The following is a 56,306-nucleotide window of genomic DNA, read 5'->3' as shown; positions in this document are numbered from 1 at the left end:
CACACACACACACACACACACACACACATTTTAACTATGACGTATATTATGAGTATGTATTGGACAACACTGAGCACAGATCTAGTTTACTGAACAGAGATTAGACAGTATTAACTTTAATAACCTGACAAAATATCAGCTCTAACCACTTTCCAATATTTTTATGCCAGATCGGTTAATTTTCTTTATTATTTTTGACACTTTGCTGTTAGAATTAAGGGGTGGGGCTGGACCTAACTAGAACCGAATGGAAAATTGGCCAGGCTGATTTAGACGATTTGATTTTACAGCAGCTATTTCGGAGCTGGCAAATATGGTGGCTGATAAGTAGCAAGAAATTGAAGAAAAGATTACCATAACATGATCGGTCTCCCAGAGAGCACTGACAAGCTTATTTTTCATTTGTATAACGTCCTGCTCAGTATCTTGCTCACATTTTTTAAATTATCAAATTTAAGGGACCCATATCAAAAATACTTGTCACCTAAGCAAAGGATGAAATGTTTCGGCTCAGGGATGGCCTTGGGTTTGCTATGTCTAAGATTAGTACGCTTGCCATTAGAACATCAAAAATCATAACCACATTCATTTTGAAACATTAACATAATATTAGCATAAATACAGTGACAACTGTGTAGAAAACACCATGAATTACTTGCTAATATCGAATAATATGATGTTGATTTTTAAGCACTACGCAATGCAATGATGCACTTTTCTGTGTGCAGCATTTTAAGTAGCACTGTTGACACAGCTTGTGTAAGTGTTGGTGTTTTTTTAAACAATGCTTATCTAGGGAAAGTAAAACAATCACATGTCTTTTGTCAAATAAAGTACTGCCTGACATTTGTTGAGATATGTCATGTGCGGTCTTCCATTGATGCTCTGAACAGGATTTAGTTCCTGAAACTCTCACACAGCCAAAACAATGATATCATCATCATCGTTGTATCAGAGATAGATAGCAGTAGCTATCACTTCAGTGAGCAACCTTGGCTCTAGCTCATTTATTGAAGTGTTTACCGTGATTTTATAGATAGTTATTTATTTTTTCTCATTTGTAATCATCAAACTAAAGGTATTTCATTTTTGCTGACAAACTTGGATTTTTGTTAAAATGACCTCAATAGCAGATTAAGCAGCAGCTGAATGTAACAAGCTAGCTTAGACTCTAGAATTCTGTGAGTTGAGAGGTCTGTACTGTAAAAGTGTCTTAAATACACACAAATATGTATATTGTAAAAAAAGATATTTTGGACTTGGTCAGAGCAATGCTATTTTCAAGATGATTGTGTCAGGACAGATGACTGTCCTCCGTGAAGCTGAGTCTGTCCAACGTTCCTGCCTGTTGTGGGGAGGGTTTTCGTTGCCACCGTACTCTGTGAGGGAATTGTTGGGTCTGTGTGGATCATGGATGGGTCATGGAGTGTGGTCTATACCTACTCTGTAAAGTGTCCTGAGATGACTTTTTGTTATGATTTAGCACTATAAATAAAATTGAATTGAATTGAATGCTCATAAATAATTATAAGCATTAATGCAAGTGCGGCACAGGGTCATTCTAGTGTTACTGTCACTTTTCCAATTGTCTGACCTGGGGTTAAAGTTAGTAGTTAAACTGAGAGTCTGTCTCTGCTCATTAGCACAGCGAATTATTGTCTTCTCATAACATTGCTTCAAAATCTAGCTCATGGTCCAAATATAAAAACAATGTCAGAGACGGTATTGTTAAAATGGCGCAGCTGTCATTTTGGTCCTGGCCTGCACTCATTTCAGGTCCTTACTCATAGTAATAAAACATTGCCACGTGTGTCTGATTTCATAGCAGATGACCTCACTGACATAGACAGGGATTCATGACAAAGAGTTGCCCATTGTGCTATAGATACATCTAGTGTACGAGACATTTCGCAGGAAGACAAGGGAACACTGGCTTAATTTAGCTCCAGATTATCCTGGTGTGTTTGTGTTGGAATATAAACAACGTATAGAGTGCAGGCTCTTCAAACAGTTGTCCTCGAGTCAGCTCACAAGGAAAAGGAAAACTTGACCTGGCTTTCTACAGCTCAGTCAGTAGCGAGGCAGATACTCATAAACCAGAACCAGGAACCATCTGTTGCATCTGTAAAGCACTCAAGTGGAGTAGTGGAAATTAATTAATTAGTATTTAGGCCAGTTAAAATTCATAATTACTATTGAAATAGCCACTTTTGCTTGATGAATAAATGAGGGGTTCCCATCTCACAGGACCCTCTCACACTAAAAATAAAGTGAGAGGAAACAAATGGGATGGTTATATCGCGCCTTTCTAGTCTTCCGACTACTCAAGGTGCTTTTCACACTACTTGTCACATTCACCCATTCACACAGACATTCACACTGATGGCAGAGGCTACCTGCCCATCGTCTAATCTAATCTAATCATTCAACTCACATTCACACACCCATGCGCAACACAGGGGGAAAAAAGGACACTTCGACATGCGGACCGGAGGAGCCAGGGATCGAACAGCTCTACCTCTGAGCCACAGCCGCCGCAGGTGTGTGTACAATGTAGGTACATAACATCTAGTGTCAGTCAACAATGCTGATCATGAATCTGCTAGAACTGTTTGCTCAAAGGTTTAACGCAATAAACAGCTACCATGACATCAAGGAAAAATCCATCAGCCCAGGACCCCGACAAGTGAGCAAGGAAAGTCTCTAGTACCCAGGTAGAGGTGCTGAAAGCTAACCTCCAGGGCAGAGCAGCAGTGTGGTTAAGGAAAAGGTTGAGGATCTCTTCCCCAGGCTGGAGACTGATTATAACAAGTCTCTGTGGACAGGGAGACGCCCATCAACTACTGGAGATGGAGACAAAGCCTGAGGCTGAAAGGGTGAGTGAGGAACTGATCATTAAGCTGGGGGCCGAACAGGAGACCCTCCGTCAGACGCTGGAGCATTAGAGGACCTGAAGGTAAGACTTCAGCGCAACCTTGAGCTTGCCTTCAAGCTCCAGGCAGAGAAAGAGGAGAGTCAGTCCCTCCAGGCAGAAACTGCCAAGCTGAAGGGAGAGCTGAAAAAAAAACAGGAGAAGACCCTTATTGCTTCACAGGCCCTCCGACTCCTGCTAGAGGAGGAAGTCTCTGAGAGGAAGGGCGCATAGGAAAAGAAGAGGAGCTCAGAATCTACCACTTCCTCACAAACAGTCTGAATGGGTTTCCTCCCACACAGCAAAAACAGGAAGCTCATGTGAGTTGGACACTCTAAAATGCCACATTAAATAACGAGGGATTAAAAACGTTTCAAAATATAATATAATATACATTTGTATTTTGTAGAAGTTGAGGCCTATAATCCAGTTGTTACAGCCAACACTGTATACCATATGTAAAAAGTAGGTGGGCAGGCAAAGCAAGGTAGACAGTGAAGGGTTATTTTAACTCAAAACTGCAGCCAGAGTATGGAATTAACATCCTTATAGAATAATGAGCGCGTTTTTGTTGCGTAAAACTATCGATGATAGCCTAATAAGTTCTTTGAGACCAAAATTGCCTTTTTTTTCAAATGTATTTTTATACCTAAGAGTAATTTAAAGAAGTCCTGCAGCAGCTGTCCATGTGGGCTTCACAGTCTGCTTGAAAGCAGTGTGGTCCGCATGAAGAGTAGAACACATTGCTTTGGCATTACGCAGCATGCAGTGCAGTCAGCTGTGTAGGAAACGCTTACCTCGGTACTATCTTTGTTCCTCTGTGTTGCGCATTTTATCTCGAATACGACCAAAAGATTCAGAGTTGCTGGCTGTTCCGGGGAGGCTGACAAGTTTGTGCGACACGCACTGAAGTCAGCCAGGATGAGAAAAATAGAATATGACTGTTGTTCTTTACCATAGCCTGATATCAGGAGAGGAAGTTTTCAGAAGCATGCATACAGTTGGAAGTAACACCACTTAACCTCCGGTGTTATTGTGTACGCTGTGCACGCAGCATCATGAAAAACCTCCTCCGGGAGGCAGGCCCTCGCGCCGCGTCAAAGTCCCGTTCGCGTGTGACCGACCAGACTCTGTATCAGTTCAGTATTCACTTTCAGTAGCCTGTCTGTAAAAACTATATACGAGAGGTTAAGTAGGCCCATACAAAGAAGACTTATACTTCTGTGGGAGTGGCACGGCTCTGCTGCAGCGCGCGCTTCTTGGCTCGACTGTGAAAAGTTGTCGCTCAAACACGCACCTTCCCCCGTGATAGGGATGCACGTTCCCAACATTGCGCTTGTTGTTTTTGTAAAAAAAAAAAAAAAGTATTTAGCCTACCATTGTGTGCTTGCTCACATATTTGCATAAAGTTGGCCCGGGGCACCTGCGTTTCATCGGAATGCCTGGTTGGTTATTCAGCCTTGCAAATACGGACCAATACAAATGTAATGGCAGATCAAAAACCAAACAATGTGCAACATAAAGTGCTTTATAGCCTATGGGCTACAAATAAATAAAATAAAAAATAAAGCTGCCTCCTTATGCTGTGTCACAATTTGGAGGATGCAATCACTAACGTTATAATGACGACCACAAAACAACAACATAGCCTAATTTAAGTAGTTGATGCTATAGTTATTGTTATAGTTATTGTCTTCAGTCATCAATGTCATATGGTGACGTTATGTTTCCATGTGTAATATATTGAACCCTATTAGCCTACCTTTACTATAGACTATAATGTGACGCCATTTTTATTTGTTGCTGCATATAAACGTAACATTTTTATAACTCTCTCACCTCTGCCTGACAGAGAACTCTGCTCTCTCTACTGTTTTGTTTTGTTTTGTTTTGTATATATTATTATTGTTAAAGTATATTTTGCATATTTTGTTGTATATATTATTATCGTTTTTTGTTTAAAGCACACTGTGCACTGTATATATACACTATGTATATATTTGATTCTATTTATGTTATGTACAAAGTTTTTATTTGCTGACCCACTACTGCTGTTACAAAATAATGTCCCAGTCTGGGATCATTAAAGTAAGTCTATTCTATTCTAAACAACACTTTTTTTTACATTGCCACTGAGAAATCAGATGTGATATTAAGTCTTCACATATGAGCCATGACCAATGTGTTTGCTCTCATTCTAATTACTTCAGTAATGGCAGTGAAAATGGGCTTATGTAGATATAAGGCAAGTCAAATATATTTGGAAAACCTAGGCCATGACATCTTGCATATTTGGAATGAAAAAATATTTTTTTATTACAAGTAATTTGAATAATATTCCCAATAGTATCCAGCTGCAGACCCGGAGCACAAGCCCCTCACTTGACAAAGCCCCTTGCTTGACGGAAGTGACGCAAATGTAGTTTTTTTTTTACTTTATTGAAAGCCACGCAATAGTTTTTTTTAATAGGTTATTTAAACTTTTTTGAAAAAGCACAAAACATTGCAAGTTAAAGGAAATATTCCACTTCTTTGCTATGGTCACAAAGCCCAACCACCAGAGAGCGACAAAATCAACACCACTGGCTCCTTGGCTACTGGGGGGAACCTTTCTTCCGGTCGCAGAAAAGGAGGGCCAACAATTATGACGGACCAACATGGCGCCGAAATTTTGCTCATGCTAAACAAACAGGAGAAACGAATGTATGTAATTAACCTGTAATAAATTAATTTTGTCACGTGGGAATGGTCCCCCTAATAGCTAATATTTACCAGCTCTTTTCGGTGTCCATGACAACATATTCTTTACGCTAACGCAAAGCTAAAGCTACCCATAGTTAACCGTAGCTTTTTTTACCAAGAGCTTCTGGAAACACGCTGGTTAAGAGTTAATTATGTGGGGTGAAATCGATCCTCCAGTTAAGACACAACCGAGTTTGTGTGAGAGTGAAGACAAGAGTGTATTACTACCCGAGGAACCGGTGTTACGGTCCGAGAGACTCGACTTTTACCGCCCTACAGCAGCCACTCAGCATCCACAACAAGAGACCCAGGTGAGATCAGCAGCTCTGCTTTGTATACGTGTAACGCAAGTATCTGCACACTCGATCATCTTTCTACTTTACAGAATGTGCGTCTGCTTTATCATACAGTGCGTGAGCCAGGCAGAGGCCACATGTGTAAAAGACATGATAGAGTCCATAGCCATGAGTGGCAGCCTGGTGAAGAGCCAGCAGAAAGGGGAGGCTGAGCTGACCCTGCAGGAGCGCAGAGAGGAGCTACTGCATCAGTACAGGAGCAGACCACTGGTGTTCCTGGAGAGGTACCATGTACGTGTCCACAGCCCAGTGTGCATCAAAACATACAAGAGTTCAGAAAGAGATACAAGAACATGATTCTCACAGGGTACAGGAATGAAGAGGTTTGATTATCACTGTTTATTGTTTATTTATTCATTTAGATACATTATCCTTTCTTAATTTCTCAATTTAATTATATTTTATGAGCTCATTTTTTTGTTTCTTTCTTTCTCTCTCTAATATGTGTGTGTGTGTGTGTGTGTGTGTGTGTGTGTGTGTGTGTGTGTGTGTGTGTGTGTGTGTGTGTGTGTGTGTGTGTGTGTGTGTGTGTGTGTGTGTGTGTGTGTGTGTGTGTGTGTGTGTGTGTGTGTGTACAGATATGAATGTATGAGAAATACACTGTATTTTGTACGATTCTAAAAAAAAAATCAAGAAATAAAAAGAAATATTATAATAAATGTTTGACAGACGAAGATGTTAACTAACAATGAACTATGGAGAAAGGGTGGGATTAAATAAGTGTCTACGTCCCACTACTTTTCAGGCAAAGGAAGGGGAAAAAAGTCGTGTAATATTAGGTTTTTCTGTATGATCTTTTCTGTTTTCTTTTTTACATGTTTGAAATAAATTAAAACCAAACAATTAAAAAACAATGATTCAATGAAAAGTCTGAGAAAAATCCACCTTTGGATACTGGTGTACCATTTACCATTTACAGTCACTAAAGTACAATGTATCAACAGTGTTACACAGTATGTACTAGTGGTTGTTTCTTATCCATAAGCTTCCTACCAGCTTCTACACCAGACAAAGGCAGTTCTCAGGCTAAGAGTAGTTGTGGAAGAAAGAGAAATATAGTTCAAAAGCAACGTTAGATTTAGCATGCTGACAACATATTTTTGTTCTAACCTATTTTTGTTGTGTTATCTACTCTTGCCCATTTCTAGACCTACCTTAAGCCTGAGAACCTGTCAACGTTTGCCCACGTCATCTCAGATCCACGGGCTCTTCACTACAGCAATGTGATACAGAGACGAGCTGCAGCATGCCACAACAGGACGAGGGTTCGAAACCAGCGCTACGCTGCCCTCAGGGCCCTGCAGAGGGGTACAGGCTTTTTTTTTTCATGTCATCTGAAAAAAGAATATATTAATCAGGTCAGTTAGGCCTTCTTTAGTACAATAATTGCCCAGACACTCTCAGTAAGACAGGCTTTGTAAAGTAATTTTACTGTATTAAACTGTATTATAACAAAATGCATTTCCACTTGTCATTAGTGGTGTCATGCATGCAGTTTTGGTTTTACTTGGTAAGGTTTTAAGAAATCAACTGCTTAGATATATACTACCCCATAACGGTCTCTACACTAGTCACTTGTATTCTTGTATGTACTGTTTTAAATAAAGTATACTAGGTAATACTGTAAAAAGTACCACAAGATCTTGTGTAAAAAAAAATCCTGTGCTTAATGACAATAAAGCACGAAAAAAGCATAAAAAATGACTGATCCACTAAAGCCCTACTGTATTCCAGATTATGAAGTATATCAACTGTATGTTAAATAAAAATGCTCTGCTCTTCTTTCTTTCCCACCCTGTCACCCCTCTGTTCCTCTGCCCTACCTCCTCTTCTAGAGGGTGAGTATTTCAATGATGAACAGATGCGGATGAGGGAGCCACTGCTGTATGAACAATATATTGGCCAGTACCTGACTGATGAGGAGGTGAGAGCATGATGCAGTGCCAGTGCCGTCATAGTTAACAGCTCAGTTTAGGCAGTATTTTTGTCGTAAACTCTTGATGACTATTGTTTAAGGTGCTGGAGCGCTCCCAGGAGGCCATGCTGGTGCCCCTGGTCCCCCCTGATGCACAGGGCGGACCAGGGGCACCAGCGGGCGGCACAGGAGGGCTGGCCCACCTCCTCCTCAACTCCTACCAGGAGCGTCTCATCCAGAATCGCCTGCAAGAGGAGCAGGAGAGAGAAGAGGGAGCACAGGAGGAGGAAGAGGATGAAGACGAAGGTTAGAGAAGCTGAAGTTATAAACCGAATGTAGTCTCTGTTCTCTTGCAGATTGAAGTGAAGAGACAAAGTTCTCCTTATCGTACTCTTGACTGCTTCCCTCTCTGTTCTGTCAGTGATCACGTGTCTTTCTCTTTGTTCCTACCGTAGATAATACTGTCCAGCAGAAGGATTGGGAGCCCACCCCAGAGGAGAAGGCTCTCCTGAGGGAGGAGTTCATCAGTCAGATGCATCAGCGCTTCCTAGATGGCAAAGACAAGGATTTCAATTACAGGTCAGCAACGGCAGCTTTTAATTGGCATATATACAATGTAAAGGCTGCATTTGTGATGCACAGTCATTGAACAGTGTATCACTGCAAATATAAATATCTACTGTGTTCTGATCAGGATATTTGGGACTTTCTTTCTTTCTATTTTGGGAAAATCTAAAAAAAACAAGCCTCATTACATATTTTATGGGAAAAAAAATATGGAATGAATAATTTGAATTTGATAACATCAGAAACTAACTTGAAGTATTGCTGTGACAATAAACATGGTTTGGGTGTTCAATTCAAATGTTTCAAATACAACTATGTAGTCTCAAGTGGCGGACTCGCTTGTAGTGCGTTGTGGCTTTATACGGTGGCACGGCGAAAGTTGAAATCCGTAGCTTTTATGGTGCTGATAATATTGAGATCCTATTTTTGAACCTGAAACCCTGAAACCCAAATCTCATATGTAAACACATTGCAGGTGCCAAACCACAAAAGCCTGCAATATTTCATAAATATTCTGAAGTCAAGTGTGAAGTCCATCCTAAAATACAAAGCAATACAGGGACAACATAGCTAGATTCATGATAATGATCAATTCAAACACACTGCACCAAACTCTTTGTGTTGCGTTGAAAGTGTGTATTGTATGTGTAAAAAGGACAAGAAGACCGTTTGCTCTGTTCTTAAACAAATAAAGCAAGTGTCAGGTACTCTTGGAAAACAGGGTAAAAAGTCAGAAAAACAGGAAGGCACTCCAGGAAGTAATTAATCCTTTATTATAGTGGCCTAATCATCAAAACAGCCAACATGTTCTGAACGCTGTAGGACTTTGTCAGGGCTTTAAACCAAAAATAGAACATGGGTGTGTCCTCAAGTAATATCATGATAGGTGAGGTTTGTAGGAAAGAATGAGATACAAGTAAGATATGAAAAGAAAAGCACAAAATCAAAATGCACAAGCAGGATTCATATTAGGCATCGTACACATCGTACATTTAAAAAAAAAAAAAATTCAAGTTTTATGAACTGCGAGGAAAGAGGAATGCTGTTCAAAAAAAGCATGTAAAGTAAGTGTCCTACTTCAATTTGGGAAGCTTTAATGCATCCAGACGATGGATCCAGACAGCTTCCCTTTGGTTCAGCTTCTGCATTCTGTCTCCACCGCTCACCAAAGGTCTAACGTGCTCAATGCCCTGTGTTTACATGTGTCCGTGACAGTGAGGTGGATGAGAATCCTGACTACGACAACTTGGATATAGTCAGCAGAGATGAGGAGGAAAAGTACTTTGATGACGATGACGAAGAAGAGATAGATGAGACCGAAAACGATGAAGAAAATATGACAGAATAATGGTTGTGATAGTAACACTTGTGATCTGTAAATACAAATGTACAAAATAATGACATGTATTCTATTTTTGAATGTTACACGTGAATTGAAACATAGTCTGTAATAAATATTCTTTTTGAATCTTTCGCAAGTATAAATATAGTTCCCTTCTGCTGAAGGGCTCCATGTTTTTGATAGCCCAGCTACACTGCTTATCATTTCTGGGGTAGGGGAAAAATGCTTGTTTGTATTTCTTAAAACCAATCAGAAATCATGTCAGTAGGGCACTGTGCATCCTGTGAGCCAGAGTAGTATTTAGTGGCTATCACCAATCAACATAAGCAAAGAGATAGGATATCCTTTTACAAGAGGAAATATTTTGGGCTGACCTACACATATGTCAACTTTAGTTTTTAGGTTAATGTGTGAGATAAGTTACCTCTCCAAAATCTGAAAACATTTGTACTAAGTCTTGTTTATATTAAAGATATGAAAAATCAGTACAACAACCAGCGAATCACAAAAATATCCCAAAAGATTTCAATATTGCTACATTTCTTTACATCAATGTGTGCAGAAGAAAGAAGAAATGGAACAGATAAACCATCTAAGCTAAGGCCTCTGGTTGATTGTTGTTACAAGTACTTGTGTGTTGTACATTGTACCTCTTATTACTGTAACCACAGGATGAGCCAGGTCCTCATAAATACATGCAAACACATGCTTGCAAATTTCAGAGAAGGATGTGTTGGGATTGGGCAACCTCAACAACGCGCAAGTGTTTTTGTTTGTTTCAAGTTTATAGTAAGGAAGGGATGCCATTTTAGTTATACCAGTAAACACTCAGAACACTCCCTAAGTAATTTCATTATCCTCTTTTCCAACTCACTCTCATATAATGTACGTCATTGATAACTCAATGAATCTAAAGTTAGCTCCATACAGTTAGGCTCTGATGAAACAATCTCATTTTTAAGTTTCTTTATCCCCAGAGTGTAGTATTCATGTTGCAACTTCAGGACTTTCAGTTGCATTTTTATTTTCTCTCTCTTCAGCTGGTCAGGGTTCATTGTGTCCAGATTAGAGAAAGTGGAGATTGGACCCTCTGTCATGTCCGAGGGCCGAGTGCTGTCTGAGGTTTGGGGAAACCTGTGGTAGGAAAAAAAATGTATGTCCTTGCATTTAAACAAAGTGTCTCTCTTTATCCAAATAGTGTGCTAGACCTTACCTTGTCTCTGGCTCCATCACTTGTAATTGTGTTGCATCATAATCAGAGGTGGTGACATCTCTGAAATGCCCAGTGCCCTGTGCGGCTAACGGCACAGCGGAGGGCCTGAGGTTGGCAGTGTGATTGCTGGTTAACCCAGTGTCTTTCGTCTCATTCAGGACTTCAGGTGTGAGGTCTGGGGTCAAGGTAGCCGGTGCAGGTTCAGTTTTGTTTTTTTGCTCTGTCCAAGACTCTTTCAATCTTATATGTCATGCATTTTTAATAAATTCTTACTTCCACATCTACAACTGTAATCATTAAGTCTTCCTGATTGAAATAATACTGTGGAATTAGTTTGACCGTCTTTGTGCTGTCGACATAATAAAAGAGAGTAGTAATGACACACTAGATTAAAATGGGATCAGCAAGCAGTGCATAAGGGACGTAAATAGGTGGTATGAGAATCACCCCACAAATTGATTCACCTGAAAGGACATTAGAATTATTGAATTCATATTCACCAACCTTCTAGTGGATGCTCTATGTCATTGGACTGACAATCTCTTGTGGCCTGTAACTAGAGCACATACTGTACACAATCATCAGAGCTCTATTCAATGGTGCAAAGTCATATCAACAACAGAGCTCGGCATTAAGTGTAAAACGGTTCCTCAATGTTGCTGACTTTCCTATGGAATTGTGTTAAAAAAAGAATTAGTATGAGAATGACAAAGGAAAGCATATTAGTGCAAACAGCCAAATGAAAGACAGCAAAAAGGGTTAATAAACATTCAAAAACACCCCTCCTGAAAATGTCTGCATTGTCCAAGTGTCTTTATCCATTTGTGGGCTCATGGAAACTATTTTCGGTAAACAAAATGAATTTGCTAAAATACTATTTGCTAAACAAAGCATTCTTGGATTACCCTCCTGAGACGTGTGTGCTTACTCACTCATGCTTTGAATTGATGACTCGTCTACAATATGATCAAAGACCACACTTTGATAACGGATCATTTTGGGAAAGCTTTTTGTAGTTTTTATAACCTTTGCCGTTTTTAATTTGGCTTCAAAGTCTCTTATTCCACATTTTTAATGCCATTTTATATAAAACATTTTCTACATTCTACAGAGAGCCTAAGCAGGTGAGTACTATACAATATAAATTATTTTTGGGTAACCTATTCCCTTAATAAAAAACCCTCATTAGTAAATGACAGTAGACTTTGTGCGACATTATTCGTAGGTGTTACCAGCTGCAACAGCACACTGGTGTTGTTTTCACCTTGTGTGTGTGCGTCATGGCAAAATGTGGTCCAAGTTTATTACTGAACGCACTGGAGTTCAATTCAATACTTTCCTCCTTGAACTGAACTCCAGTGCATTCGGTAATCGACTTGTATGGACTGCCTACCAATATACGTAGACATAGCCGACTACGAAGGCTTGTAGCTGACTTTTTTTTAATAAACTCTGGGTTCTCTAACTGCATTGTTGGTGCTTCGATTTATGTTTAGGGACTCTTATCATGCTACTGCAGAGGTTTGGATGCACCCATAGCACCACCCCGAGCTAATGTGTTAGCCATGTCTTGCTGTTAGCATTTCTGCAGGATATCTCTGTTAATAGTTGATCAACAGAAAAAATGGTCTCAATGGCTTATTTTATGTATAATCATGCCGAAAAGGAGCACGGGGTCCGTTTACGCTGGACTTACACTTTAATCTCATGTTGAACATACAAGTTGTTGCTGTGCATATCTGGGTTTCTACCCCCCCGACCCCAGAGCAGATGGCCATCCACCATAGAGCTTTGTCCAACATGAAGCTCTTTGTCGCCACTGTTTCTCATGTTGCCAGTACGACTTGGGGAAATGTTGGGTGTCTGTAAATCAAACAATGTGGTCTAGACCTACTCTTTATCGAAAGTGTCCTGAGATAACTTTTGTGATGATTGGACACTACAAATAAAATTGAATTGAAAAATATGATTCATCCACTGGATGAACATGTGAACAACAAACCAACAACAGACTAACCTCGCTATTCCTAGAGCCACAGCTTCTTCACAAAGCATTTTGACACATACAGTCCTACAGAGAATGATGTGCACACAGAAAAAGGACACTACTCCACAGTTTCTCTCCATCTCACCTCTGGAACCCTTTCGAGGATAATTATGACTTCCTTCTGCAAAGCAATTTTCTCGGGCGCTGAAACGATCAATTCTGTCACCCTTTCTGAAAAAAAGAATAGTGATATTCACGCATCCACAGGTCAACAGTTAGTTGCCTAACATGCTAACGTTATTTTCAAAAATAGTTTCTCTATAGATAATGATTTCTGTAGGGAAAGGTCACCTTCAAAAACACTGTTGCCTTTGTTGTTGTCAACAACAGCAGCTTCCTTTTCCTGTTCTCGCTTTTCAATTTTATCTTCCTCCTCTAAACCTTCATTAACTGCTGAGTCCTCTCCATTGTCAGTCCCAACCCTTTCTTCCATTTCTTCTTCGGTCTCCTGTGCCAGTTCTATATTGCCTGGTAACCAGTCTTCGTCTTCCACATCATCGTCCTCAGTTTCTTCTGCAGACTGTATTTCTGCCGGTTTGGGATATAATAATGTAATATATATATATATATATATATATATTATAAACTTAAATGCACACTGCTTAATCTAAATTCTGGTTTAAGTTACACTATTACAAAGTGCAGACAAACCTTCCAACGGCGTCTCACTGTCCGATGTGTGATCCTGTGGCAGGATTTTCTTTTGCTGGGAGAATAAAAAATGTAAGACTCATCATCACTGTCAAAGCTGTTCTAATTTGTATCCCGTTGTATTCTGAAGTTCAGTTACCTTTTGACTCTTAGTTCCTCTCCTTTTTAATCCATTGGTGGTTAAAAAACCGTTCTGTGATAGTAGTAAGAAGTTAGTGAAGCAGTTTATGTGGTACTGTTTGTAGATTTTCTTGGACAATGAAAAATACACTCTGCGTTAAGAAAACACATTTTTTTCAAATCTTACCTTAAACCAAAACGTCAGAGGCTTATTTTGATAGGAAATACTATGTTTCCACTTTTTATTTGCAGCTTTTCCACCAAAGACCTCGAAAGCGCGTGGAGTAAACCAGCGGCCCTCACAATCTATACACTCCTCAGCTAAACATAGCGCCCCAGCAACACAAGATAAAAACAAAAAGGGAAAAGGACAAAAGAAACAGGAAATAACAAGGTGTTTACGTCTTTATGAGTTGTGAAGTAAACTGAGCCTCCAAATATGTTAATGCTTACCCCCGTCCAGCTTTTCTACATGAAGGATGCCCTTTTTGTTTCCACAGGTTACGGGCAAGAGTCCTAGATTTAGCATAAATTCACATAATCACCGTACAAGAGTTGCACTCCAACCGTAATTCCAATAAAGCTGGGACGTTGTGTAAAATGTAAATAAAAACAGAATATAGTTATTTGCAAATCATTTTCAACAAAACTATATCCAATATGGCAAAAATATCATATCACGATATTTTACGATAAAATCACAATCACAATTTTATCATGTTTTTTTACATTGATTTTTAACTCTTTTTTCGAGTTAATGAAGTTAATGAACGGTGCAACCAACCCTCCATCCCTATGTCAGAATATAGCCCTAAAAAAACCCAGAACATTTAGCCCAAAGAACCTTTCTGAACAGATTTGATTTTGCCAACTTGTGCAAAGTACAGTGGACACTTAACAACAAGCTACCTAAAGCTACCTGTTACCGTTTCACTCTCAAAATACCCGGTTTCCATTTTACTCCTGACGCGTGCGTTGAAAGTGCCGGTAAGGGCAGAGAACAATTTGAAATAATGAATTAACTAAATGAGACCTCCTTATTTCACTACAAAACCTAAATAAATGTGTTGTTGGAGCTGAACAGGCCAGATAAGGTACATTCAGAAGTAGCTCAAAGGAATTGACACTCACTGCAGTGTGAGTGACTGTGTGTGGCAGGTTTGGGCAGGAGGCGGCCTCTGTGAAGTGGCGGCGCTTGCTCCTTGTTAAACACATTAGTAGTCCGCTGGTGCATGGGACATTTAACAGTATTTTTTTACAGCTTGTTTCACACATTCTATGAATAAAGTGTGGACAGATGAGATAGTCTGAAGTTTGCGTGCTGTTCGGACAGGATGGGGGATGCAAAGCGAAAAGCCATATATCAACAGTACCCAGAAACACCGCCGGCCACTCTGGACCCGAGCTCAGCTGAGATGGACTGACGCAAAGTGGGAAAGTGTGCTGTTGTACGACGAGTCCACATTTCAAATGGAAATCATGGACGTCGTGTCCTCTGGGCCAAAGAGGAAAAGGACCATCCGGATCATTATCAGCGCTAAGTTCAAAAGCAAGCATCTATGATGGTATGGTATACGTGTTGCGGGCATCATATTCAAAATGAGAATATTTGCAAAAAAAACAATCAAGTTCATCTGTTTGAACATTTAATATCTTGTCTTTGTGGTGAATTCAATTGAATATAGGTTGAAAATTATTTGCAAATCGTTGTATGCGTTTTTTATTTACGTTGTACCCAACATCATTGGAATTAGGGTTTGTAAAAAACGATAAATGGATACTCAATGTATCGCATGGCTCTAAAGACTCACTATTTTCTTGTGCTCCCTGGTTGTTAATGTTCTGTGTGGATGTGCCTGGCTGCTCGTTGTCTTCCTGATCTTCCATACCCTCCTGATCTTCCTCGCCGTCCTGCTCCTCATCATCTTCAATAGACCTGTAATTGACTTTTTTTTTAGACCTTGGGCTCGTTCTCCTGTCCAAATCTTCGTCTTCTTCACAAGTGTTTTCTAACCGGATTCTTTTCCGCTCCATCTAGACTTCTTGTAAAATAAGAAACAAACACAAACAGTTGAATTCTAGACCACAGTCACATTTTTAGTTGTTTCTTTGATCATTTTATTGGAATGCCTTTATCCCTGGACAAACTTTCATTAACTTTAACTTTCTTTCCACCAGAGTAGTAGAAAACGTTTTGTGCTGAAAAGTGTACTTTTGTCTGCCTGGGTGGTACAGGGGCAAATTATACATGCTTTTTGCTCAAAACAGAAATGCCTGCATATCTTAGTAGGCTAATGTGTTATGCATAGTTTCTAGTTTAACCCTTTTCCCTTTGCAAAACATTGATTCCTTCACACAAAAAATTCATTTCAGAGCGGCTTCTTCTGTTTCTTTTTCCTCCTCATCTCTGATTTATGGTGGATCACAAACCGACGTGTTAAGGCGCCTCTAAAGGAACAGGCTCGCCTGCAATTACATCTTACCACCAAATAGGCCGCTAGAAACAAGTGATCTCAAATCTTATGGATTATGGTTTTAATTAACAAATTCAGACTAGGTAAAAAAACACAATTCTCACGAGTGCATTTGAGTTTCTAATGTGACATGCCTTACTTGGATATCTAGAGTCCACTTAATTCCACATTTTTTTCCACTCCACAGTTATGGCCACCACTGTAATAATCACATTTCCATTGATATTCATATTAAATTCAATTAAATATTTAATTCACATTGTTAGCAGATAAATTGACTTAATTCCCTGGAATACAACTGCGATTAACGCCCTGGTTCACATTCAGGTAAATTCTAAATTGGATGCAGTAAATCTTTAAATACGTCAAACCTGACATAAGCTGCACATTAACAGATCTTTTAAATGTACTGTTTGAAGATGTATTTCATGTAGCAAAGTGCGTAGGAGCATGTAGGAGCTTTCAACATAGAACAACTGTAACCTGGGGAATTGTGAGCGACATGTGACGTCACTGTCGGAAAAGTTAAGACTTTCACTCAGACTTTTCACACATTAAAAAGGTGATACACACTCTCTTAACTCTCAATAACACCTAGCTACACGTGCGTTCTGCCTCCTTTTCTAATAGTCTCTGAGGAACCATGTGAGGAACCATGTGAGGATGGGGTGATTCCCAAGAGTGAACACAAATGTTCCTCCTCACTGCATGCCCACCACACATGAGAAAATACACTTAAAGCTTCTGCATCACTGCTGGATATGTGGGTGTTGTTTAGCATTTTTTTGGGGTTTTAAATGCAAACATATATATGTGCAAAAAACCCAAATCACTGTTATAATAATTTAACTCAAATTTCCCCAAATGCATGTGGTCACATAGGCCTTATAGGTGCGACACACTATGGCTCCTACCTTTTCAAAGATGTCAACATAAACATTTTAAAATTTGTCCTAGTTTATTTCCTGTTGCACTGTATGTGAATGACATCAGCTGACAGGGAGTTACCAAGGACCAAGGCTTGCTAGGCAGCAGGAACGGAAAGGACGGTCCTTGGTTATTTCCTGTCAGCTGATGTCATTCACATACACTGCAACAGAAAATAAACTATTTTGGAATGTTTATGTTTACATCTTTGAGCTCCATAGGCAACATATGACCTCTTGAGTGCTTTTATTTTGAAGGGGTAGAACAGAAGTGGTAAAGGTGTGAATATTCCTGACTTGAGTTCAATGTTGTGAGCGCTGAAATAAAGTTCAGTCAACGTATTTTTACGTATTTTTATTTCCTTCTACACCAAAGTATAGGCGACGATCACCCTCGGTTACACAGTTTAAATACAGATTAGAACAAACTAAATAGAGATTGTGCGGAAAACTTTGTCATAACATCCAGCAGAGACCGCAGGTCAGTTCTATTGAATTATTTTGGCTTCTATTTCCGCTTTGCTGGAGCAACCACGGGTACCATGGGCTTTTTGGACGAAACCCGACACAACCACATACTATGGATGGTTTCCTAATAAATGTAGTATAAATCATGGAAGAAACGGTTTCCTGCACACACCATAACCCGCGAGAAGAGGTGGAAATGATTCCACCTTTTGCACTGCGAGGGAATTGATCCCTCGCAGTGCAAAAGGTGAGCTGAAGTGTCCCAGGGATGAAGTGGAAGTTCATCTTATAAAATGGACAAATTCATGCCAAGCGGCCTACGTGACGATCCTGGGTTTTTGAAAAGGAATAGGCCTACTGATCAAAGCTGTAGTGTCTATATTAAATCTATTAACTATTTATCCACACAAGTGTTAAGATGGAGAGACAGGCTAAAAAACTTTAGATAGGCGACTTAAGGAAGACGTCATTCTAAATATGCTCACACAAGATGTGCATAGTTTTAGATTAAATAGGGTCATTTCATAGCCTTAGCCCGATATGGGAAAATATAATATAAGAACATGTTTTATTAGGCCCTCCACGTCTGCACCAAGGCACTGTTTTAACATTGAATGTATGCAATAACACATTCATTAGAAATGTCTGGCTGTCACGGCTCCTATTCAAATAAACTGGTTCTGCCTGCAGCAAACATAGTTAAGCAAACACACCCTACATGATGCAATTATGTGTTTATTTTGTACATCATATATTACTATTTCTAAAAACTGAAGTTCCAGAAATACAACTTTACATTTGTTCAGAAAACAACACAATAACCACTGATCAAATCACAAAACAGCGTCTTACCTCTGCTGAGCCTCAAAATAGGAAATGAAACTTAAACGACACAAACAGTACTCCCGCAATAATAATGAATCATCACATTGAGCTTCAGCTGACTTTGAAGGCCCACCCAACAGTGGTGTTATTCTGTTAAAGCTACCACCAGAGGGCATCACATCACATTTACAGTCACATTGCACACAAACAAATTATTTAATACACAGAACAATTGCTCGAGGGAATCATTTAAGCTCTAGATTTATGATACTGATGTTAAAAACACTAAATACTACTTCAAATATATCTTTATAGCATGTTTTACAGTGTGTTTGTCAAGATAGAGAAAAAGCTGTGCAATCTAAAACATGTCTTTTCTTTTTTATCTAATTATAAACTGTTACATTTCTCAAACATAGGGTTTCTAAGCAATTTCTTCAGAATGCATTACATGACATTCACCGAACATCGTTATAGACTCCGGTAAGTATGACTAATTACTAGTGACACTTCCCTATCTCAAAACGCACCTACTGAGTTTTCTTAGAAAGCCATGGTATTTTTTCTGAAACAGATGACTCCTTGAAGAAAACCAAAATCAAAATGAGAATACCTGCTGGAATCCACACACTTGGTACATTGGTACACAGACCTACCAATCCTACCGCTCCCAGGAGGACGATGAATATCAAAATGCAGTAGGTCGTGCTGAGGTACTTCTCTGCAGCCTCTCTTGCTTTGTCCTCCTCTTTCCTCCACAGCTGCTTCTTCTTCTTCTCCAGCTCTTCTCCCTGGAAAAGCTCCTGCAGCTGCCTCTCCCTGCGGTTGATCTCAACATCTCTCTCCACCAGGATATCCTCCTGTTTTTTCCTAATCTTCCTCTCGTTTTTGGGATACAGGTCCGTGTGGTAATAATGCCCTCCATTCAGGGCCACCAGGGTCTGGATCTTTGCCACGAAGCTCGTCACCTGGTGCTGGTCCTGCGGGCTCTTGTTGTCAAATACATGGAAGCCACCGCTGCACTTGCGTATGAAGTTGCGGAGGTTGTCCTCACTCTCTGTGATCACATCGTTTATCGTTTTTCCAGCCAAACGATCCCCATGGGTGAACAGCACGATGGTGTAGTCCCACACTTTTGGACCAAAAATGACTTCGATGAGTGTGTTGGTATCTTGATCTTCCCGAGTCATCCTTCCCACAGGGACTACTAACACAAAGACGTGAGGTCCTGGTTCCTGGAGTTTGACACACTTCAGAATATCTCGCACAATTACCTCCTTGTTGCGGATTGTCTCAAAAAGGCCGGGTGTGTCAATCACAGCGACAGGCACATCTTTAGCTTTACCGGTCACAGGGATAGGCACATCCTTGACTGTCCCAGTCTCCTTTTCACAGTATTTAGTGACTCTCTTCAGCTTCATTTCTGATAAAAACACTTCTCGCCCGAGGATGGTGTTTCCACTTGAGCTTTTGCCTACCCCACACTTCCCAATAAGCATGATCCTCAAGGGTTCTGTGAACACAACAGATAGGAAACATTTCACTACACAATACATACTAAAATGCTGTTCTTACCTTTTTTTGTTTGGTGGATTATGCTGACATTGATTCTGTCAAATAAAATTCTGATAATGGTAAATCAGCCGTAGTAATATTTTCAAACATAAGCATTGCAAGCAATATTTTTGTGAATTCCTTAATTAAGTTATTTTTTCTTATGATTTTGACTAAGATAAATACTATGTTATAAAATACTATAGTATATGTAATGGTGACAGTGGTTTCTTAATGACCTCAAAGCTAGTTTGCATGTCTGTACTGCAGTTTCTTGTTACTTATCGCTCAACATATACACAGACTGGTCAATATTGACATGTCAATCACTGCTGGACTTCACAGCTCACTGCATACTAGAGCCCTGTGTGGGCCTGTTTTCTTCTTTACTGACCGTCATGTGTGTGTGTTCTATTCCTGTCCACTCCTACAATGTGTGTGTATTGGGTCCCGCCCGCACTGCAAACATGTCTTTAGATTGTCCATTAGTTTTATAAATTCTCCAACAGACGAAAACACACAATTTGACTGTGTAGTGTATACACTCACCGGCCACTTTATTAGGCATACCTGGTGCTTAATAAAGTGCCATAAACATGCAGGAACCTGGAAGCTGAAAACTGCGTCATGTGACTAAAAAGTCCAGCGGGGATGATGCCAATCCCCCGGGTCGTCCCTCACAACAATAGTCAAATACTACTAATACGAATAAAGTTGACTTTACTTTAAATCACTTGGTATGTGTCTGTCGTTATAGGCAGCTGAACACAGAGAGGCTAACTCAAAGATTTCAGAAGTAGCCGAGCAAAGACTTACGTTCCTCCTGGTCCTCACCACACATGGTGTCAGGACTGTGCCCGTCCATGCTGACAGCTTCCATGTCGGTATAATGTCGGTGTTTACAGCCCCTTTCTCGTAACGACGCCGTTTCGGAGAAGTGTGTCCTTACTTAGTAAAGTTTCTTCCTTCAGATCGGTCCACCCTCAAGCCTCCGGCAGTTGTAAGGCGAGTGAAAGCGAAACTGAAAGTATGCCCACAGCAAACGAACTGAGGGAAAGTCCACCTTCTCAGAGGTTTACCCTATTACAGGTTTTACAGATTCAAGGGTTTGCATGTCATTTGTTTGTGTTGATTTCTGATGGAAACCAAATGAAAGTCACAAGCTGTAATGTTACTCATGTTGGCCCATATATAGAGGGCCTTTTTGACTCTGGAGCTGTGGAGGGTTTTAAGGGACAAAACTATAAATACATTTAATTATGTCATTAAATAAACAAATACATATATCATTTTGTGATTTAAAATAAATAAATCGTAGATATGTATACATTAATCACAAATTAATATACATTATACATTAAACACACAAAAATGTATGTAGTGAAATATTTGTTTATGTATTTATTTATTCACAGTTATTTATTTATTTACTTGTATCATTCCATTTATTTAGATACGCCAATTTCTCTGAAGTGTAACTTGCTGCAGCGAAATAAGTAAATCAGTCGACTTCACTGGGTTTATAGGTGCTTTTCCGTGAGCGTTAAATACCTGGAACGCCCCTAATTTGCATGTGAGTCACTGGAGCGGCCGTTTGTTGGCCCTGTGGGGGAGCACGGCAGTTTTTCTCCCCTGAGAAAAGCCCGGTTGCTGTTTGGATGTAACTCTCAGCGGGATGTGACGTGTGGTAGTACAGACGCCACAACAACACGGCGAAGTAAAGTAGACACTTTTATCCAGTGGTGTAGAAGAACGCAGCGCAGAAAATGATCTGTGCACGAGCATCTTTGCACGGGCTTGTTAAAATGAGTGCTGCAGTGGCCGGGTTGGATTTTGACCTGCATGCACGTGCTCTGACTTTTGCTGCACGTCCCCTCTCTCCCAACACACACCCACACACCTTATTGCAAGCAGGGTGCAGGCCTGTCTGTCAACAAACACTTTTACAGCGCGCTTTTTAAGGTGGAGTTACTTCATGGATCCTGCAGGCCACCTTAAATCAAACTGCAACCAGCACCTCTGTATCACTGATCAGTTGATCAGCGGTGATCTGAACCCATTCAGAGTCATACGTCACCTCCGGAGTCTCGTAAATCCCTCTCGGGCGTGCCCTGCAACTTTCCGAGCGGCCACATTTTACCCTACTGGAAATGCGCCTTATAATACTGTTCATTTACTAATCAGAGACTTTCACCCGCCCTCTGACTTTTGATGGATGAAGTTGACAGATGTATTTATTTTGCAGCAGGAAGTTACATATATAATGGATAAATGAAATTCTGTATAAATGCATACAACTATGTTAATTAATTCACAAGTAAATGCATATATTGATATACATATGAATAAATAAAAGAAATCAATAAATAAATGCACAAATACATTTGACGGTTATATATTTAGTGTCTCATTTGATTTTTGTTTTATTGATGGTGACAATTACGCATTCAATTCCCTATTTTTTTAATTAATTCATTGAAGTATTTAATTATAGAATTAGTTATGTATTCATATACTTAGTTTAAGCCCTAAAAACCATCCATATAGAACAGAGTTTGACTTTAGTTTCAGGGGATTGTACATCTTTGTGGGAAAACTTGTCAACTGACCATTAAAGTAGTAGATGAGAAGAGCCATCTAGTGGGCAAACCATTTTATTGATAGAGGTACGAGGTACCCATGAAAAGTCTCTGGGAGATCCACAATGGGTTCAGTATCTACAGTAGACAGGACCACAGCTATTTTCCTACATTTTGGTCTTTTTAGCTAGTTGTTTAGTTTGCTGACCTGCATTGGATAAAAACAGCACAACAAAGAGGGAATATTGCCTTAAAATGACTTATATCCACATGATTTTTCAAAAATTGATAGCTAAATTCTCTTACTAGCTTCTGGTCAACTTAAGAAAGCATTTTTTGTTCAGAACATGGACTCTTGATTTTGTCCCACACCACTACACTATATTATTAATATTACATTGATGTTCCAATGTCCATAAGGGCCTGTCAGTATTGACATAAAAGTAAAATAAGACTTGAAAAAATATGAACCTCACCTTCACAAAACATTGCCAATCTTTAATACAATCATTGTTTGCCTCAAGCAAATAGCATAACTTTATAATCTTACACAAGGTTCTCACATTTTATTCCAAACCAATCAGACAAAATCTTATCAACTTGCATGTAACAATAGCACCTCATTCCACCTATGCTTAATGTAGAAAAGTGAGCAGCTCATTTGATTTTATAAAATGTTATCGACATTAAGTTCAGCAGAGTGAAACCCTTTTCAGTAGCATTATGAAACTTGTGCTGGGTCACTACATGGCAGAAGTATTAAGACGTTTTCACAAGATCTAAGTCGTCCAGAGCCCCGGCTTTCCAGCTTTTCACAATCGATCACTTCCGATCAGCCAGTCTCTGCAGGAGGGCAATGACCGTGTCCTGTTTGGAGGAGAGCAGCTCCAGCGCTGTGGCTATCCTGCCGAGGGACTCTGCCATCCGTACCTCCCTCCTCTCACGTCTCTTCTCTCTGGCTTCCACTCTGCGGCGAGCCACTCGGTCCAGGTAGGCCTGCTCCTCCTGTCGCTTCAGAATCTCCTGAAACGAAGCGGTGCTGGTTTGCTCCTCATTTCCTTTCTGGTTCTGCCCTTCCGTCCTGGACACGGTTGTTGCAGATAATGAAGTGGAAATAGCAGAAGTGAGACAGGAAGAAGTAGAAGGGAAAGAGGAGCTGAGGCCGAGGAGATTCTGATTGTTGCTAAGTGGTGCATTGCTAAGGCGAAAGGGTATGACGGCTGATGAGAATGATTGAGCTTTACGGCCCATGTTGCTTGATGGGTTGAGGTCTGGGTTGCTACTTGAGCCAAGGGAAGGGGAAGTAGAAGCCGTCTCTGTAAAACAAGGGGAAGAGATAAAAGAAGGAGGTGGCACAGTGGTGGCTGGATGAATACTGGTTGTAACAATGTCACTGTTGAGGACGATTAGGGGCTTAAGCTCTGGAGCATTTGTCGGGCTAATGGTGGCTGTAGTCATCGAGGTAACGGCAGCAGCGCTACTGAGGATTTGACCGCCGATGGCTCCCTGACCCCCTGAGTCCACACCACCAGTCAAGGCAAAGTCCCCATTAGAGCGGACAGTGGTGGTGGCGGTGGGCTGTGGAACCTGTGGTTTTGCAGCGATCTTTGCCAAAGGACCAGGCAGCATGGGAACAGTGTTGCCGCCTTTGTTTCTTTTGTTGTTGACGATCTGAGTGCCAACAGTGTCACAGAGTGTGGCGTCCATCAACTAGAGTGAGGAGGAAGACACAAAGAGATAGGGGGAAATAAAACAAACACCAGCCGACACTAGGATTCATACTGTTAGCAAGTTTTTTGTGCCACCCTCCAATCTCCTCCTGTGCAGAATACTGCTCTTACCACAGCACTAAGTGAGCTGCGTCAACGTGTGGAAAAATCCAAAGCCCTGCACGCCTGCTGAGCTTGATATTGGTTGCTAAGCACAATTAATTGAACTAATTTATTGCACAATTGCCGTTGTTGAAAAGTGGGGTTTAGCAAAAGGTCAATTAAGTTTGTATTTCAGGGGAAATATGCCTGACAAAGGTCAGAGACTCGTTCACATGTTTCTAGAGCTGTAAACACAGTCTGCATGTATCAGCTTTACAGGCAGACCATACAGAAACATCCATGGGACTTTGACGAAGAAAATGGAGACTCGAAGGAATAAGAAAGTAATAGTCTGCCAGTGGGGTGTTTATTCTGATTATTTATAACTTTCTTTATAAAAGTCATAAAAAACAGCTTGCACAGCGATCAGTATGCATCACATTGTTTGGTGTTAATTATCCAGTTCCATTGCCCAAGCAGCAATCAAAATTATTTCGAATTTATAAGAAATATCCGGTGTTTTTTTGTTTTTTGTAAAAGACATATTTATATGTGATCCCTTGAAGGAAATACCACTACAGTGGTTACTTACATCGAAGAACTCCCAGGACGTTTTAGCGTGTCCCGTCTCCCGGCTGCGGTCTTTAACCCTCTTGTATGTGACAATGAGGTTGTTCCACTTGCGGCGGATCTTTTCGACGGGAAGCACGTGCCCCTTGGAGGCCATCTCCTCCTGGACACTTTGGAAGAGCTGTGAGCGTTCCCGAGTCTCATACAGGCCCCAGCGGCGCCCGACAGCCTCTATCAGACACAAAACGGCTTTGGAGGAGAAATCGGAGCCGGAGGGAAGCATCTTCTCTGAGGGAGCAGCTGGCATGGCTGACGCTGGGGGAGAGGACAGGAAACAAGTGACTTTATTTCTTTTTTTAATCTGTGGGTTGCTTCGAATGTAAATGGATATGGAGAAAATAAGAGCTGGAAAGATTAGTCGCTTCGTTGTCAACTATTAAATTAACCGCCAACTATTTTGATAATCGATTCATCGGTTTGTGTCAATTCTTAAGAGCAAAACTCAAAATTCTCTGATTGCAGCTTCTTAAATGTGAATATTTTCTGGTTTCTTTTCTTTTTTATGACAGTAAACTGAATATATTTGAGCTGTGGACAAAACAAGACTTCTGAGGGCATCATCTTGTCAGTTTTGGGAGATATTGATCCACATTTTTCACCATTTTCTGACATTTTATCGACCAAACAACTAAGCAAGAAAAGAATCAGCAGATTAATGAAGAATGAAAACAATAGTTAGTCGCAGCCCTATATTGAAATAAATGTTCAGGCCTTAAAACGTTTTTTTTCAACCAGCTTCTTACTATCAGATAAATTAAAAGAAAATTTTCTGCCATATTTAGGAGAGATTTGATTGTTTCACATTAGCGATTTTTTCATTTTTCTCTGTTCCATTCTAAGCATTAAATATGGATAAATATGGTGCAACTTTTAATAAAATAAAAATAATAACTTTGAAGTTACTTATTAAGTCATGAATATTAAATGTTTTAGAGAAATACACAAATGTATTATATACAAAAATAGATTTAAACGCCTGTTTTAAGGAGCCTTAAAATGAAATACACCTGAAATATATCATTGCTATATAAATTCTCTTCGGTGCTCGGATACAAAACATTTCTGGGATGTGAAAACAGACTCATACGCCAGAAAAAGCTTTAGAAGCCGTCGTTTTTAAGAGTTTGAGAACTAAATAAGTTTTCACATAATTCCGACATCATTTTATTTGCACTAGTTTTAGCCAAGGGTAATATTGTTTAGGCCTATTTACTGAAAATGTTTTAGAAAAACCTGTCAGCACTAACATGTTAGTTAACACAACAAAGTAAGTGTGAGAGTGGATCATTTCTTACACAGAAGCCGGGTTTGCAGGTGTGTGTGTGTGTGTGTGTATGTTTGTGTATGTGTGTGTGCATGCTGTAGCCTGTACGGTGTGTGTTTTATTACATCCCGATGCCAAAGTTGTTGCAAGAGCTCACAGTAACAACAACCACAATAGCAAAAGCACGATCCCCACACACTGACGCACTCACCTGGAGCTATCTTCAGGTAAGTTTTTCCATCCACTGATGTGGTGAAGAAGCGGTCCGTACTCACAGGATCTAATGGTGGAACAGATACAAAAAACAAAACATTTACGTCTATTTCTTAAAAGATGCAACAGGCTAATTTGAATTTTAAATGTGAGTGAAAAAGTATTGATTTTGCATTAGAAAGATAAAGAAGGTCGCCCAAAGGCCAAGTGAAACATTAGAAATCAGCTGATGTCTGCACTCACACAGCAGTACGGGAGTAGTTGTCGTGTCAGCCAGCTCCTCTGCAGTCTGATCCACTCCTCCTCCTCCTCTGCATGCGGTACCTCCGCAGGGCGCAGGCGACTCTCGGCTGCCCAAAACCAGCGCAGATGTGTTCTCATCGACCGCTTCAGTTTTCACATGCATTGTCGCGACCTCGCTGCAGCCTCCTCGCAGATTCACCTCCATGGCTGACCCAGAGACACACGCATGAGCCTAATGGAGGAGAGACTGTTTCTGCCGTCTGCGCAGGCGTTGGATTGGGGAGAAAGTTTGGAGCTCGCGGATCTTAATCGGTGATGAGTTCAGCCTCGATATGTAGCTGCAAAAGTCACGACTCCCGCACATCGGGTTCGTTCTGTGCGTGATGGACAAACGGCCCCCCCATGTATGTTTTTCATGAGGGGCAGAGAAATGGCTGCGCCGTCCACCTCAGCTGACGGATGCGCAGGGCGGCTGCGCAGCTCTCAGAACAGATTTGCCGCTGGCAACTGTGACAGTGACGTCAGCTGACCGCAAACACAGCCCATGTAAACAATCGGAAATACTATATATTACTATTTATTCCCAGGGGGGAAATATTTTTGTTACAAAACTCCGGATATACAAGCAACAAATATTATACAGACTAAATATATATTAGAAAAATCACAAATTTAAATTTACAGAAAGTAATAACAGACAATGAAGCTTAGAACATTTTTTTAATTCATCTGATTTTAATTCGTTTTACATGCACAAGTGTAAATTTGCCAAAGTAAAACCCATTTTTGTGTTCTCATGAAATAACTGGAGGTGTATTTCAAGTCTGTATCCTATGCTAATAACAAGAAAGCTATCAAAACTATACATTGATGCTCCCACTTTAATATCTTTAATCCAATGTAATGTTCATTGTTCATGTCCCCTGGCGTATTTTACTTTTCATTCATTCTTATCATTATTTTTTCTCTATTTTTGTATGTATTTATTTTGTTGTTACGTCTATTTGTCATCCAATTGTTGTTAATGTGATACTCATATGGTTTGATGCACTTAGTGTATTTTGTAAATCAATAATAAAGTTGATGAAAAAAAGAGTAAACAATAAAGCTTCAAAATGAGAATTATCATGATTTTACCTCCATGCGACCCACTCTGTACATTTAGTATAAATATATATTCCCATCATTTTGACTGTTTGTAACCATAACAAAACGTATAGGTTTCATTGCATGCCGTGTAAAAGACCCACCAGTCACAGTGGAGGTGGTATAGCAAGTGTCAGTATTTTCGTTTACATTTCGGATTATAGATCTAACCTTAAAGATGGGCGATATCATTAAAGATGCACAAACGAACATTTTATTTTAAAAAACATCCACTATCAACAGATCATAGAGATGGAGACAGAAAGAGAGTGCAAATGAATCAGACTTTAAATATTGCAAATTGACATGGCAATCCAGATGTCTTGCATGATGCAAACGTTTTAAAGTCAAATACTTACTTTTTCAATACTATTACATTCATAATACATTTAAACCCCTTCTCATGTGGTGTGACAAAAATAATGTTAGGAGCAACATACAGGAAATTAATTTCCTTAATTTTTAGATATTAATACTCATCTAAAGTATCACACTACTCAGCCTCCCTGGTGAAGTTGACTCCAAGGTGCTGGAAAGGAGGGTTCGTCCTATAGTCGAAGCTCAGATTGAAGAGGAACAATGCGGATTCCGTCCTGGATGTGGAACAACGGACCAGCTCTTCACTCTTGCAAAGATCCTGGAGGGGGCCTGGGAGTGTGCCCATCCAGTCTACAAGTGCTTTGTGGATCTGGAGAAGGCATATGACCGGGTCCCTCGGGAGATACTGTGGGAGGTGCTACGGGAGTATGGGGTGAGGGGGACACTTCTGTGGGCCATCCAATCTCCGTACACCTAAAGCGAGAGCTGTGTCCGGATCCTCGGCAGTAAGTCGGATTCGTTCCCAGTGGGGGTTGGCCTTCGCCAGGGACGGCTTTGTCACCAATCCTGTTCCTGATTTTCATGGAGTCTCCCTTAGAGATAGGGTGAGAAGTTCAGCAATCCGTGTGGAACTCAGAGTAGAGCCGCTGCTCCTTTGCGTTGAAAGGAGCCAGTTGAGGTGGTTTGGGCATCTGGTAAGGATGCCCCCATGGTGCCTCCCTAGGGAGGTGTTCCAGGCACGTCCAGCTGGGAGGAGGCCTCGGGGAAGACCCAGGACTAGGTGGAGAGATTATATCTCCACACTGGTCTGGGAACGCCTCGGGATCCCCCAGTTAGAGCAGGTTAATGTGGCCCGGGAAAGGGAAGTTTGGGGTCCCCTGCTAGAGCTGCTGCCCCCGCGACCCGACCCCGGATAAGCGGATGAAGATGAGTGATGAGTGATCTAAAATGCTTTGCCTCCGTTGTACAAAATCTTGTATTAAAGGAAATCAAGCTTAATTAAAAAAGATCATGACTTTAAGCTATTCTTACCGCTCTGGCACTTTCACACTTTTCCTTTGTAATCTTAAAATGATCTTAATACACGTATTGCACACTAAAATGTAAAAGAAATCCACCAGGTGTTACAACGCATCAATATTCAATCCTCATATATTTCTGATAAAAGTCTGACTAATCGTTTTATTTGGTCCGAATAAAAATTATTTGAGCTTCCTGCCTGTCAAAAAGATATATACAACAGGTCTATTTACACATTATTAACATGTTCCTTGTAGGTACTGATTTTGAAAACTGAGGACCGTTTATGCGTCTACAGCCTGTTCACTGATGTTGAACACATTCCTAAATTCTTCGTCAAATAAGTCCTTCAGCCTGTTGCCCTTGGCGAGGAATTCAGGATTTTTCTGCAAAAGAGCACAACAATATTTGTCACTGTAATACGTCTAAAAAAGTAATAATGCGAACTGATGAGGAAAACCTCTTAGCATCACATGTGTTGATGATGAAAAGTCATAACCATCAAAGTCATCTAGAGGTTTTAAGTGACACTGTTTCTTACTCGGTTGTATGAAGCACAGTTGGTGAAAATGAGCTGGACGTCGGACACAAACTCTCCGACAGTCTGGCAGACATTCTTCTGTAGTTTGTCCCCAATATTACCCAGCCACATGGGAGTCTTGATCACAGTGGAGTAGTCATTCAACTGCGGGTGCCACACAGAAATGATTGAAACACTCGACTCTCTGCGACACCTTTGTGTTTTGTTTACATCGATTTCAGACTACCATAAGCAAAGACCTGAAAGTGGTGTGACTCCTTCAGTAGCAAGATTATATTAAGTGTACTTTATATGTGCTATCTTTCGTGAATAAAAATACTCACATAGAGGCATGGGTTTGTAGCAAACAGTTGTTCCTCATCAGCACTACACAGATACAGAAGGAGATACTGGCATTGCTGTGAAAGTAAGACAAGAGCGATAAGAGACAGTGGTGTGGCAGAGAGACAGGTATTACAATGCAAAGGAAGAGTATCAGACAGTGTACTCACCAGCGTGCCTTTGGATATTTGGCGAGACACTGCTGCTTCTCTTTCCATCTTATCCAAGTAAAGCCACTCTCTATTGGTTCTGAATACACAGAATGTGCACATCCATCGTCTCTCATCCCTGCACACAACAAACACAAACAAAATATATATGAATATATGAGGTGTGACCATTATTAATCTTGAAAAGAACACAGCCCCTCTATTTGATTTCAATGTAACCAAGTTAATCACATTGACACAAGACTAATGTAACACAGTATTATATTTAGGTAGTATATGAATGTATTAACTTGGTTTGTATAGTTTGTCATTTAAAGGAGCTGTACCTAACATTCAGGGCATTAAAGTGTAGTTAAGGCGTATTTGCATCCCAAGGTCTTTTTCGGCATGAATATACATCAAATAAGCCATTGAGACAGTTTTTTTCATTGATCACCTATTAACAGAGAAATCCCGGAGTCGCTAACAGCCAGACATGGCTAACACTGATTAGCTCGAGTCCAGTTCAATACTTTCCTCCTTGAACTGAACTCCAGTGCATTTGGTAATCGATTTGTATGGACTGCCTCTCAATATGGATGTAGCCGGCTGCTAAAGCTTGTAGCATTGTAAAACCGACTTTTTAAAAAAAACTCTGGGTTCGCTAACTACATTGTTGGTGCTTTGTTTTATGTGTAGAGACTCTTATCATGCTACTGCAAAGGTTTGTTGCTAGTTTGAGTAAAATTAGTGGTTAAAAAGAGCCGTTTTGGATGGTTCAGTACTCTGCCCCGAGCTCAGTGTTAGCTATGTCTGGCTGCTAGCGACTCGGTGATCAAAGAAAAAAAACTCTCTCAATGGCTTATTTATGTAGATGTACATATATTCATGCAGAAAAGACCATGGGATGCAAATACGCCGAAATTACACTTTAATAATGCAGCAAACAGCTATTTTCTCCTGATTCCACTGATGCTGATGCTCTGCCTACCTCCACTGTTAATGAGTGAAACAAGATTCATGCAGCTGGAATAAATTAAAACTTGAACATCGATAAACTGGTTTTGCCCATTTGGGAGCAGCATTACAAGCTCTAAACACATGATATATTATAACATTTATATATTATCACCATACAAAGTTGATGGCTAATTTTGATCTTTTGCCAGATGATGGATGTGAGTCCAATATTTGCTCCCTTTTAACTCTGTTTTGGTCTCCACCAACTCCTGAGAGCCATATCTGGCTCTTTAGCTGCTAAGCGTTCCACTACATTCACCAGCTAGTTGCTGATTGAGTCGGTCTGTTGTTTGATGCTGAGCAGGTTTATTCAGTGAACAGTCAGTTTATCAGAATATTTCCACTAAAAAAGATTGGCAATGATACTGATGACACTGAACTAAAATAGAAAAGTGATACAAAAATGAGCTAAAAGAAGCTAAATTGATCATATACAGCTCAAGAGAACTGTAGTCAGGTGATCATTTTCAATACCAATAATTAAACAATACCTCTCACGTGTTAATTCCACCAAAATAAAGTAGATTAAGTGAACAGCATTACAATGTCATTACAAAAGTAAATATTGATAGATATCACTTTTAGTTTAGCTCAAAACACATGACTCACAGACAACTGATATCACATAAAAGAAAAAACAGCAACATTTTGTTTGACACATGTCTCAGTTGTCTCCTAATTGGATCCAAGCTCACCCTAACATGGCGTCTTCTACATGAGGCAGGTGACATTTCTGGTGGAAGGAGCGAGGGCAGTGATCGCACACCACCAACTCTTCTTCTTCTCCACTCTTACAGATGGAACACTCATCATCGTTTTTCTGATTCTCCTGCGCCAAGACAGACACAACGGCAAATGATCACTCACAGTACAATTACATGTTGCAACTGAGAGACTTGTACTGAAGCTGTAACTGTAACTGCATTGTGAGAGACACTGGTTTTGTATTAACATCACTGTAACATCAGCATGCTGCTGGAACAAACTTACCCTGTCAATACTATCTGGCTTGCACAGTCTGCATTTACACAGCAGTGAGTGGATCCTCAAGATGTTTGCCTGAAATAGACAAATCAACAGTGTCTTCCTCTTTGTTTCATAGTTAAGGTAATGTAGGCTTGATCGTGTGGCTTTCTCATTACCTTCCCTATCATTTTTAGAGCTGACACTCGTTTCATTTTATGAAATACATCATGTCAGGCAGACGTGCACCTCGTACAACCAATTCTGGGCATCTATACAACATCCAAACTAGGTCCACCATTTGGACGTCCAACTCTGACCCAACTTGGACGTCATATTGACGTTCATCATTTGCCACAGTTGACTAAACCTGTGTAAACATACTCTATATATGATTATTAATCAGATGACAGTATTTATTTATTTATTTTAAATGAATTATCCCCATATTTTTGTTCTATTTTCTTAGTTTTTATACTGTGTCTCAGGGGGTAGAGAGGGTGTTCCCCTATACTTAAGATCAGTAGTTCGATTCCCGGCTCCCCCGGCTCCTCTGGTCCACATGTCGAAGTGTCCGTGGGCAAGACACTGAACCCCCAAATTGCTCCCTGTGCTTAAAAGCCTCAGCTAAATGTAATGTAATGTAATTATCTATCTATACAGTATTGATGTTTGATAGTGGCGGAGTCTGCCATTTCTACACTGGATTCAATATAGATGTAATCTAGTGCCAAAGAATACATAAATACAGTATAATATTAATGTTTGTTGTTGTTTCTGTTACTGTTCTTTAGAGCACAGTAAATATAATTTGTTCTTTCAACATCGGGTTGTCTTGTCAATGTGCTAACTAGCTAACTAGCGTCTTTTCCCGTTTATTGGCAGTTTAAGCAAATTAGTGCACAAGAAGAGAAACACAAGCAAGGAAGGTAAACAAACAACTAAAAGCAAGAGGGCAGGAGATTGAAAACTAACTTGCTATATTAGGTAAGATTATTTTTTTCGGCCATTGTGCTCTTCTCTTATTATTTGCTAGCTCATGGTAAATGTAATTGTTCTCTCGACATGGGTTTAATCCATCCTGTTGATCTTCCAGTTTCCCTTTTTTAATGACGAATACAGACTAGCGCAGCTAGCTGGTAAGGAGAGTTATTACCTCTAACATAAGTTAGTGCTAGTTGGCTGTAGTTTAAGTGTCTCAAACTGATCCAGTAAAGGGCCGCAAGAACACACCTGATCCAACAAATCCAACTGTGTGAAGGCGATTCAGTTGGTTGAATAAGTCTAGTCAGGCGTTTTCTTGCTTGGTTGGAATGAAAACCTGCAGCCACAGCGGCCCTTTACTGGATCAGTTTGAGACACCTGGAACTGCCCCAAGAAAAAGGCGACATGAGGCGATGAAGCAGTCAGCCTTTGTCGTCGCTAGTTATTTTATGTTGGGTTGGACGTGTCTCGGAACTTAAGGAGTAATACTTTCTTTCCTACAGATTGCATCACACAATACACAAAGATGCACAGATGCACACACCACCCTGACCCCGGTTACCTCTATGAGGACACTGAGTGGCTCCCCTTCATACTCGATGTCTTTCCTCCAGGAGGCATCTGCCTGAAGTGATGCCTCACCTACGAACTCCACTGGGCTCATCCAGCTCCTCTCAGTACGAATACTCTTCCCCAGAGTCCCTGGTGGTGAAAGTTTAGAGGAGACACATTTTAATAGGTTCAGCTGGTTAGTATTAATTTTATCACACTGTTCATTACACATACTTAGCTTGTATAGTAAGATATACTGTAGTTACCTGATGCAAATCGTTTTTTGTATAAGATCCCAGCCACAGCCCCGCATGTGACTTTGAACACCTCCTTGCCACTGTCATGAATTGCTTCTGGCTCCTGCTCATTCTGTTCCTCAGCCTCTCCTTCTTCATCTGTAATGGACACATGTGGAAAGCATGAAAGCTATTGAACCCATAATACTGGGGTAGGACATGCAGCTAAGGGCGCACTCACACTGTCCATCCGTACCGTGCCCCGTGCTTTAGGGTACTTGTCCCCCCCTCCCTCTCCCCCCGCGGGCCAGTCCCGTTTGTACTCACACTGCCTGGGCCTCGCGCGAATGCTTCTTGCCTGCCCATACGTCATCACGCAGTAACACGTCACACCCATTGATGATGTCATCGCGATGCGTCGCTTTGTTTACAAATCTTTCCATAGACCTCGGCGTTTTTGTGCGTCTTGTCCGACTATTTTTGAATATTTTCATCCGACCAAATCTGCAGTAAACACTCCACCTTCGCATCACACCAACGTGAAACCATTGTTTTAAATGTTGCACTCACACTGGTCAAACGAACTAGACTTTACCCGTGGAACCTGTTTGGGAACGGTACGGATGGACAGTGTGAGTGCGCCATAAGATCATTTCTATTATTGCCATAACGTGTTTCAACCCTGAATATCACTTTGTAGAAACCGGCACCTGTGTCATCTGTGGAACTTTCTGTGCGGTCCTGTTCACAGTCCTCATCTTCATCATCTTCTCCTTCAGACACTAAAAAAGTGAGAAGGGAGAAATATGTAATTTTGAAACTGTCAATTTCATAGATGTGGAAATAGATTAAAAAAAACTGGATTAGATCTTGAAATCGCCTACTGGTATGCAGTGCTCTCTCATAATCAATCAAAAGTACTCGATGTACACTCCTGTAGTTTTCTATATACAGTTTTTTGCACCGAGACAACAAACCTGTGGTCAAATGATCAGAGGGGGACAGTGACTTCTTGGTCTAGTAGGAAGAAAAAAAAAGGATATTGCTCAGATAATGATCGCTTACAAAACGATACATCAGATAATTTATTGATTCATGTTCTTTCACCAGTTTCTCTTCTTACCTTTTTACACCCTCTAAAGTACTTTGCTGCTTTCAGGTGACCTTCCTGCAGTTAAAATAAAGATAATAACATGATTTCCACAACACACTGTGTGAAATTATCTAATGACACTAGCATGTCAAAAAAAAGAAAGAAGAGAAAGCATTGTCACAGTGTTGTTCCGTGTGTAGTCTAAAATACAAAAATGACAAACCTCTATAAGTTTTGCCAGGGGGATGCCCTTACATCGAATGCTCAACTTCCAGTTCTTGCTTTTCGTCTTCCCTGCAAACCTCTCAAATCCACTGGGAGTAAACCACTGTTTCTGAACCACAATGCACTTCTCTCCTGTAACATTCAGAGGATTGGGGTTGTGTCAATCATTATCCATCTGCTGCGATGACCAACATATGTCACTATCTCTCTCCTGTCAGACTCAGATGTCAGAAGTTGAATTTTGGAATGCTTTCATATTAAACCTGATCCCACATCACCCTTTTCAGTATTTACCTTTACTTTTTGGAAAGAAGAATGACAAAAGTCTTTCTTTTCATAATCAGATACTTCAGTCATCGTAACAGTTTTACTTACCTTTAGCCAGTCCGTGTCTGTTCAGTGTTCCCTCCTTGTCTCCACAGGTCACAGGCAGCTGGTGCTTATAGATGGGCCAGGTCCAAATGTCGTTCTTCTGTCCTTTCTTCACCGGAAAGTCTGGAAAGCGGAAGGAAATATTTTGACTTCTTTGTTCCAAATGAAAAACTTTCTTAAGAGAAGCATAACTTACGGAGTTGTCGTGCACTTTCCAGCAAACCTTCACTTCAAGTAATATGGGAGGACAAATATGTCCCTACCGATACTTAAGTGAACATTATCTAAGAGCGTACTCACACTGTCCTTCTGGCCGGGGCCAAAACCGTTTTTTCAGCTAAAGCCTAGTACCTTTAAGCAGTGTGAGTGCACCCGCTCCGCGCATAACTGCGGCCAGCGGACCGTCCACGGCCCGCTTGAAAGAGGTGTGCTTTAGCGGAGCCGTTTGCACATGTACGAGCCCGAGCGTGCGCACGTGCGCGAGCACGAGCACGAGCCCTACGGCAATAGTGTTATGTCCGCCTGTTCGGACATGTAAATAGAAGGACGGACCATGCGCGGACATTTAACAACAACAACAATGGCGGTGAAAGGTTCACGTTGTGTTTACTGCAGATTTGGTCGGATGAAAATTTTCAAAAACAGTCGACAAGACTAGTTGACAAGTTGAGAGGGATACTCACACTGTCCTTCCGTACCGCGACCCGGACTTTAGGGTACTTGTCCCCCCTCCCTCTCCCCCCCGCGCCCCAGCCCCGTTTGTACTCACACTGCCAGGGCCGGCCAATGCTTCTTGCTGTCCATACGCCATCACGCCGTAACACGTCACACGCATTGATCGCGTGTGTGTGGCTTTGTTTACAAATCTTTCCACAGACCTCTGAGTTTTTGTGCGTCTTGTCGACTGTTTTTGAATATTTTTATCCGACCAAATCTGCAGTAAACACTCCACCTCCGCATCACACCAACATAAACCTTTCACCGCCATTGTTGTTGTTGTTGTTAAATGTCCGCGCATGGTCCCTCCTTCTATTTACATGTCCGAACAGGCGGACATAACGCTAGTGCCGTAAGGCTCGTGCTCGTGCTCGCACACGTGCGCACGCTCGTGCTCGTACATGTGCAAACGGCTCCGCTAAAGCACACCTCTTTCAAGCGGGCCGTGGACGGCCCGCTGGCCGCAGTTGTGCGTGGAGCGGGTGCACTCACACTGCTTAAAGGTACTAGGCTTTAGCTGAAAAAACGGTTTTGGCCCCGGCCAGAAGGACAGTGTGAGTACGCTGTTATATGACTTTATTCTGATTAAATCACAAATTTATTCTGGTAATATTATTATTTTTTCCTCAAAATGTTATGACTATTTGTTCTCCAAACCTCAGAGAACACAGATGGGATATGTTATAGTGTACTCTGAATAATGCAGAAAGTTTTGAAAACTAAGAGAAATCTCGCTGTAACACGTGAGCCATTCAAGGGGTTTATAAGCAAATGAATGTATCAACGACGTGCAATGGTGCCACATGCACATTTAAAGAGCTCTGCTTAAATAGTTGCCCTCACTGTGATTTTGGCCCTTTGTCTTTGACCAACTGGCCTGGTGTGTGTTTGTGTGTGTGTAGTGCTCTTTGAGTTTCTTTGTTATCTCTAAAAGTGCGGTAAGGAAATTGGCCAACATGACACCTGTAGCACTTTGAAGTTAGAGACACTAGGTTTGAGAGGGTGCTGCTTATTTTGTATTTTCTATTCGTATTGTTGAATTGGGTAATTCTTTTAGGAAGTGGCTAATAGTTATCTCTCAGTTTGGAGAGACCTCTTTAAGCTATATTTATTTCTTTGATTTGAGCAGCATCCAACATGCCTTTTTCCCTGTTCTTTTTTTATTCTGCAAATAAAGAAGTTGCTATTTTACCAAAAAACATTCTGGTTTATGTTGCTTTACTTTCCCCATGAGCCGGGTCGTAACAGTTAGGTCATGCCTTCGATCAACAGGACAATAAAGAGCCTTCCTGCATTAAACTTCATTATATTCCAAACTGTCACATTTGTTTACCTTTACATTTACATACAGAAAGACATCTCCACCATAAATCCATGCCAAAAAGGGAGCCATTGGTGCGTAGAAATACATATTGGTGCCACAAGGAATATTGAAACAAAACCTACCACACCCTTGGTGGGAGGTGACTTACAGTAGCATGGTTTCTTCAGCTTTTTCCTCGGAGTCAATTGAGATGATGAACCGGCCTGCTCGTCCTCCTCCTCGTTGCACGTATTCACACTTTTCTGTTTTCTCTTTCTTTTCACTGAGTTCGCTTGCTTCTTCTCTCCCACCTCATCTTCTGAATGTTCCTCACTTTGCCCCTTGTCTGTGTCTTCCATTTCCACGCTTTTGGGAATTTGGTCAAACTGGAAAGACCCTGCAGATTAAATGAATGCCAACAGGTATGGATAATATTGAGTTTACATCATGGACAAGTAACAGTCAAAGACTCCTATTTTCTAACCCAGTGCCCTCTCATCCCATGTTGTCAATGTCACTGTTTTGGTGACATTTGGTCATGTTGCCTTTATGTAACTTCCAGTGCGGCGGAGCTAGGTATTTCATCCTTAAATTTTTGAAAAAGAAAAAGAATCATACCGTCCATGAGGCTGTTCCGCAGCAGCCGCAGGGTGGGGTACTGGTTCATGATGGTCTCCTTGAAAACGCACCTCCAGAACTCTTTCATGTACTGTGGTCGCTTTCCCTCCAGCCAGTCCAGAATGTCATAAAGACCTTTCTTCATGTTGTCTTTACTCTTCATGCGACTTACTTTCTACGGACACGAAAGTATCAAGATAATTAAGAGTTCTAAATTTCTCCTGTTAACTTGGCAGACAGTTCACATAAGATGAAGGCCGGGGGTGGTTGTAACAAGTCTTTGGATGTTCCTAACTAAATCCTAGTGACATGCAAAATGAACAAATACATCTTTTTAGTGTCCGGTATGTATCAGGTCAGTCAGTGCTCAAGGATCCCCGACTTTTAACACTCATACTGCCCACATACTCGCTGTTATCAGAGGCCACTGCTTACGCTGCCTCCTATAGTGGTGCATCTCTCAAACCATAGGAAGCAGGACCAACAATGAATGAGTTGGAATCATTGTCTCAAATGATAACGTCAATGAGTGACTTGAAACGAGACAGCTTGGCAGCTACTTTCATTTACTGAGCCAACAGTCTGGAGCCCAACTGGGGAGGCCCATTCCCCACTTTGCACACCTCTGATATGCTAATTTTAATTTCAAACACTATGCCGCTAACTAACAAAGGCCTCTTCACACTGAAGCCTCTCCAGACTGATTGACAGGTTTTCAGTTCCCCCCCACCCTACAACAAAAGTGTGGCATGGGTTCCCAGGAGCAGTGGAGGGAGAAGTATTCAAATCTCTTACTTAAATAATAGTTACTACATGGGCTGGATGATATGGCCATAAATCATCTATAACAATATATGTATGTATATATATATATATATATATACACATTACACATCAGATTATCTGTAAATGTTGTGTCAGTATGTGCTTATTATTATCAGTTTTGATAACATAACCGTGCATCATAATATCTTGATATATGATTTCAATACGATAGGATTCCATTGAAAGTCGATAAACTATCATATCAGCTTTTAAATTGTAGAAATCAAATACTCTTGGTAAAAGTTAACGTCACACATCCAAAGCCATACTCAAGCAAAAGTGCAAAAGTATCAGCATCAAAATTAAAATAAAATTACTTCAAAGTCATATGTATTGAATCACTGGATTATAGTTACAGATGCATTAAAGTGAATTAAAGTGTTGCTGGTTATGGTTTTTTTAAAATTAATTTTGCAATAAAATCTTAGATTGAGCCTAATTTTGAAAAAGAAAAATCTTAGAAATATGGTAAATTAGGCACCATAAGTACTATAGTTCCCTCTGAAATGTAGTAAAGTAGAAAGTATGAAACAGAAATACTCAAGTTAAGTAAATGTACCTCAAATTGAATTTTTAAAGAAAAAGTACTCAATACTTGAGTAAATGTACTTAGGACCGTGTGTGTTGTGTTGGTGCACAGCAGCCTATGGGTGCGCAGTCAGGGACTTCCCGCTCTCGCAGCGCCCCGGCGCGCATACACACAGGAACAGTGAGGAGGTGAAGGGGGTAGTAATAATAATAATAATATTACTACTAACAACAACAACAACAACAACAACAATAATAGCAGTATAATAATAATATAATAATGATGATGATGATAAATCATGCATAGTGTTCCAACTTCAGTAGCTCACCTTGTATCTGTCCTCCGGGACCAGGTCGTGATCCCTGAGCTGGCTGAGAAAGGTGTGGGGCTTCTCCATGCAGGACATTTCGGTTTTATGACGGCGGAAAAACCGCAGCAGTTCCTCATTCTCCAGCCAGTCCATCGGGTCCATGCGAAACCATTTACCTCCTATGCAAAAAGAGGAAACACCAGGCCGGAGAGACCACGACCGGAGCACTGCACTTCTTTAGAGAGGCTCCCTCCGCTGTTTTACTATGCAAACAACAGGATATGGACACAGTGAAATGAAAAATGAGTTCCTACAAGTTCACTGTCAGAAAAATCAAATATGTAGCAGATTTTCAAAAGTGGGCGGAAGTCCGATCAGAGATCAGATATATCCACAAGTGTGTTCTCAGTTCCTCCTCTTAGGAAAGTGTCGCATGAGCTTTGCTTCCTAGGACTTCTCTCATATTTCGGTGACGTTTGGAAAGTGAAAGTATTTCTTTTCTGTTGGCAAGTCGCAGTTCTGTTCACAGGCTGCAGGGGGCATCAACGATTGGCTGACTCCTTCCATTTCCCTGCTGGTGGGAGCCCGCTTTAAATGCATTACCGCCCCCTGCTATGTTGGAGTGACAACCAAAGTACCACTTGTTAACGCCCCCAAAAGCAACATAATACCTTCTGAATTATTATTTTTTTTCAAATAATTGAATAGTTTCCCTGATCCTTTGTCAATAAATATTTGTATGAGCCAATTTGTTCCACTCCCAACATCCTCATTTCCCTCTTTTAATGTCTCTCATTCTTGAGAGTAGGCCTGAACACTTACACGCTCCTTGACAGTGCTCACAGGGTTGTTTTGACTGTTTGAATCCTGTCTGAATCCTGTTTTTTTAAAGTATGGTTCAGTAATATTATTGACATATAGAAATTGACACAGCTGAATTGATTGCAAGACCACATTGCGCTCTAGGGGTCAAAAGACTATGCGGGTGCCATCCTGTTTTTATACATTCTCTACTCACTGTCGTCCTGTGTGTCTGGTCCCCTACCTGGGGTCTGGCCCCTGATACTACATATCAGATGATCAAAGGAGAACAGAAAGAAAAGTATGTAGCAATTTTGACGTCAAAAGTTTTTTGTTTACGTGTGAACTAATGCACGCTCTATTTGAAACCAATGGTGAATATTGCAGGTACACGTGCCGTCGATCATGCATTCATATGCAGACTGTTACAAAATGATTCCCACACAGATATATGCAGAATATATCATTTATTGTTTTTGTCTCCTCAGCCAGGCTGATCGTAGTCTTGATCGTATCCTTTCAAGTCGTCGTAAATAACGTCTTTGTGGTGATCCTGACAGGTCTGCACCACCTGTAGGACTGTTGCGAGGCGTCGGTCCAAAGCGGAGAGGTGTGGTTCAGAGAGGAGGGGCGCAACGCCCGCCAGAGGGTCCTGGGCGAGTGACTCCCGCATGGCATCGCTCAGACGGAAGCCAGGGAGGGACAAGAGACGCAAGCGGAAGAGGGTAGAGCGACGGATTCTACAAACATGAATGAAGTGCAACATCAGAAGGGATATTGTCACCCAAATAAGCCATCATTTTGCAAGAGCATTTAGATTGTATTTGTTTATTTCCTCACCATGTCTGGTCCTTTAGTGTCAATATTTATGGAATGAAAGGATTTCTGTACTACACCTCGCAAATGACTACTTTCTTACAAAGTATTTCACCCATTTCTCATCTTTGAACAGACTTTATTTTGTTTTGTTTTACCTGCAACACTGTTCCAACGGAACTAGAATAGACAGCTCATCCCGAGAGTGACGCCCAAACCTGGAAAACATCATCAACAACATCTCAGTCAATCCAAACCGTCTTCAACCGCTGTCCCTATCAGGGTCACGGGGGGAGGGGTGGCTGGAGCCGATCCCAGCTGACAAACAAGGTTCATTCACACTCCCATTCACACCTACGGGCAATTTAGATTCTCAATTAACCTAACACCTGCACGTCTTTGGACTGTGGGAGGAAGCCGGAGAACCCGGAGAAAACCCACACAGACAACATGCAAACCCCACACAGAAGGGCCCCAGCCGGGATTCAAACCAGGAACCCTCTTGGCGACAGGTGACAGTGCTAACCACCACACCACCCACATTTAAGTTAGAAGACAATATATATAAAATCTTACTTTAGTCACTTTGGCTGTTAGTTATGAGTTATACTATATAATTTTTTTATTGTTTTTAACATTTTTAACTGCCTGAACTGACGAGTCAGCGGCAGATGTTCATGGTACTCACGCCCGTCCATTATCAAGATGCAGCAGAAAAGTCTCATTGCCGAACTTCTCAAACGTCTCATAGTGATGCCTGTCCATGTTGCCTTTGAATAGAAAACACATTCATTTAGCATATACTGATGATTCATAACACCCTGAACACGGGAGATAATCCCATGATACTTTTGTAGTTTGCTAAAATTGTGCTATCAGAATGTTTTCCCTCCGGTTTCAAAGGGGGACAAATATGTCAGTAAGCCCCATTAATTACACTGCCTGCACGACCCATTACGGTGCATAGTGACTGACTTCCGGGTCAATTTGAAATGTAGACTGACTCATGAGGAAGTCCAGTACAGCCATGTCTATGAGGTCCACCAGCCTGGTTCCGTGGTTGTAAGGAGACGTCTGTTTCACTGTGTCACAGTAGGCCGGGTCCTTCTCCCACCTGGGAACAGCAGTGCAGAAGAAGAAGCCATGGTGATTGCATTCATTTATAAGAACTATTCTTAGTTTGAATGTAAGGATGTTTTCTTCAAAAAAATCTATTCAGCCATGGTGACTAATGCTGCCCATACATGCTCACTATCCAAACTTCTTCTGTCACTTTGTAGTTTAGATTACAGTTTACAGTTTATTAGGGTGAAGGTACTTAGTATATATTGGGTCAATATATCCGTCCGTATCTTTTGTCCAACCGACGGCCAATTCTGAAGGTGCAACTTAAAATGAGCTCAGGTTTGGATACACAGCCTGATATATGCAAATAGATGATCAAATTAAGATAAAATGCCAGAACGGTTACAAGTAATGACGCAATATCTGTATCATTTGTTTCCAAATCAATCAGATTGAATTCTGCATGTCAGTGTGAGCATCTTGGACAGCTCCTGCAACCCTGCCTGGGGGTCCCAGGACCAGAACCTCGGACAGAGATTGACACAATTTGTGTATCATTTTGTTTGTTTGTTTGTTTGTTTGCTTGTTTTTAAAGCAGGATGAAACTACAGACTGTGAGCTGAACTATTGGTGAGCCATGTTACCTTAGCGCACTAAAAGGTATTGATATTACCCTTTATTTTTGTAATAATTACACTAATAATGAGTAATAGTGTTGACATCTACAGTATATTCTTTACACTAACAATGTGTTAACCACATATTTAATGTTGTGTTGCATTTCTTCATTTTGACCACCAGAGGGCAGTGAAGACTCATGAGTCTACATACACCCATCTCAACTGGAACAACTCCAACAGCAACAAGGTAGAAAACTTTACAATTTGAAACAGACAGAGTTGTTTCAAATATTTAGCCTGCCAGTGGATCAAATAAAGATAGTGATTATCACAGGGCTGTGTTTTGTTCAAATTGATCATTTGTAATAATTAATATATAAATATTAGTGATGGCGTGACTTTTAATGCCAACATTGATACCTTTAAACAAAAAATATCAGACAGTGCACCTACTGCGCAAGTCTGGTTCGACTGTAGGAGCGTCTCCATGGTGACCTCCAGGATCTGCGGGGAGCTAGGGTGAGGTCAGGCAGCATGGCGGCCAGGGAAACCTCCAGCACATGTGGCTGACCGCACACTGGGTTCTCTGTCGAACAGTAGTATTCACACTGGCCGTAAAAACACACGTTCCCCACTAGAGTCAGAGAGATGACAGCTTGAGTTTAGTTGTCGGGCGGTTTGTATAGACAGTGTGTGATCATGTTTGGTGTTACCAAGTAGTGCAGGTGGATGTAGGCATGGACCGTAATGCATTCACACACATACCAGGGGAAATGAAGAAGGTCCTAGACAGCCTGTGGTCAGTGGTAATCTCTCTGATCTCTGAGGTGACATTGATGAGTCGACCGACCACCGGAGGGATCCTGTTGAAGCCCAACAATCTGAAAAAGCAAAAGAGAGCATCAACAAAAATAAAGGAATAAGTTCATGGAAGGAATGATATAGAAATAGAAGAGTGAAACACTATTATTCTTTTCCATTCATACTTTACTCTTATCTTTATGCTACGAGCTGTGCAGTAGCTTCATGAATGAGTAAATCCGGTGTTGGACCAGTGCCGTGGTGGTTACAGAACACTCTGCGCACCCAGCAGGACAACTGCTGCCTGCTGAGAGTATAAGGCTCTGTACCTGTCAAGGTGAAAGGCAGCAATCTCTGCATTGTGTCTTTCAAAGTCTGAGAAGTAGAAGAGGTTTACATCCGTCTCTGCATCTCTGGGTTGTCTGTGTTACAAAAACACACATAAATAGGAATGCATGAGGCAAGATGCTGTATTTCCTGTTTGTTATGATGTTCACTTGAAAAATGTGACCCCTAGTAAATAACTGAAGAGTCATATTGTGTGTAGTCGGTTGTTTATTTATTGAAGCGACGCCTTACTTCATGGGTTTCAGCAGAGCTTGTCCGTAGTTTGGGAACGACATGAGCAGCTTGAGCTGGGTACCTCCTGTCTTCTGAACTGAATGATGCATGGAGAGAAGATGGAGTGCATATTAATACTGAAATCATCACATACTTGCATATTGGATTTTTTTTCTTTTTTTAAAGACACGTGTAAGGGTTATATATGAGTACTGCATTGGGCATGTTTAATGCAGTGTACACCTGTTTCACAACATGGCGGCTTATTACATAGTTAAACAACTAACTGCCACTAGACCCTCCATTTGGTACATTACTGCAATAAGACCTGGATAAAGTACTTCCGTTTTCTGGCAGTATTTCATTCAGCGGTTTAATGCCTCCATACTTCATTATTCATGTAGAAACATAAAAATTGACATCTTGAAGGTCTTTTTGATGACTGTTTGGTAGCAGTTTCCCCCCTGGCAACACATGAACAAGGAACTCAGACTACCATTGGCTAGTTTTCCAATAATTTCAACTCATTTTTATCAACACTGAGATATGTAAATGAAACACTGAAGCTCCCTCGCCCTCACTTCACACAACCAGGCGGTGTGAATGAGCCCAATCAAAGCATGTGTTCTTTGAAGTGAACGTGTTCAACACTAAGGTCCCAGACGGAGAGACTGCGTTGGTTGTTGCATGCCATGTTTGAAGTAGCAAGTCCAGTAAATAATTCAAAAGAGATAAATCCTGAAATACAAACTAAATCCTCTCATATGTATTTATAATACGGGTTTATAACTTTGATTAAAGGAAAAGGAATCTGAACTCAAATGCTAAAATATATATATAATGTGAAAGAAAAGGGATGACACAGTCACAAAGAATCAGCCGGTAGCTGAGATTAGTGTTTAATCTTCACTGTATAACACAAATCTCAATGAATTATTCATTGTGCAGCGTGCTGGAGAAGGGGACACGTGCTAAAGATGGGGACGGGGTGTCTGACATGAGTAAACACAAAATGAGCATGTGCGTGAGTTGATGCAAGTGAGGTTGTGTGCCTATGTATGTGTGTTTGTGTGTGGTAATCAGCTGCAATTTTCATGATGACAATGCCCCTGTCACACTGCAAAACAGGTTACGCAGTTCCTTGAAGCTAAGAATACTGAAACAGTGAAATGTCCAGCCCAGAGTCCAGATCATAACCCCATAGAGAATCTCTGGAAAATCCCTAATGCCTAGAAAACCCACTCCAGTTACTGAACTGTGGAAGAGACTGAAGAAGAACGGACCAAGATCAAACCAGAGCAGTGTGAGAAACTAGTGATGTCCTCTGGGCTCAGATGTGCTGAAGTCATTCAAAGCTGTTGCCTCTACACTTCCTGTTCATTTTTAAATCCTATAGCCCGAAACTGTTTAAATCTTCTCTTCTGACAGAATGTTTACTGTTCTTTTATTTCACTCACTGCTTTGTTCACATAATTAAGGTTTTTGTTGAACATGCTAGTACAGCAGTGGTATAGCCTCAGCGGATATTCTATCAAATTCTGGACAATAAAAAAAAACAGTATTTCAGAATTAATCAAGTATTCATGAGTTTTGATCTACACTGTATATAATAATAACAATAATAATAATAGTTATTATTATTATTATTATTATTATTATTATTATTATTATTATTATTATTATTATTATTATTATTATATACAGTGTAATAGTTATTATTATTATTATTATTATTATTATTACTATTATTATTATATAAGATAAGATAATATAAGGTATATGGTGTTTGGCTTCCCTCTGTGGCCTGAGTCCTGCCCATACACGCACCTGACCAATCGTGAGGCGATCACAGCTGTCAATCAGGACGTTTCACCGCGCTTTAATAGCATCAAATAACTAATAACTAACTTATTAAAACTACCTTAAATTACACACAATCATCTCTGGGAAAAATGTATTTTAGGTGTGAGGGAGTAGAGGGAGATGCACTTATGATCTATACTGCAGCCAGCCACCAGGAGGTGATCCAGATGTTTTGGCATCGCTCTTGGGGAGCTGTCAAACCATCTTTATATACAGCCTATTCTCTGTGCACACTGCCATGACACAGTTTTAAATGGGAAAAATATCTCTTTAAGTACAGTACTTAAGCAAATGTACATAATTACACTCCAACTTTGCTCAAAACTTATGAGTCTTCTTTCACTAAAATCCTTCATCACCCTTAATATGGTGCTGCAGACCAACCAGAGCTTTGACATGTTAATGACTACATTAGTGCATTACCATAAGTGCAGGTGTATGTTTTCTCAGAACAGAATTTTGAGAAAGCGATTCTGTCTAACTGACACTTCAGGAAGTATTTTCAAGAGCAGAAAGATTAAAGGGAGAATAATAACATCACTGGAAAACCTTCACCTTCTTCACTGTGCACCCTCCTTAACATTTCTCCTTTGTTTCTTGTGGCTTTACCTGGCTCTGTCTTTTCTTCTCTCTATCCTCTAACCTGTTATCCCTGCGTCCCTCATTTGCTCACCAGCACCAAGGACACGTTTCGTTGCCAAATAGTGAGTCAGCTGGACCAGATTGGGATCCTTCCTGTCGTACAGCTCCCAGCGAGAGATGCCCAGGTGAAACCGTAGCCAAGTAGGGTGGGTCTCCACATCGCTCGTCCAAGTGACTTTGTCATAGCCTTCCTCCTCCTCACTGGCACTCTGCCTTCAGGGGATGAAGAGGAGGTAGTCAATGAAGAGTTAAGTCAAATTGAAGTTCGGAGAGTTTGTTTCAAGTAGACTGAAATATAAAACAAGCTGTAGAGGTAAAATGTGTAAGAACAATGTAACCTACTTGTTCTATATAAAGAAACACTTGAGTAACTAAAGCAACACATGATGTATTTTGCAATGCAACAGCTCATTAAACTGTGGGACAACAGTAGTATATTGTAGCATACAGTCGATTCTGAAATCAGACTTAGAGTCTACAGCACTCACCGAGGCTGTATTTGGGCACAGTGATGCATTGAGCTAAATGCTAACATCAGTATGCTCATAATGACTATGCTAACATGCTAAAATTTAAGTATAGACATCTTTCTATACTCCTAGTTTAGCATGTTTTACATTTTCTAATTAGCAAATCACAGAATATTGTAAACAATTGTTTATTATGTTAGCATGCTAGCATCTTAATTTGGGCTAGCACATAACAGAATACTTTTAACTATCTTTGTTAAATGCTAACGTTTATTAAATAGCACATAATGGAACATATTCATATTGCAGCTATAAACCAAAATGTTGGGGGTAACCAAAGTTTAATGCTTGTGCCAAATTTTATAGCAATCCAATAGGCCCAGTGATTTTTATTGAAAACCAGGGCCTCATGGGGATACTATAAAGGAAAAGTCAGAGCATTATTAAAGTAAGTAAGCTTCCTCCTCTGGGCACTGTGGATGTCTGTACAGATTTTCATGGACATCCATCCAGTAGTTGTTGAGATATTTCAGTCTGGAGCAAAGTGGTGGACCAACCGTCAGACTGACCTTGCCATCCACAGAGCAATGCCACTAAAATGGATTTTAAAAAACAGCTTATGATCTCATCTGTAGCAAGCTGAAACTTTTTACTGAAACTGGGAACTAATGGCCTTTCAAACTCCTCGGCCTTGTGAAGAAAAATTCATTGAGAATCCAATGTTAATGCATCATTTAGAGGATATTTAATACAGATGCAGAACCGTGGACATTTGCTGTTTGTGCTTACTGATTGATCCATTTTCTCCAACTGTTTCACTTACCACTGACTGTCACTGTCGATGGAGTCTTCCCTCTCCTCTTCCTCACTCCCTCTATCCCTTGCATGTTCATCTGTCTTCACCCTCAGCAGCCAATCATCATCTTGCAGCTCTGGACGTGGCAGGTTGTACAGCGGGTGCTGAAACAGCATCTCCAGCTTAAAACGGCTCTTGACCTTTTGAATCACATTTCCAGCTCCAGACAATTTATTTTCCTTCCCAGTGCCATCACCGAGTGAGGGTTTCTCTTTAGAGTTTAAGGTGTTGGCATTCAGTTTGTGATGCTTCTCATTCTGGGGGATTGTTGGCAGTTTATGTGAGGAGGAGGCAGACGAAGAAGAGGAGTGGGAGATGGACTGACGCTGAGTATCTGTTCTTGGAATGGAGGAAGAGGGGGAGGTGGGAAGGACACATGCTGTTTGGAGAACAGAGAGACAAAAGAAGGCCAGAAGGAGGTGGAGAGCGAGGGACAGACAGGCCAGACCCAGATAGATGGAGCGAGTGGATCGGCCCATGTTCTGTCTTATCATGCTGGAGGAAAGAGAGGCAACAAAATAGAAAGAGAGAGAGAGACATTTGAATTCCAAACAGGCCACAGAGCCCTGCAAACCCTTCAGACGTGACATTCCACTACAGGAGTGGACAAAATAAGAAAAATGACAGTTGGAAAACTAAATTGCTTACAAAGGAAGGTCAATTATAGCTGGAAAAAAGTCTGCCTGCATGGGTTAACATTCTGGGATTAGGGAAAAACATTCTGGCTTTTTTGTGTTGCTTTCTCACAGTCGTCTTGTTGCGGTGCTATAAGCCCCTGATGTAGCAATGGTGCCCTAGCAAAATTGATAGCGGAGATAGCGTAAGGAGAGGAGAATGGCAGCTGAAATGGCAGGCTTTACCCCAACAGTCTACATCCAGTGAGTCAGACTCCAAGTAGTGATTTGTCACCTTCAAAAGAGGCCTTATAAACACACCCAATACGCGGGATGGTTTTAGACACAATATTTGGTAAGAGGACTACAGTTATGTTAGCATTAGGTGTGGTTGAACCTGTTAGTTTTCAGGTATTTAGTCAAAACGATTTGACCTAATAATGAAAAGTTAAGGGAGGGATCCCAAAACTTATTTCCAACATTTCTTCCAGAGGGCACCATTAATGTAAAGCAATGGCAAACCCTGCAATGTTGAGATGTTACACTCAAAACAACACATGTGGAGGTCCTGGTGCATCAACAAAGTCGGTAAGATTAATCTTAAGGACCAGGAATGTCACAGAAAAACATAATATCGATCCATCCCAAAGTTGCTGAGATACTTGAGCCTGGACCATGGCTGACAGACAGACATTGCCATCCATATAGCTTTGCTGTTACAAGACAGAAACCAACAAAATTACAACTTCAAAACCACCACAGAATACATATTAGCTAATTTTTCGACATAATTGCCAACTTTCTTTGTTGAATATCTGTGGAAAAGAAAGGTCAGGCAGAAAGAAATGCATTCATATGGGGCATGGTGCTGTCAATTGCTTATCTAATGGTAAAATCTGATACTCTGATACTGAATGATCCAAATAGGGCATCAAGCTGTTGTCAGGTTTTTTAGTTTTGGAGCCAGTAGGGTTATTTAGCTCACTAAATGTCTGCATGGTTGTTAAACAGTTACCACCACAACAGTATCCCACTTTTAAAGAAATTCAGCAGCAGTTAAACACCTGCCTTGGCTCCCTCAGTTTAAACATAATTGAGACTTTATGAAGCGTTTAAGAGGACAACTGTTAATTACATTCCTGCATCCTTTATTCCTCAAACTGGAGGCTTTTTCTACTAGCATGGAACAACATACAAATACAAAGATTCCCCGACGTCAGCTGAGGGCTTATAGGCTTGTTGCCTTTCACTTTATCATCTTTACTTCATGCATACAGTATATGAGTATTTGTAGGCTATTAGTGTCTGCTAAACTCTCCCCACTCTCTGTACCTTATGCAAGCGAATGCACACGTGCGCGTGTGCACACACACACACACACACACACACACACACACACACACACACACACACACACACACACACACACACACACACACACACACACACACACACACACACACACACACACACACACACACACAAACACACACACACACTAATAAGCAAAGATATAGAAGAGTAAACACTCCATTGACGGATTTATGAGACAGGCACCTATACATATATTCACACTGCATTGGTTAAGCTAAAAAACTGTCTGATAACCATTTACATCAAATCTTCAAAGAAAGAAAAGCTCACTAAATCAATACATTATTGAACAACTTGCTGCTCCAAAATTCCCTGTGTGGACCGTCAGACTGGAGGAATTACTTACATCTCTTTCCCTTCAAGACTTTTTTTCTTCTCCCTGATTCTGCTCCACTCTCCTTCCTCTGTTAACGAGGTAGATATTCAGAGTTTGGTGACATTTCTATCCCCTCTTAGTCCTGTTCTTTCCCGGGAATATTGCTTGTTTGTTAACATACGGTCACTGCAATCCAAACAGAAGTAAGAGGATTGGCATGTTTCGGTTGCGGTGACATGTGTCAACATGACCCAGAGTTGAGAGGAAGGGAATCACAACATGGTGCCAAGTGACCTTTTAGTCTGTCTGGATCAATGCGGGATGGTGATATGGCAGTACACAGCAATTCCCTTAGCATAACGACTGGAAAAAGCTAGCAAAGCTAACAGAAAATTGCCTACCACAACCTTTAAAGCTTACAAACTCTTTTCAGAACTGTAAAAACTCACCACCACTGAGACTCACATCAAAAATAAAATCCAATTCTGACAAATACAATTGATTCAGCAAAATGTAGATTTTTTCTAACATAATCTCCCATAAAATCCATAAATCCATTCTGAATCCAGATATAATATTCAATCATGAACTTGTAGTGGTAGACCCATTTTCTAGACAAGACCAGGTTTCCCCACTTGTTTTTAGCTAAGCTAAGCTAACCAGTGGCTTGTAGAAGCTTCATGTTTACAGGCATGAACGTGGTGTCAATCTTCTCATCTAGCTCTCAATGATAAAGCAAATAAGTGCATTTATCAAAATGTAGAACTAGTCATGTAACCCGGTGTTATCCCTCATTTTATTCACCTTTTGACTCATATTGTGTGGCCTCCCTCATGTCTTTTTATTCTTTTGCTAATGATTTCTCTCTCTGGTTTTGACTTTTGAAAGGACACTTTGTGAATTCACGGAGACTCTTTTGTTAAACACAGTAGTTTGCTTTAATACTCAATGAAAAGTAGCTGATGTCAAAAGCAGTGAGCTGGATCCTCTGTTTATGCTGGCAGCACATTAAAGTACACACAGAGAGACATGCAGAGTAATGAATTCCTACTCTAAAGGAGCCAAGATTTAATCAAATACCCATGTCTTTATTATGGTCTGTCTCTTTGTCCTTCTTTAAACCTGTCCCCTTTCCTTTTTCCCCTCGCCCCTTTTATCAGCCATTATATCTCCAGCTACCCCTCTGACTTTGAGTATTTTCTGTCCTCTAAGGGCTGAAAAAATTGTTCCCTCACATACTGCTAATTAGCCAACTAGATGTTTCTGTTAATTAGCCAACTTTACTCTGAGAGAGGATGCATAATGTATGTTGCAGCAGGTCCCAGAAGAGTTGGACGATGTTTTTTCATCCCTGGGCAATAAGCTGTGGTATTATACAGTAAGCAACCTCTGAGAGGGTTTCATTACATGTAAACAACTGTTAAATGAGATTACAAAACACACACACACACACACACACACACACACACACACACACACACACACACACACAAAGGAAATAGATCCCTGTTGGATAAATATAACACGTTGAAGTGACTATAAATCTAAATGCATGACATTACCAATTTATCTTAAATATGAATATTTTAATGCAGTTTTAAATTACAATAATTTAACTGTGAATATTGCTTTAGGGTGTTATCATTCATTAAACTCAGGGTCTAAAATATTATGGTGGTTTTTAATACAGCACATATATATTTTATGAGCATATATTTGGATGGAGCGTAGTATTTTAAAAAAAAGTTTTGCATTTTGTATATTACATATTGTATAGTGCTGTGAAATAGTATTACAAGACTGGCTCTGTGAGGCTGTACAGAAGCACAGTGGTGCTTCAAGCTGCATGACACATAAACCAACAAAAGAATATAGACTTGAATAGAATATAGAGAATATAAGAGAGACAACAACATAAACAACAGACAAGTTATATACTAAAAGCCTAACTTTAACAACAAACCAGGAAGTCTCAGCTCCAATCCCAGTGGTTAATTGTACAGATTTAAATTTGTACAAAACAAAACACCCTCCCACATATAGTATGGAGGGAATACTGTCACACAGGGCACGGGTATAATAAGAGTTCACACACCCACTCTTGCATCCATGTAAAACATAGAGTTTGATCTGTAGCGTAGCATTATGCTTATATTATGAATTAGTGTCTTTTTAAATTTTTCTTCCTCAGGAGGGAGATCTGAGGTCACTTCTCAGCTGCTTAACAACAGCTACCAAAAGGAACAATCAATAAAGTCACCATCCTACATTGAGTAAATGTACCATATCAGCGCTCTGATGTTATTACAAGAGGTCGGGAAATCAAACACAATAAGATACTCAATGTTTGTACTGCTTTCGATTTCTCTACAGCGTCTTTCTCATCTTTATTGCCTTTCTCCCATTCACATACACACAGACACACAGACACACACACACACACACACACACACACACACACACACACACACACACACACACACACACACACACACACACACACACACATAAAACACTCACATTCAAACAGAGCAAACATCCTTCAAAGCTTTGAAGCCCTGTTTCCCTCACAGTGGTTGCAGCTTAATGTAGGTTGCTTGGAAACAACGCGGAATTAAGGCACCTAATTGGAGTGTGCATGTGCTTTAACCAGCAGGCAGGCATACGCCGACTCTGTTGTGCAAACTCAGGATAATAAGCCAAAGTGAATTTAAGATCACATCTGGCACATAAGAGGACTATGTGGACGGCTGACTGATGAAAACCTTGGAGACTTAATGTGTTTGGATGCATTATGCTCATGTGTGCTTGTTTGGAGAGAGAGTGTTTGTAGCTGAGTGTTCTATCCTGAAAATATAGTTTTTGTGTGTGTGTGTGTGTGTGTGTGTGTGTGTGTGTGTGTGTGTGTGTGTGTGTGTGTGTGTGTGTGTGTGTGTGTGTGTGTGTGTGTGTGTGTGTGTGTGTGTGTGTGTGTGTGTGTGTGTGTGTGTGTGTGTGTGTGTGTGTGTGTGTGTGTGTGTGTGTGTGTGTGTATGTGTGTATGTGTGTGTGTGTGCGTTTGTGCCTAGGTGTAAAAACTGCTTAAATGGCCTTATGAGCACCCAAGGGTGCAAGAGATTCTTGGTGTGTGAGTGTGGAATACAAAGAGAACAAAGTGTTTAATCATGTGTCGGTCGATGTTTGAAGTACTGGAGGCGCTGCATCTCTGTGGTTTTCTTTCTCTTTGTGTTTAACCTACAGATTCTGTCTGCAGGTGTGTGTGTGTGTGTGTGTGTGTGAGCATTTCATCATGTGTTGCTTGGTGTCTGATGTGATGGAGGGGCCCCTTGGTCTTTGACTCATCCTACATTCCTCTGTTCCTTTCTCACTCTGCCTCATCTTATCTCTGTATTCCTTTCTCTCACCTGCTCTCCTCTGCCTTCACCTCCTTGCTCGTTTTCCTCTTCCTTCCCCACAATCTCTCTCACTCAAAGTCTTTGAAAGCATTCCTCTGGCTCCGGCTGCTGCTACACTCCCAGTATGGAGGGGCATGAATATTTCATCTGGGGAGAGAGGGGGAGGACATATGGAGGGATGGAAGGAGGCTAGGATTGAAAGAAGTGGGAGACGAAAGAGACAACGCGAGGGAGAAACAGAAGTGATGGAGCAAAGCAGGCGAGATCCTGAGATACATAAAGACAAAGAGGAACAATTGCAAATGGAGAAGAGAAGAAAGTCAGAGTAAAACAGGGTGAGCAAGAGGCGGAAGGGAGGAGTGGTAAGATAGATGTTAGAGGAGGGTGAGACCATGAGGAGGGAACTCGTACGGAATACCAACTAGAGTTGGAGCTACACTGTGTTTGATACGCAATTTATAGGGAGATGCATTTACCTACTGTGTGTGATCACAGATAGTATAACTCACAAAGCAACAGTTGAATATAATATAAGACCTCTGCAATGCAGCCCTCTATCCCCTGTAGAGTAATTGTAATATTTCTCATCGTCTACATTTCTTGACTCCATCCATCTCTCATAACCTCCTGTGTATCCCCCTCTCTCACCGTCCATTTTTACGGTGACAGCTTGTGTGATAATCTAATCCTGCAGCTCCACACGTGGGACAATCTGTCATCGGCTGTAGAAAAGTGTGTGGATCTGGGATGTGTATGTGTGTGCATGTTACTATGGGAGGAACTGTGGGGCAATTAGGAAAGAGGAAACAAGGGCAATAAAAATAATATACAAAGGAGGAATGAAACAGAGCACAACCCCAGTATGCCTTTAGAATAATATATATAGGAACACATGTAAAGACATGTGCATTTGTAACTGATTAGGTTCTGTAAAGATAACAAGATGTCCAGCCATCTGAATTTGAACAAGCACATGTTCAAATGTAACAGTACAGTGTGGGACTCCTGGTGCCTGTCCATGTATGATGGTTGTACCTGTGTAATGAATAACAAGCAGTGCTACACCCAAAGATGGTGACATTATACGATAGGTAGTTGTTATTCTGCAATAACTTGTTAATATTTAGTATGTGTCTGAGTGAACCATAGCTAGCCAACTGACCAGTAGTCTCTTCTTATGCAGGTTCATATTTTTATATTTTTATATTTATATTACATTTTACATTTTTACTTGGCTAGTTCATGAGCTAGTAAGAAGCTGGAGGTAAATTATTCAGCTCAGTGCTCCACACAAATGTAGCACACTGAAAATGAATGTCATCTGAACATGTTAGAGCTGCGACTTGTTGAAATGTTAACACGAAGAGTAAAAAGAGCTAATTGTGTCATATAACTAAACATGCTAGCTAGCCTTTGTGCTTAAAAAAAAAAAACTTCATAAAGTTATCAATATGTGCTCTGTATGAACATGTTAAAGTTGTGACGTATTGAGTTACTGCAAATTGTAGAATGGTGTGTTGAGTGCTTCACAGAGCTAAATTGGACATTTGGTAAAAAGCTAACTAGCTGTTGTGCTAAAACAGATGGTTAAGAAGCAAGACAGCTCAACTGACAATCATTTCCTGTGTCTTTGTCATCTGGGATTCACCAAAGCCCCCCCCCCCCCTGTTTAGGAGACAAGTGGCAAATCCTGAGTGTATTGATTCAAATGGGAGAAGTGAACATAAACACAGATTATGACCTTTCCCTTAGCTCCACGGTTACTGATTCAACCCCTTTTTCCACAATCCACATATCTTCTAAACCAGGGGTGCCCAATTCCAGTCCTGGAGGGCCACCGCCCTGCATGTTTTAGGTTTCTCTCTGCTCTAACACACCTGATTCTAATGAGGTGCTTGTTATCAAGCAGTTGAAGCTTGTCACAGGTTTGAAAATTGTTAGAATCAAGTGTGTTAGAACCGGGTGCAGGACAGTGGCCCTCCAGGACCAAATTGGGCACCCTTGTTCTAAACATTATTT

At 40.7% G+C, this 56,306-nt stretch overlaps 6 protein-coding genes across 7 annotated transcripts; 1 reads left to right on the top strand and 5 right to left on the bottom strand.

The window, feature by feature from the left end:
- The first annotated feature begins 5,565 nt into the window (after positions 1 to 5,565).
- Positions 5,566 to 9,846, top strand: ccdc97 (coiled-coil domain containing 97). Its single transcript, XM_083931696.1, has 7 exons — positions 5,566 to 5,964; positions 6,064 to 6,240; positions 7,158 to 7,317; positions 7,845 to 7,933; positions 8,026 to 8,230; positions 8,380 to 8,503; positions 9,707 to 9,846. The coding sequence occupies exons 1-7, from the start codon at positions 5,806 to 5,808 to the stop codon at positions 9,837 to 9,839; spliced, it is 1,047 nt and encodes a 348-aa protein (XP_083787822.1). The 5' UTR covers positions 5,566 to 5,805; the 3' UTR covers positions 9,840 to 9,846.
- An 871-nt stretch (positions 9,847 to 10,717) lies between these two features.
- Positions 10,718 to 18,630, bottom strand: LOC310960090 (uncharacterized protein). Its single transcript, XM_083931693.1, has 11 exons — positions 18,585 to 18,630; positions 15,676 to 15,906; positions 14,318 to 14,380; positions 14,052 to 14,185; positions 13,884 to 13,937; positions 13,745 to 13,799; positions 13,385 to 13,621; positions 13,179 to 13,264; positions 11,551 to 11,602; positions 11,047 to 11,221; positions 10,718 to 10,967 (listed from the first exon to the last, which is right to left on the bottom strand). The coding sequence occupies exons 2-11, from the start codon at positions 15,896 to 15,898 to the stop codon at positions 10,724 to 10,726; spliced, it is 1,323 nt and encodes a 440-aa protein (XP_083787819.1). The 5' UTR covers positions 15,899 to 15,906; positions 18,585 to 18,630; the 3' UTR covers positions 10,718 to 10,723.
- A 435-nt stretch (positions 18,631 to 19,065) lies between these two features.
- On the bottom strand, positions 19,066 to 21,088 carry LOC310960094 (GTPase IMAP family member 7-like). Its single transcript, XM_083931697.1, has 2 exons — positions 20,928 to 21,088; positions 19,066 to 20,070 (listed from the first exon to the last, which is right to left on the bottom strand). Exons 1-2 carry the CDS (start codon positions 20,989 to 20,991, stop codon positions 19,088 to 19,090), a joined length of 1,047 nt encoding a protein of 348 aa, XP_083787823.1. The 5' UTR covers positions 20,992 to 21,088; the 3' UTR covers positions 19,066 to 19,087.
- A 2,249-nt stretch (positions 21,089 to 23,337) lies between these two features.
- Positions 23,338 to 27,289, bottom strand: LOC310960219 (uncharacterized protein). The gene is made up of 4 exons (XM_083931849.1): positions 26,852 to 27,289; positions 26,607 to 26,675; positions 25,094 to 25,386; positions 23,338 to 24,400 (listed from the first exon to the last, which is right to left on the bottom strand). Exons 1-4 carry the CDS (start codon positions 27,054 to 27,056, stop codon positions 23,513 to 23,515), a joined length of 1,455 nt encoding a protein of 484 aa, XP_083787975.1. The 5' UTR covers positions 27,057 to 27,289; the 3' UTR covers positions 23,338 to 23,512.
- A 379-nt stretch (positions 27,290 to 27,668) lies between these two features.
- LOC310959421 (uncharacterized protein) lies at positions 27,669 to 40,496 on the bottom strand. 2 transcript variants are annotated; one of them, XM_083930755.1, is made up of 16 exons: positions 40,112 to 40,496; positions 38,430 to 38,604; positions 37,981 to 38,208; positions 35,795 to 35,914; positions 35,418 to 35,551; positions 35,225 to 35,269; positions 35,079 to 35,118; positions 34,812 to 34,883; positions 34,132 to 34,260; positions 33,876 to 34,015; positions 32,357 to 32,425; positions 32,062 to 32,195; positions 30,368 to 30,485; positions 30,200 to 30,274; positions 29,877 to 30,020; positions 27,669 to 29,721 (listed from the first exon to the last, which is right to left on the bottom strand). In XM_083930755.1, exons 1-16 carry the CDS (start codon positions 40,253 to 40,255, stop codon positions 29,620 to 29,622), a joined length of 1,869 nt encoding a protein of 622 aa, XP_083786881.1. In that variant the 5' UTR covers positions 40,256 to 40,496; the 3' UTR covers positions 27,669 to 29,619. The 2 variants fall into 2 exon arrangements, with proteins under 2 accessions (XP_083786881.1, XP_083786882.1); XM_083930756.1 differs by having other exon boundaries at positions 38,430 to 38,600; positions 40,112 to 40,228.
- Positions 40,497 to 41,378: 882 nt separating this feature from the next.
- Positions 41,379 to 49,067, bottom strand: LOC310959760 (extracellular serine/threonine protein kinase FAM20C-like; the record flags this gene model as incomplete). Its single annotated transcript, XM_083931219.1, has 10 exons — positions 41,379 to 41,634; positions 41,869 to 41,928; positions 42,399 to 42,480; positions 42,715 to 42,824; positions 43,849 to 44,029; positions 44,161 to 44,276; positions 44,526 to 44,618; positions 44,776 to 44,854; positions 47,294 to 47,475; positions 48,556 to 49,067. 10 exons carry the CDS (start codon positions 49,065 to 49,067, stop codon positions 41,379 to 41,381), a joined length of 1,671 nt encoding a protein of 556 aa, XP_083787345.1.
- Between the last annotated feature and the right edge of the window lie 7,239 nt (positions 49,068 to 56,306).

Source organism: Echiichthys vipera, assembly GCF_963691815.1.
Source record: "Echiichthys vipera genome assembly, chromosome: 17".
In the NCBI taxonomy this organism is placed as follows: Eukaryota; Metazoa; Chordata; class Actinopteri; order Perciformes; family Trachinidae; genus Echiichthys; species Echiichthys vipera.
Note: the sequence above shows the minus strand (reverse complement) of the source record. Positions and strands in the feature narration are given on the sequence as shown.

Bases quoted from the DNA above. Each gene is read 5' to 3' on its own strand.
- ccdc97 (XM_083931696.1), top strand. From the start codon at position 5,806: ATGTGGGGTGAAATCGATCCTCCAGTTAAGACACAACCGAGTTTGTGT. The intron at 7,318-7,844 runs GTACAGGCTTTT...CTCCTCTTCTAG, and splicing joins CCTCAGGGCCCTGCAGAGGG to AGGGTGAGTATTTCAATGAT. The intron at 8,504-9,706 runs GTCAGCAACGGC...TGTCCGTGACAG, and splicing joins GACAAGGATTTCAATTACAG to TGAGGTGGATGAGAATCCTG.
- LOC310960094 (XM_083931697.1), bottom strand. From the start codon at position 20,991: ATGGAAGCTGTCAGCATGGACGGGCACAGTCCTGACACCATGTGTGGT. The intron at 20,071-20,927 runs GTAAGTCTTTGC...TTGTGTTCACAG, and splicing joins TGGTGAGGACCAGGAGGAAC to AACCCTTGAGGATCATGCTT.
- LOC310960219 (XM_083931849.1), bottom strand. From the start codon at position 27,056: ATGGAGGTGAATCTGCGAGGAGGCTGCAGCGAGGTCGCGACAATGCAT. The intron at 26,676-26,851 runs GTGAGTGCAGAC...TTCCACCATTAG, and splicing joins AACTACTCCCGTACTGCTGT to ATCCTGTGAGTACGGACCGC. The intron at 24,401-25,093 runs GTAAGTAACCAC...TCCTCACTCTAG, and splicing joins CGTCCTGGGAGTTCTTCGAT to TTGATGGACGCCACACTCTG.
- LOC310960090 (XM_083931693.1), bottom strand. From the start codon at position 15,898: ATGGAGCGGAAAAGAATCCGGTTAGAAAACACTTGTGAAGAAGACGAA. The intron at 13,938-14,051 runs GTAAGATTTGAA...CTACTATCACAG, and splicing joins CTCTGACGTTTTGGTTTAAG to AACGGTTTTTTAACCACCAA. The intron at 11,222-11,550 runs GTTGGTGAATAT...CCTTGACCCCAG, and splicing joins CATAGAGCATCCACTAGAAG to ACCTCACACCTGAAGTCCTG.
- LOC310959421 (XM_083930755.1), bottom strand. From the start codon at position 40,255: ATGGACCCGATGGACTGGCTGGAGAATGAGGAACTGCTGCGGTTTTTC. The intron at 38,209-38,429 runs GTATGATTCTTT...TTTAATCTGCAG, and splicing joins GCGGAACAGCCTCATGGACG to GGTCTTTCCAGTTTGACCAA. The intron at 35,119-35,224 runs GTAAGAAGAGAA...TCTTCCTACTAG, and splicing joins ACTTTAGAGGGTGTAAAAAG to ACCAAGAAGTCACTGTCCCC.